General features: G+C 36.2%; 1 protein-coding gene across 3 annotated transcripts; it reads right to left on the bottom strand.

Annotated features, from left to right (window-relative positions):
• Window positions 1-19,307: 19,307 nt before the first annotated feature.
• Window positions 19,308-64,690, bottom strand: LOC142345594 (uncharacterized). Of its 3 annotated transcripts, XM_075397721.1 has the most exons (16): window positions 64,514-64,690; window positions 63,614-63,703; window positions 61,022-61,267; window positions 60,303-60,425; window positions 56,726-56,853; window positions 45,845-45,876; window positions 44,212-44,393; window positions 37,764-37,935; window positions 33,419-33,570; window positions 33,195-33,212; window positions 32,538-32,633; window positions 29,421-29,645; window positions 28,458-28,600; window positions 23,532-23,755; window positions 20,210-20,419; window positions 19,308-19,955 (listed from the first exon to the last, which is right to left on the bottom strand). In XM_075397721.1, the coding sequence occupies exons 2-16, from the start codon at window positions 63,695-63,697 to the stop codon at window positions 19,777-19,779; spliced, it is 2,214 nt and encodes a 737-aa protein (XP_075253836.1). In that variant the 5' UTR covers window positions 63,698-63,703; window positions 64,514-64,690; the 3' UTR covers window positions 19,308-19,776. The 3 variants fall into 3 exon arrangements, with proteins under 3 accessions (XP_075253836.1, XP_075253837.1, XP_075253838.1); XM_075397722.1 differs by lacking the exon at window positions 33,195-33,212 and having other exon boundaries at window positions 19,309-19,955; window positions 64,514-64,689; XM_075397723.1 differs by lacking the exon at window positions 63,614-63,703 and having other exon boundaries at window positions 19,309-19,955; window positions 64,514-64,689.
• Between the last annotated feature and the right edge of the window lie 7,399 nt (window positions 64,691-72,089).

Genomic DNA, 72,089 nt, shown 5'->3' with positions numbered 1-72,089 from the left:
ACCGATCATACAGCGGTTTCCTAAGTTTAAAACCAAATATACCGACAAATTTAAATTGAAAAGATTAAATTGGATTAAATTAGATTAAATTGAAAAGACCGACTATTTCTTTCTCGCTAAAACGAACATATCGACAATTTCCTACGTTTCAAACCAATCTTAACGATCATTCTCTGAACTAGGGGTTATGTCAAACTATAGGACGCTATAGGAATAAGAATGAGTCAAAATTGATTATTTCCAGCATTTCAGTTTTTCTCCATCTCTCAAACTATGCCAACATATTTCGACAACCAAGTTTTTTGGCACCCCATAAATCTCAATTAAGTTGACAGCACACACATTTTTGTCACATCTCCGCTCTTTCCCTTAGAACTTTTGCCATGATCTTTTTCCCGTGCATATCTGCAGGGTTTTAGAAATTGAGTAATAGTTCGAAAAATTAGAACATTCTACAAGCACGCTTTAAGCTCAAATTTAGGTACACGCAATTTTTTTACATTTAATCAGGATAAGAGTTAGTTGGATTTTGAAGTACTGCCTATAAAAGTTTCCAGTAGTTTTCGACTAATTTCCACAATAAACTTAATGACTGCAAAAAAATTTTTTATCCTAGTCGAGCGTTCGCCTGATGTCTCATCCGCCTTCGCTTCAGACAGATATTTGACTTTCTATATATTTTTCAATTATGAACAAAATGTCTTTGTAAATTTATTTGCAAATGGAAAAGAGCCGTTTTGACGATAGTAAATTGTCAGTTCAGATTTCTAAATTTTAATTTAGTTTTTCAAAAAATTTACTTTATTGCATTTCAAATTTAAAGAATTTCCTTTCACTCTTGACTTAATACAGAGACGGGTCATTACCATTCAAACAGCGTAACTTATTTTATTAACTAAATTATAAATTTGCCCAGGCAAAATGTTGAAGTCAAAGAAGGTTAATGATTAGAATAAATTGAAAACTTGACACGAAGTGAGAATTCTCGGCTGTCTTTTTTATTGTATTTTCAGATTTTTGAAATTTTATTGAGACTTTATCAATATCGGGACCAGACATGAGTACTATTCGACAGATTAAGCTCTTTGGCCCTAAGTTTTACCAAGACATGTTCAAATAAATATTCTTTTATGAAGTTCTCAAATTTGAGTGGCAAACCAATCAATTTTTATACAAGACATGATTATTTGTTGCATAACAACTCATAATTCGCAACAAAATTAGAACTCTGCTGAATCTATGTTTCTTTAAAAAGAGCGAGAAGCCGAGAATTTCATCTGGTAAAAAAAGAAAAACAACAAAACGAATTGGGAAAACATAAGGGCCATTAGAAATTATGAAATACAAGGGTCCTGGTTTCACTGACAACGTGTTGTGTTGAAAACCCAAAAAAAGTCTCAGTGAGAGACAACTGAAAAAAAATGATCCAAAGGAAACTGAATGTTAGAAAAACTTGAAGAGGTAGGTTTTTCGGCAATCACGGACAATTCATCATTTCTCAGCCAAGGGAGTATTTAAATTAATAGGGCTAATTTTAGTGTTTATATAGAATAAAGTATTACTCATAGCGTATCATGGTTCCAGCCCCACTTGTGGAGGGAAGAACTACGTAATCAAATTTTTTTTTGTTCAGTCAATTTTTTTTCTCTTCAGTTTGAAGGCTTTGAGACTACGGGTTTCCTTAAAAATATCGTGGTTAAAAACACTTGCTCTTGTTTGTTGATTTTTATGAAGTCTTATTGTAACAATGAAGAGAATTCCGTTGCGGTAAAAAAAAACAATTTGAAAAAAAGGTTTTGCCAGGCAACTTTTTTTAATGGCTTTGACACTTTTATCTCTTAAATTTTCATTTTTTGAATTTCCTGCTTCCGCTTGTATTTATTTCCTTATCTGTTCGTAAAAATTGTTTTAAAGGCTGAGAGTTCTCATCAAAAGAACCTACTCAATGCAGTCAGTTTATAGCTAATAGTCTAAAAGTTTATGATATCGTTTGTTTTCAAAAAAAATTATTTTTTAAACTTTTCAATTTTTGTTGTTCTTTTTGTCAACTTATAAATTATTGTCACCATTGAGAGGTTACATCCACCTTCTGGTAATTGAACCATTAAAATTTGTTTTAATAGCATGCCATATCTGATGCTTTGTTTATCAGACAAAATGCGTTATCATTAAAAAATTTTGTGAGGTGGTCAAAATTTGTCTTTTTTTCTCTTCTTTCAGAGCCTTCGCGTTCATAACAGATCCCAATGGTTTTCAAATGAGTCCCAAGCGAACTTATTTAATCTTTAGATATAATTTTAGCTGAATTATTATGTGTACAGTTTAAATTAAAAATATAAAATTCAGATAATAGCTAATGATTTTAATGGTTTCAATACTTAGTGTTTTCGTAAATTGTTTGTAGTTTTTTCTTGTTTTTCTGCTTTTTTAGTTAATTTCTAGGGCTTTAGTCCAAATAAAATATATCCTATTGTATTTTAAGTACTTTACCGGAAACCTGTCAAGAAAATTTTAGTTAAAACCTAAAGGTATTTAAGTCTTTTGAAAATTTTTGTTTGAAAAATATGGATGAAATTTTGAAATTCACTTCGTTATTTCTTGTTTCTGTCAACTTATTACAGTAGCCTCATCGTGGTCAACTCTCATCTGCTTTGCAGTTGACAAAAAGTAAATTTGTGTTGTTAAGGTTTTAACTGAATGTATTAATGTATTTTGTCTTCGTTTTCTTGGTTCTTTTGTATTTTATTTTTGTTCTTTTGTTTTTTTGTTTTAATCTTATTATTGGTAGATCTCGTGGGCGCTCTAATGCAGCATGGGATTATGTCATTCAATTAGAGGTTTGGTTGCGTAACGATTTTTTAAAAGTCAAACATCTATGTTTGAACATCTCTTCATTTGGATGACAATTAAGTCAGAAATGTAGATGAGTTCAAGTCGGAACATTATTTGCAAACAAACAATACCGAGACTCCTTGTGTTGTTTTTGGTTTGAAAAATGGTTAGGTATAATCAGCTAAATAACAAACTGAACCGGCATCTGACTTATGATTGGTCTGAAACTTTCATTGGTCAAAAAACAATCATACTTGAAGTGATTGAGCACAATGCGAATTCATTGAGCACATGACACATGACAAATCATGGCTTTCAGTTTTACATTTATACTAATGTTTTTTCACACTCAGATGCCATAACTTGGGACATCTGTTTTCATAACCGTTTTGAAAAAAAATTGACGCCAGGATTTAACACAAGATATATTGGTGTCCAGGTGGGTCCAATTATCAATTGTCAACTACAATTTCTTTTCAAAACTTCAAAACTATTATTGCCAAACAGAACAAAGATATTCACGAAAATGAACAGTAGATAAATCTTAATACGTTATCAAGAAAACAAAGTTGGCACAACGCGCACTGCTTCATGTTGTCGTGATCACGATAAAAACCAATATTATATCTTATCATACCTTTTTATATTTAGCAACACATTTCCGTAAAAATTTTTTACCAGGTAGGTAAACGAAAGCTTATGATTTATCTCACAGAAAAGTGCCTAATGCTGTATATTGTATATTGAGCAACAATTAAGTTTTAAAAAAGGCAATTAAGGCATTTGAAAAAGTTACAGCCACGAAAAGAGTGCATGGATTTAGAAAAATGAGTAAACCGTTCCAAAACAATATCATCTGCTCGACTGCAATTTTTAAACAAACCGAAATGGCTAAGGACATTTTTTGGAGTAGTTACATAAAGTTTGACAGTAATAAATAAAGAGAAACATTTCACAAACAATTTTAAAGCAAAGATTTTAATTTGGAAAGAGAACTAACAAACATAGACTAACTAACAATTCGAAACGCAATTTACTTTTCTGTTTTAAATTTCTCTTACAATTGAACGCACAACTGAAAAAAAATTTAGCGAAAGGTTAATATTTTTTTTAAAATCAATCGAAAAATTCGAGCTCTATGATTATTCAGAATCACTTTGAAGAAAAAGTATTTTTTTTAATGTGAGTTGACGTTCAGTTTCGTTTTCACATCAACGAGCGGTTTTCACATCAAATAAAAAACTAAAACGACAAGGACAGGGACCTCAGACATTAAAATATGCTTTTTTCAAAAACTGTCTGCGTTTTTTTCACAGACATATAATTGATAGGTAGCAAAAATTAAGTAACAAAAAAAATTCGGTTGTAAACGAAATTAAAATTATTTTGGCTCGGAATGAAGTGCATGCAGTTTAAAAGGACTGATTGACTGTTTAAGCATTTAAGATCAACAGACATTTACAGAACTAAAATAATCTATCGCCATTAAGAACCAGATTAAATCTGTAAATGAAATAGTAATAACAAGTCGGGAAAATAGGAATAACAATGCCAAAAACAAATGAATCAAGCTTAAACAAGACAAAACGAAGCTATACCGCTAAACAAAGTCTTTTCAAAAGCTGTTCACGTGAGTTATTTTGTTAGTCCATAATGAATTTCGATTCCAAAACAGTCTAGTTTTATTTCGCCTGTCAAAAATTCCCCAGTTTTTTGACGTTGTTGAATTAGGTTAAATAGTAGGCCACTCAAGGAATTTTTGCACCTTAGCAGAACGGTTCAGTTCACAGAAAACAATGATTATTACTTGTTAAAATGAGCGAAAACGATGACCACTAACAAAAGAAAACAAGCCTATAAGAAAAAATTACATGTTAACGAACTCTATTAAAACCCACTCATGATCAGATATTTAATCACTGTAAACTGCAGCTACGAGTTTTTAATTACTTCACGTTCATTTAATGAAGAAAATCTGGTTCGTTTCTTGTTCTTCTTAAAAGTTTATATTCTTTTTAAAAGCTATAATGATCAACTGAAAGAAAACCTTAGAATAACTTAAAAAAATAACTGAAGTTTTCCAAAACAAACGATTGTAAAGAAACATCTTGGTCGAGAAAACTTTCCAAAAAAGAACCCTTGGCTTGAACGTTTATTTTTATTATATTTTTAAATCTCCTTTTCCTATCGCTTTATGATTTTATCAGTAGATATTTTTCTAGGAACTTTTTTTTTGAACTGTACATAAAATAATTTGACCAGTTCATCAATAAGGGTGAAATCTTGGTTCATAGCTGATCATTAATATTATCAGTTCAGTTCGAATCACCAAAGCAATCACTCTCGCAACGACCCATATGATAAAACAAGAAACATATCCGGAACCGTTACTAGAAGTTACTAAATTGACGAAATTGGAAATGTTTCAGCTCATGCGATGTCAACCATCGGCAGCCTGGAATTCAGCTAAGCAGGACAACTTTGAGGAGATGTAAGCAGACACAACTATGGCTGTCAGAATTTAAGACTTGAAAACTGAACAGTCGAATTGCAGTATTAAAAACTTTACAAAAATACTAAAATGCTGATATGATTAAATGGCAGATCTAAAATATTGCAAGTGTATTATTATTTCAAATGAAAAATAATGAATTATCTGAGCTTTTTTTCAGAAGAAAAAATTAGAAAGTGAAGCTTGCTATTGTGCGTTTACCTATCTCTCCTTCGTATTCTTAAACGGCAAGTTAACTATTTGGACGGCACTTTGCTAATGATTATTTCCCCACGGTCGTTATCGCCAACGAGAAGCTATAAAATCTGAGGCGACGATTAGTCGTTGAATAACTTCGAGAGTGCGATAAAAAACAGTATGATAAAGATATTAAGGATCTTTTCCGTTTGAGCCCCAACCCCCCCCCCCCCCCCCCCAGCTCAGTGGGTGCATATTCTTTGCAGCCCCCAGATGCACGTGCCAAATTTTTGCATATTGATGCAGTATTTAATGACTCGTGCTCTGTAATTAGGGGTGCAAAACGCATGGGGGGCAAACAGAAAAGGATCCAATTTTAATTATTTGTCATTGTTATTACAACAGTTGCATAACTTAGGCCACTGTTGCCGTTATTAGACTACGAGTTTCGCATTATCAGTTTATACAGTAACAATGGTGATAAAAGAGTGTGATAAAGTTGTAGTTTGGACCTTTTCCGTTTTTGCCTCCGAGTACGCTATGCTCCCCCAAGTTGCAGAGCACGTCTCATTACACAGTGAATCATTATGTAAAAATATTGCACGTGCGTCTGGGGGTTCCAAATAATATGCACCCACTAAGGTGGGGGAGGGGGCACAAATGCTAAGTTATGAATAAAAAATTGCTTAAAACCAATAAGAGTTTCTCCTGTTGAATAGCTGTCAACATCAGGGCACAATACTGATCCGCCCACATTTATTCAGTGCATTAAGGGCATTTGCACTGTCTACCAAAAAACTACAACATTGTCTATTATGCCCTTGATACAAATTTTTCACAAACAGCGACAAAACTGTCAATCCGAAACAAATTCATTCAATTCCAGAACGGGTTGACGAAACCGCATTTAAAAAAGTTTGGCGTATCTCAATTTCTCATTCAGAAGAAAAGTTAGTTAAAAGAAGCAGATAATGTGTTTGAGATACGGGAAAGTAACTGACGTTAAACTATCTTACAAAAACAATTTCTTCCCAAAAGGGAGGGAAAAACTTGTTTTGACGCGTGGCAGGCTGCAAGCAATTTTGGTGATCACTCCGCAAAAGAAAGAATAATTTTGACTAAATAAGAAAGATCCTCTAATGTTTTGGAAAGATTTCCAGAAAATTCTATATGATTTTTATTTTCAAGTATTTACCCAAAGAACGTTGATAGCAAACTCTGGAGCAGACGGAATTTTGTTTCAACTTGGTTGACAGAAATGGTGAACATTGAAGACATCTCTCCTCCGTAATCTTATATGGGAGGTTGACCATTTGAACGACACTTTTCCGATGTTTTCCGAAAAAAAAGAAATCTCTCCTTCGCAATCTCAAACGCCAGGTTGACGACTTGAACGTCACTTCGCTAATAGATGATTCCATACGGTTGTTTTCACTATCGGGAATTTATAAATTCTGAGCCACAGTTCAGTATTTGAATAAGTTGGAGATGGCAATGAAAACCGTTTGGTAGTTTTTTGGTTAACTCTTGTTGCGATGAAACATTTGCAGAACAAAGACCACTGTTGCCGAGTTTGAACTGCCAGTTTCGCCTTATCAGTTTATATAGTGAAAGTGGTGTTTAAGGATTGTGAAAAACTTCTAATTTAGTAACCAAGCAGATATGAAAAAGTTAATTGGGCGTTAACGTGTTTTTGCACCGTTAAATTATGCAACTTTTGCTATCGCAAAGCGAGTTCCTTAAAACCAACTACAATTTCTCAGATTGAATAGCTATCAAAATCAGGGCACAATACTGATGAGTCCATTTTTATTCATTAAATTAATGGCATTAGCACTGTCCTGCCAATAGACCTGTGTGATAACTCTTACTTTAGAGGTATGTCCTTGAGCCACGAAGGCTTGTTGATTTAGAGATGTTGGATTCGAGGTGCGAATCCACTGTACGCGGTGCAGTGTAGGATTACAGTTGTTAATTATAACAAGAAGTAGTGTTAAGAATGAGGCACTATTCCGAAGACGTGGAATTCTGTCTCGAATCCTTAGTGAGCTATTCTTTTATCAAAACAAGAGAGATTGAGAACAACTGAATTTCAGAAATGTTGTTAAGAGAATGAAAGTTAGTTTAAGTAATAAAATGGGAGAGTGTGAACACAACTGAAAACTTGACTTTATAGTCGGAGGAAAAGTTCACCTAGGTGAAAAACAATGAGGAATAAATTTAAACTTAAATGACACAAGGACAACTAGAAATTTAGAACATTTTTCAAATTAGGACATAACCGTACCACATATCTGTGTCTCTGACAAAATTTGAAAATTCTAGTGAGCAAATTTTAAAATATAATTAACATATTTACTGGTTAGTATAATTAATACTTTAATACTCACAATAACGTTAGAATTTTAACAATATAATGACAATTGGAAGCGCTATGGCTTTCCAAATTAAATTAGAGAACATAAAAAAACGGTCAATATTTATAAACAAAGTTAAACAAATTGCGTAATATAAGAGGCAAATGCAGCACAAATGTAAAGCCATTAAAATTAATACAGACAACTCTATTGAATGAACATAAGATATTTCCATTCACAACGCAGTTTTTTAAATGAAAATTAATTCAACAACAAATAAGTTAAAAATCTATATTTAAAGGTGAAACTGAAAATTAAACTGAAAAGTTTTGAAATTACTGATTATTGTTTTGACGCAAATTAAAAGTTTTTTAAATTTGATTTTTCGCATCGAAAACGCTCATAATGACCTCACATTCATAGTCATCATAATCTAATTCCCCAGGATGCGAAGTTCCGAGTGGACAAATACGAGGGTCCGGTGGGCTCACAACTGGTAATTCGAAAGAAGTTTCGACTGCTGGTGGTTGTAATACCTCCTCTTGTTTTACCGTTTCGATTACAAGATTGCTGGGTTTCTGGCGTATGGGTGTGTGCATTGTCTCAGGGTCACTGACAAAGAATACCGAGTTCTAAAACCCGTAATAGTCCAGTGCCTTACAGCTCCTTTTTCCCTTCCAGGTCGTCGGACTTTCTGTCGAAGAGGCTGCTGATGTTTTGGGTGTGGCGGATGATTTGCGGCTGCGACTTGTTCCAGCTTGAGGCTTTATCGGCTTGCGAGAGGACATGGCTTTTGAAATATTACTGGTCCAGTGAAATTCCTGGTGTCTTATCAGATTAGCGATGCCTTATTTTTATGTCTCCTCTATATTTCTTCTTGAGCTCCTTTGAGTGCTGCAATTTTTCTTCAGTAGTTTTATCATACGGAAGTGGGCGTCTTTGTGCACCCTGCCACAATTTTGTATTTCGTTTTGCTCGCGTTCCGAATTTAGCAATATCACTATTGCGCACCTTCAATTCTGGAACTCCAGGCTCTTTGATTGCTGTTGTTGTCGGGAATGTGCGTATAGCTATACTGTCGGGCGCTAATGTCTCCCAAAGTCGTCGCAAATCCCGCTTCGATTGTTTGGAGACTTTCATGGCTGACTTTAATTCCAATGACCTTTCCGTACGAGGTATCGAATTTGTTAATTTCGGGTGGAAGATAAAACGCGATACTGACCTGTTTTTCTCCTCGTTATACCGTCGGCCCTTGTCCACTTGTGCTTTTGTCATCACCTCTTCGACCGTTGTCATCGAGGTAGTCTTCCACCGGGACTGTGTCTGGGTCTAAATAGTGATTGAGAATATATTCACATGAAAGATTAGATGATTTTAGTATCGTACTTATATTACTCAGTGGTGTATTTGGTTTTCTTCCAAGATGTGCTTGGAAAATTGTAACTTTTGTAGCTTTTTGTTTGCTTATACGTAATTGATGCACTATTGACTTTATTGATTCTTTATTTGTGAATGTACTATTGTTATTAGCTAATTTCATGAAGGTTAGTCGTCTTTTAGCTGTTTGTATCAAACGCTCTACTAATCCAATAGCCCTGTGATTGTTTGGAGGAGTGGTAATAAGGTTGACGTTATTTCGTTTACAGAAGTTTTTAACTTTATGTCCTATTAAACAACGTGATTGGTCTAATCGATAATTTCGAGGAACTCCGTGTATTTGTGTATAGTCGTCAAGAAATTTAATTACATTAGGTCCGTTAGCATAATCAAAAACTTCTTTTGTATGATACTTAGAGAAACGGTCAATACAAGCAATGAAAAGTATATCTTGGTCTTTTTCACTTGTAATTGGTCCACCAAAGTCTAGTTGACTTTTTTCGTTAGGTTCTGAACAATTTATCAAAGGTTGCCATTTCGACGCTTGAAAGACTGGTTTAAGATTCTTACCAATCTCAGCGCATGGTTTGCACTTGGCGGCCTTATTGAGTATTTCGCAATGCATATAGGGCCAGAATGCATATTGCCCAAGGGTGATCATACCCCAACTGCCTGGATGTGTGAGATGCAAGGACTCAAGGACCGCGTCTTGAATAGAGTTTGGTGTGGCAACGCGTTCGCTAACGCAAACAAACCCCGAGCGAACGTGCAGGTCTCTCCAGTACGAATGATCGGGATTGACGTCCTTGCATCAGTGTTCGTCTCCCTGGAGGATGCAATTCCTCACTTATTTCAGAGCTGCACCCTTGCTCGTTAAAACCGCAAGAAATCCTTTTGTGAACAGCTGTGTAAAATTGTTTTCGAAGATATCCTCCTTTGAAAGTTCTCAATTGGGTGACGTAACGCCCTCATTTGATAGGCGGGTGGAATTGACCGCCGAACTCGGAGTTATTGTGCCAGCTGTAGGTGCTGGTGGGTTTTTGGAGATGTAATCGAAGCGCTCATGTTTGAATTAATGAGAGGCTGGATATCCGCTGCGTTTGCTGAGTTAGAGAGAACCAAATGATTAGTGCGGAGATTTGAGGCAGAAAGCAATTTGGAATTGTTTGTTTTGGTAGGCTATGGTGGCACGTGTGGAAAGTGTGTGATTTACGCTTTTAAAGAGCTGTGATTGAGAGTTTTGTGGTGTGGTATATATAAAAATTGCTGCAATTGCGTCACAAATGCGGGTAATTGTTGCAACCGCAAATTCCTCATCGTAATTGTTTTTAAATTTTGCTTTTTGATTTGGTTGGCGAGAAATGTAATCTACCAGCCCCATTTTGGCACCTGGTATATGTTTAATATTAAAATCAAGAGGTAATAAGCGATCCACCCAACGAGTTAAATGACTATTGTGAGAATTGTTAGATCTGCGTTCTTTCATGAGTCAAAGTAATGCTCAATGGTCTGTAATAAATGTGAATGATTTGCCAAATAAATAATATTTAAAATAATCTACGGCCAACACAACCCCTAATAATTCTAGTTCATTGACGCTATAGCGTTCTTCATTTGAGTTAGGGAAACGAAAAGCGAATGCGACTGTATGCCAACCTGTTGGTGATCGCTGTTCTAATGCAGCCCTTAATCCAGCTTTAGATGCATCGCGTTTGATTCCAGTTTCCAAGTGTGGGCTATGGTGTGTGTTTTCTGTAGCGTTTGCTACTATATCTTTAATGTGTTGGAAGTGAGCTCAAGTTAATTTCTCCACATGAATTTAGCGTTCTTTTTAAGTAAAGGTCGAAGTGGATGACATAATTGAGAAATATTAGGAATGAACTTACTAAGAAAGTGTACAGATCCTAAAAACGATCATAATTGTTTTATAATTTTAGGCGCTGTTAATTTAGGACTGCTAATGTTTTAGACTCAAGTGGTGCAAATCCAGATTGGGTAAATTTGTAACCCAACTTTTCCATTTCAGTTTTAGCGAAGTGAAATTTGGGTATTTTTGTTCTCAAATTATCTTCGTCTAATTTTATAAGAAATTTATAGACTAAATTTAAATGGTCTTATTTTGAACAACGACTAACTACTATAATTACCTCTAGAAAACAATGAGTATTATCTAGTCCAATTAATGTGTAGTCCATTAATTTTCAGATTGCCGCTGGCATATCAGTTAACCCGTAAATTCCAGTAATAAAACGATATGTGCCTTACCCTCCCCAATAACAATGTTGAAATTGCAATGCCGGGAGGTTTCCAGGTCTAACTTTAATTGACTGTAAGCGTATTTCACTTCCAGCGTTGAGAAATAAGCTATTTCATATGATGCATTTGTGTTTAAATTTTGTTGTATCGTGTCAATTAAATTATCAATGTTAGGCATTTGATATTTATTTTTTGTATTGATTTATTAAAAATCTTGAAGTCTAATGCTAATTTAACGGTTTTATCCCTCTTCACAGTGATAACAATTGGAGACATGAAATTTTTATCTGAACAACTATTCAATTTGATTATGTGTTTTTCATCTAATAAATTTTTATGTTCTGTATTAACTAAGGATTGAAGATTTATAGGGATTCGGCGTTCTTTTTGATGACTTGGTTTAAAATATATGTGAAATGTAGATTTTACTCTGTGTTTTAATGATTTATCAATACTAAAAATTAAACAAGGAAAAGTTGTTTCTTGACTACACATTGATTTTGATCATTATTTGAGACTTTAGTTTGTGTCAGGGAAAGTCCAAGCTGAGGAAAACAATTTCGCCCGATTATTGGTCTATGAACATCTTCAACAACTGTAACATTGACATTTTCAGCAACCCAGTCAATGAGTTTCACCGACGTATTAATTACACCAATAGTCTTGATTAATTCATTGAAGAAAATTTTTAGATCGAGTTTTTCCAGATATTGTAAACAAAAGTTTTCTTGACTAGTCAATACTACTGCGTTTGCAAGGCTTCTATTAATGATGGTCAAACGCTCCCCAAATCCACTAATGCTTTCGTCACAGTATTTCCGATATGAATGTGCATATTAACTGGTTCCCCTTCTCTGATATTGTCACTATCGGAAATTACAGCTACACAGTTGTCATCAAATTCATCATAATCAGAGTCGTAGTTTAGCATCTTAAATACTGTGTCTTTGCAAAATAGTCTGAATCCAATTTATTTGTTCTTCGGCCGATAGTTGCAGCTTCAGAAGAAGTGTCATCTACGTTGTAGACTCTTGGTTTTGACTTCATTTATGCATTCCTCTTTCGGCAAACTTTTGCAAAATGATTCACTACTCCGCAATTTTTGCAGTTTTTCCCTCGTGCAGGACAAATCCGACGGTGACTAGCTGACCATCCGTAACCACAATTAGGGCAAATCGTAGGCTTGACAAAGGGATTTGATGATGATCGAGGTCTGTTCGAAGGGTTTTGGATGCTATTGACTGACGTATTTGCTGCCTGCTTCAAAATTGTGTGAACAGCTGTTCCTGCTACTTGCAATTGGTTTTGGATGCCCATCTCGTTGTTTGGTGGCACTTCTAATGCTTTTTTAGCAGACCTCGTTTCTTTTAGTAGCTCTCTCTGTATTTCTCCATCTTGTATATTCGCAACGAAAACATCTAGAATTACAGATTCCTCGTGGCTACTAAGATCACATTTCAGTGAAAGTTCTCGGAGACATAAGTACAACTTTTCGACCGGCTCCCCTTTCAGTAGTTTTTGTTTTAGGAAAGTATAGCGATCGAAGGTTATTTTTCTCTGCTTAGTGAAAACGTTATCTAAACTTTCCCAAAGGTCCTTTGTCGAGATTGGATCAATTTGAGTTGTTAATTCTTGAGAACCACATATTCGACGGCCTTCGGTGCCAAGGCTAAGATAGGTGAGAGAGACAGCTGTGGTGTCACAAAGTTTCCACGGTCTATCACCACACAATATTCCCGCCGCTTCAATCTTCTGACATTTGTTGAGCCACGCATTCTTAAGTTGTTGGTTCCCAATTCTGCGGTCTCCTTCGCTTTGAGCTGTGCGATTGTCCATATCTTCTTCATAGACAGGTTTGAGGGATAAAGTAACTTTATCTGGAGATGCCTCTTGTAAGATGTCGATCGAAATGCCCTCTTTAGCAAAAATGGCCAGCTTCATAATTATTCTCCAACGTTCCCGTCTCAACGGGGTTCCAATGTAGGCCGTTCCCTAAAGGATTCTATTCCCAGAAGGGCTTGTTCTTTAGTTGCTGACTGACTGCGCCATGTGATACCTTTTATTTTAGAGGTATGTATTTGAGCCACGAAAGCTTGTGGATATAGAGAAGTTGGATTCGAGGTGCGAATCCACTGTACTCGGTGTAGTGGAGGATTACAGTTGTTAATTATAACAAGAAATAGTGTTACGAATGTGGCACTATTCCGAAGACGTGGAATTCTGTCTCGAATCCTTAGTGAGCTATTCTTGTATCAAAACAAGAGAGATTGAGAACAACTGAATTTCAGAAATGTTAGGAGAGTGAAAGTTCGTTTAAATGATAAAATAGGAGAGTGTAAACACAACTGAAAACTTGACTTTATAGTCGGAGGTAAAGCTTACCTAGGTGAAAAACAATGAGGAATAAACTTAAACTTAAATGACACAAGAACAACTAAGAATTAAGTACATTTTTAAATAAGGGTATAACCGTACCACAACCTGAGAAGCAGCAACAAACCTGTCAATCCAAATAAATGTACTCACTTCCAGAACGAGTCGAAGAAACCTGATATAAAAAAGTTTGGCGTATCTCATTTTCTCATTCAGAAGAAATTTAGTTAAAATAGGCAAATGATGTTTTTGAGATACGGGAAAGTAATTGACGTTAAAATCATCGTACAAAAACAATTTTTTCCCTGAAAGGAAGGAAGAACTTGTTTTGACGAGTGGTAGGCTGCAAGCTTTTTGGCAATCACACCGCAAAAGAAAGGGAATAATTTTGACTAAATAAAGAAAGATCCTTTAAGATTTTTGCACGATTTTCAGAAAAGTTGTAATGATTTTTATTTTTGTTGATAGCAGACTCTGGAGCAGACGGCATTTTGTTTCAATTTGGTTGAAAAATCGGCGAAAATTGAATACATCTCTCCGACGTAATCTTAAACGGCAACTTGACCATTTGAGCGTCCCTTTTCCAATGAATATTTCCAAACATGAAGACATCTCTCCTCGGGAATCTAAAACGCCATGTTGACAATTTGAACGTCACTTGGTTATGTATTTCCACGCGGTTGTCTTCACTATCGGGGAGTTATAAACTTTGAGGCAAAGCTGAGTATTTGAATACGATGGAGAGGGCGATAAAAACCGTTTTGTAATTTTTCGGTTAAATATCGTTGCTATTACAACAGTTACATAAAATAAGCCACCGTTGCTGAGTTTGGGCTCCAAGTTTCGCATTACTAGTGAATATAGTGGAACTGGTGTTTACAGATTCTGATAAACTTGTCAATTAATTACGAAGCATAAATGATAATGTTAGTTGGGCGTTGACGTGTTATTGCACTGGTAAATTATGCAAATTTTATTATCGCAAAGGGAGTTGCCTAAAACCAACTACAATTTCTCCGATTGAGTAGAAATCATATTCAGGCCACAATACTGATGGGTCCACTATTATCCGTTTCATTAATGACATATGGACTGTCCCACCAAGAGACCTCAGAATCCTCCAGTATGCCATTGATACAAATATTCCACAAACAGCGGCAAAAGTGTCAATCCAAACAAATTTACTCAATTCCAGAACAAGTCGACGAAGCCGTATAAAAAAACTTGGCGTATCTAAATTTCTCATTCAGAAGAAAAGCTAAAATTCATATGATGTGTTTGAGACAAGGGCAATAAATTGACGTTTTATCATACAAAATCAATTTCTTCCCTGAACGGTGGGAAAAGCTTGTTTGGCCGGCTGCAAGCATTTTTGGTAATCACTCAGCAAAAGGAAGAGAGAAAATATTTGACAAAAAAGAAATGAAAGATACTTTATAATTTTCGCACGATTTCCAGAGAAGTCAAAATAATTCGCCCGAAAAACGTTGATGGCAAACTCTGGAGCAGACGTCATTTTCTTTTAATTTGTTCGACAGAATTATTAAGCAATGAAGACCTTTCTTCGGTAGTCTTAAAAGGCATGTTGACTGTTTGAACGTCACATTACTAATATATATTTGTACAGAATTGTTATCACTCTCAAAAAGTTTTAATCTCTTGAGGCACAGCTGAGTATTTGAATAAGATGGAGGGCGATAAAAACCGTTTTGTATTTTTTGGTCAACTCCCCTTGCGAATACAGCAGTTGCATATCATAAACCGCTGTTGCTGAGTTTTACTCCGAGTTTCACATTATCAGAATATATAGTAGAAATTGTTTAAAAAAAATGTGATAAACTCTAGTTTAATGACAAAACAGATTTCTAGTTTTTTTTGGGCGTTAACCAGTTATTGCACCGGTAAGATATGCATCTGTTGTTCATTTTTTTATTACAATAATGGCATCTGCACTGTATTGCCAACAGGCTGCAGTATCGTCCAATATATGCAACTGATACAAATAGTCCACAAACAGTGACAGAACATATTTATTCAATTCCAGAACGGTTCAATGAAACCGCATTTTAAAAGTTTGGCATATCTCAACTTCTCATTTACTTAGAGAAAAGGAGAGAAACGTTTCAAAATAAATTTCTGCAAAGCATTTCTGGTTACCAGTTAGCAAAAAAAATTATTTTCCAAAAGCAAAGAAAGATCCTTTAAGAGTTTTGCACGTTTTCAAGATAAAGTCAAGTTTTATTTTCAAAGTATTTACCCAGAGAACGTTGATAGCAATTTTTTGAGCAGGTGGCATTTTATTTAGTTTTGGTTGACGAAATAGTGAAACAGAAACACAATCAATCACAAATTTGGTCATTATTATCAACAAAACTAATGAAATGTCCTAAGAAACCAATTTTTGTAAAAGCAGTGTGATTGAACGATTTGGATTTATTGAAAGAAATTGAAATGCTGTGATAGCTTGGTGTATTATTAATATAAAAATGTTTTAATTATTCACACTTATACACTTAATTCACAAAATGAATTGTTAAAAACTAAGCTTTTTGCCCATATCAGAGGGATTTTTGCTCTCCGAGTGTAATTTTAAATGAAAACAAATTTTTGTAAATCAGTTTGTTTTGTTTTGCTGTTTTTGTTTTTACGTTGTGGTTTTTAAATCCGTCAAAGAAGATTTACCTAGAATTAATTTGGTTGAAATTATTCGAGACATCTTTGTTTTCACCTACAATTCTAAAAATCTGCGGTAAAACCAAAATGTCATTTGCAAGTCTTTGAAGTATTTTCAATTTCAAAAATTCAAAGAAAAATGTCATTTAGAGAAAAATTTCAGAGGACATTACGCTAGCACAAGAAGCCCCCTGTTTCTTAAAGATTTCCTTAATTTAAGTTGACGGCTATAACCTGATCACTGGATAGCTATTTTAAGTTTCAGTTAAAAAGTTGGTCAAAAATAGAGTCTAATTTTGCTCATAGCTGTAATAATATAGTGATGCCTGCAATTATGAAGGTACTTTCGCAATGTGTAAGTAACAATAAAAATTGACAAATATCAGCTAAGATCATTATTATTTTGAATGGAAATAGAAAGGTGAAAAGAGCAGATAGACAATTTATAAGAGAACTAAAATAAAGTGCACGCGCCCCTTTCACTTGTAAGCTAAATAAATATATCCTACAAAGCATACAAATTTCCTGTTTACATTTTCACAAATTAAAGTTTTAAAATTTTCCCCCGAATTAAAGTTTCAAATTTTTCCCCCGAATTAAAGTTTCAAAATTTCCCCCCGAATTAAAGTTTCAAATTTCCCCCCCGAATTAACGTTTCAAATTTTCCCCCGAACTAAAGTTTCAAATTTTCCCCCGAATTAAAGTTTCAAATTTTCCCCCGAATTAAAGTTTCAAATTTCCCCCCGAATTAACGTTTCAAATTTTCCCCCGAATTAAAGTTTCAAAATTTCCCCCCGAATTAAAGTTTCAAATTTTCCCCCGAACTAAAGTTTCAAATTTTCCCCCGAATTAAAGTTTCAAATTTTCCCCCGAATTAAAGTTTCAAATTTTTCCCCCGAATTAAAGTTTCAAAATTTCCCCCCGAATTAAAGTTTCAAATTTTCCCCCCGAATTAACGTTTCAAATTTTCCCCCGAACTAAAGTTTCAAATTTTCCCCCGAATTAAAGTTTCAAATTTTCCCCCGAATTAAAGTTTCAAATTTTCCCCCCGAATTAACGTTTCAAATTTTTCCCCCGAATTAAAGTTTCAAAATTTCCCCCCGAATTAAAGTTTCAAATTTTCCCCCGAACTAAAGTTTCAAATTTTCCCCCGAATTAAAGTTTCAAATTTTCCCCCGAATTAAAGTTTCAAATTTTTCCCCCGAATTAAAGTTTCAAAATTTCCCCCCGAATTAAAGTTTCAAATTTTCCCCCCGAATTAACGTTTCAAATTTTCCCCCGAACTAAAGTTTCAAATTTTCCCCCGAATTAAAGTTTCAAATTTTCCCCCGAATTAAAGTTTCAAATTTTCCCCCCGAATTAACGTTTCAAATTTTCCCCCGAATTAAAGTTTCAAATTTTTCCCCCGAATTAAAGTTTCAAAATTTCCCCCCGAATTAAAGTTTCAAATTTTCCCCCCGAATTAACGTTTCAAATTTTCCCCCGAACTAAAGTTTCAAATTTTCCCCCGAATTAAAGTTTCAAATTTTCCCCCGAATTAAAGTTTCAAATTTTCCCCCCGAATTAACGTTTCAAATTTTCCCCCGAATTAAAGTTTCAAATTTTCCCCCGAATTAAAGTTTCAAATTTTCCCCCGAATTAAAGTTTCAAATTTTTTCCCCGAATTAAAATTTCAAATTTTCCCCCCGAAAATGATCAGTTTGCATAGCCGTTCTTTAGAAATTGTGTTCAAAAACCGGAAGCATAAATATGTACGAATTAATAAAATCCAGTGATAAAAGAAATTTGGCGGTAAATTCGTCATTATTCCAGGAAAACGTGTATGCTTTGTGTTACACCCAAGCACAAAAATTACAATCAGTACTCTTTTTTGACTCCTACGGTGAGTTTGATTTTGATTTACAAATTTGTCAATGGTTTTGGTGTTACAAACTGCAGCAATAAATTTAGCATCTATAAATAATCATAAACTGTTTCACGAACTATTTGTCATAATTGTCACCTTTTTTTTCAAAAATTATTCAAGTTCGTTAATCGATATCAGGATCACATAATTGGCAAAAAATTTGAAAAAATACAGCAGAAACAGTTTCAAGTGTTGATGAAATATTACAAAGTCTGTACACAACTAAGCTAACTTGTCTATTTAAAATCAGAATGTTATTGAGCATTTTGAAATTGCAGAAATGAGTGTAGTATATATGTATGTACAATTGATCGTCATAAGCGGCGCATATCTACAAAATAAAGTGAAAAAGGAAACAATTCAATTATTGTGAGATGAAAAGATTAGCAATTTATAGAGAATCGAAATTAGCTTGATGAATGCAATATTACCAATCGCAGTTATAGACAAAATTGACCAATCAAAGACTTGCTTCAAAATTGACCAATCAAATCAGGTATAATTCGACATAGCAATGATGAAAATTGCGCAATATTGATTTCATACCGCAGGCTACAATCGGATTTAAGTTTGCCAAGAAAAATAAAACAATAATTGTGAAAACAATGTCCTAGAACAAATAACTCGGTCACTTGCTTCAAATCACAGAAAATAATTTCTTCGGGTCTAGGAAAAAAACCCACGGAAAAAAACCCACGGAAAAAAAACCCACATAATTCTAGATGGGAATAAACCCCCTTTTAAATTAGGAATTTTCGTCGTGACAATTTGTTTGGTTGTGATAGTTTCATATCAAGTCCCACGGGTCCCTAAGGCATGACCAATGCCCGCCAGGCATGGCCAAACGCGCTAAATGCTCCGCTCGTTAAAATTCTTTTATTTATCAGTATTGCGCAATTATTAATTATTAAGAACCAGTACAGTATAATTGACAAATTTATAAAATAGCTAAGAGATTTTCCGATTTTGTTTCTCAGTGGAAGAATATAGTTGTTATTTAAACTACTGTCTATGATATTCGAACTAGAATCCTTAATCTTCGTCTAATAATAAAAGTGACAAATTGAAATTCTCTAGTTTGTCGCGTTCTATTTGGTGGCATTTCATTGTGACCTCAAAATTATTGGTGAAGAGGTCATTGACTTTGACATTTCTGACCTCAACCAGTGCGCGTCTAGACAGTCAAAACGTCAGCGTCAGTGTCGACTGTGATTGGTGGAAATTAAGGTGTGTGAACTATAATGACATCTATTAGAATTAGTCTAGACAGGAAGGAATTTCACACTCTAGACTGTCCAGACCTAATGTTGGTACTACCGGTGTCTACCGGCTTGGTTTGACCTTGTGTACTCAGCTGCTGTTTCCGCCATAGCATTACTGTCCACAATTCTTTGACTGTTTCGAGGGGGGAAATCTGTATTGTAATCATCTTCCAAATATCGCATTTGTCTGCCAGATATTTCGCCATTGCGGGACTGCTGATTGGCCATACCTGGGTAAAATAATAGGAATGGCTAACCCACATTTCAGCTGGTTCTATTTGACAATTGCTATTCCGACCATAACTGCAGCTTTATTAAAACGGGGAGCTATCACCCCCCCCCCCCCACCCACCTTAGTGGGTATACAAATTTTACAACTGGGGCAAAAAACAGTGGGGGTCGAAACATAATAGATCCAAAAACATTCACCAGAAAAAGGTAATTCAAATGCACTACAAGACGCTTCTAAGACGCAATCTCTCACCAGTTCTTCTGTCTCGAGGCGGTGGTCCGTCAATATCTCCATCTCCATCTCCGGGGTGGTACCTTAGACTGCCTCCACTCTGGTGGTGTCTTCCACCTCCACCAGATCCACCTCCTCCACCGTGGTAGTGATTGCTGTCACGTGACTCCCGGTGGAATCTCCGATCTGTCCGACTATCCGCGTGCTCCGATCTATCCGGCGACGTGAACCCTTTACAAATAACAGCCAGTTAGTGAGAATTCTAGAAGACCCGTAGCCGAGAGCTCAAGACTATCTTCTAAGACCGTGCCAGACTTTTTTTCCAATAAACATATATCTTGAGGCTCCGGCCAAGCTCTGCTCTAATTACTGACATTTAGAGATTGATTTCATATTCGAAGCTTAGAATAAAAAGTTGCTTTGCTAATTATTGATGAGATTTACTTTTTCCGCCACTACGGACAATCATGTCAAGTGCCATTTGAAATGAATAAAAAATCAGACAGACAAGTTTAATTGGCAAAACATAACCAGTAGATTGCCGATTAGAAAACTGACTTGAAATGGACGCTGCGACTTAAATTGCACTGTTAAAAAAATTAATGAGAAAATTGTTTGAAATAATCAGAATTTATTTTCAACTTCGTCGCGACACATTATTAATAGCTGTCATTATAAAGGTGTCCTTTAGTGACCTTAAGAAAGCTTAAGACAAAAGAAAACAACTTGAAAATTAAATAAAAAATCCTCAAATAAATCAAAATTTTATGCATTTCACACATTCTTTGAATTCAAACCGAGGCTAATGCAATATACACTACGATACCAAATAGCTAAAAAAAACCAACAAAATTTATGCTCACTGAACACAATTTTTTTATTAGACATGACTGGTGCTAATGCGTGAAACCTCGATGTTTTAGAAAAATATCTGACTTCTTTACACAGAACTAAAAATCGGTGAATATTGTAATAGTCAAAGCATTTGGAGCTCATGCTGTCATATAATCAGAGATTTAGGAGTCAATGTGGATAAAAATAAATCCGAAATGTTTAAGTATGACTTTTCTGCAATACCGTTATATTCAGTGTTTCTTGTTCACCTTTAATTTAGTGTAAATTTCCTCTTTATAATTCCACTCCAGTTAAAATATTAACTCTATCTTTTTAAGGGAAACGCGAATTAAAATTATTAAGTTAGGATTCCACCAAGGTCTACAATATATTTGCATCAGCATAAATGGCAGATTGCCGAAAGAGCAGCAAAAAAATACTTAAACGTCATATCAAATAGATATTAACAGGTATTGAACTAGATTCCAGTTGTCAATACAATCCATCAAATTTTTCAATTCAATCTTTTTTAGTTTGAAAAATTTTTTGCTAAGGACGCAGATTCCTTATTTCAATTCATTAAAACATACCCGGCAGATTGCCGGAAAATAGCCGCCCTTGATTCCAATAAGCATGATTGGGATTGAAATAACAGAAGATGTTGAAAAAAAAATTTTTGTACAAAAACATTTTTTTAAGTCCGATTTATTTTGATGGCATTTCGTAGTTGAACATGATTCTGTTTCGTAGAGAGAGGCTACAGGGGCTACTATCAATAACAATAAGCATTAGAGAGAGGTAACTAATACTTACAGGAACGACGTTCAAATAGCGGGCATCTAAAATTGGGCTTTATGGGTTTATCCCGTTTCTATTTCTGACTTCAATTTTTTATACTGACTCTGTTCATTTTGAATTGCTTTGCTGAGCAACTGATGTTCAAAATCACTTTTAGCAGAATGAGAGAAGAGAGAAACTAGCCTAGAGAAGTCAAAAAGATGTCACGCAAAATGTTGAAAAGGCGGCAAAATGAGGTAAAGCGAAACATTTTTTTATTCGACGAAGTAAAAAAAAATAGGAGCGCTATAATAGCCGGCTGAGAAGATGAGGGCGGCTATTAATAAGCCTTAGTTTTACCGTCCTCCATTAAGCAGTCCCTAAGTCATTTAGAGTGATTTAATCTCGCAACAGCCAAAAATACCGCTAATGACCGGAACAAATGACGCGCCACCCAAGAGACTATATCCAAAACAATTCGAAATACATAAAAAATTACAAAAAAATTGTTAAAATCTTTTAGATGGAAAGAGCAACTAAATCACTAAATTAACTAAGATCAACCAAGAAACTCCCCAGATGCTAAAAACATTGAATAAGATAACAAAAATTATTAAAAAGGATACAACAGCGCATAAAGCTCAAAATAGCGCCTAAAAGTCCAATAGATGATCAAAAATGCCTCCAAATGCAATATTACTAATTTAGTTGATTATGCCAAACACTGTTATCCGATGAAGCTACGTTAAAACATACCCGGCAGATTGCCGGAAAAACGGCGCGATAGACGTTTGGGGCCTTCCATGGTATTGAAACAACTAAAGAAATAAGACACAGATTGACCACACCACTAGACTCTGGCTTAGATTAGGACTGGCATTTTTATGACACACATACGCTCTATAAAGAAAAAGCACTAATAGAGCTTTTTCAAAATTAATATTCGAAATCAAAAATTTAAGACTCCAATACTGAAGAAATAGGGCATATACGTTTTGGACTACTTAGATGCACGCTATTGATCTTTAACTAGTGAATTTTCATTACATTTAAAGTTCAATAAGTGAACTCAGTAAGTCATTTTTTGAGTGAGATAAGTCACGCAATTGACCTAAAAGCAGAAAAAATGACGTCACGCACACAAATTTTAACTGCAAAGCAGTAGAAGTCGCTGAAGTTGAAAAAGTCAATGGTCGCAAAAACTTGCTCGCTCAGCGAAAAATTTTTTCAGGCCTAATTTGCTCGCTCTCTCACAAGAATGAATAAACAAAAACGATTCTAAATTCTTTCTCTGCTTTTGAATTTTGTTCAGCCGATTGACCTAGACACTCTTTTTATGAGCGTCATTTGGCTTCCTCTAAAACATCCTCTAATATGGAAGTCATCTATTAAAAAGATCACCATTACTCCTCTTCGAGTGGTGAAAAACTAAGAAAACCCCACCCTATCGCTTTGCGGCTATTAATAAACACTCTGATGAGCTGTGCGGCGTCAAAAATGTCAAACAAAGATAAGCATCAGTCGATGAAACAGCTTCTGAGCTAAAATATAGCCACCGATGTCGAAATTCCTCTCAATGGAGGAGAAATCAGGAAGGTAAGTCGGCCAATTTGCTCGAAAAGAAACTGCCCAGTCGAAAAATATAACACGGCAAGCAGTACTAGGAAGGAGAGCAAAATATTAATACCATTAACAGTTCCAGAAAATAATGATTGATGGTGAAAAAACTTACTGTTGTCATTGTGTTGCTGTTGTCTTTTGGACCTGGAACCTGATCCCCCTCCAGGGGCATTTGGGTCATGTTGATGGTGATTGTTGGAGTCATTGGTGTGGTGATGGGATGATCTGGATGCTTTCGAAGATTGGTGGTGGTGGCTGCGACCAGAACTGTTGTGGTTGTGGTGGTCTCTATCGGGATTGTCTCGGTTGTTACCACTGTGGTGATAGTCGTTGCTCCTATATCAATAATTACATTTTTGCACATCTTTTTATAAAATTGCGCTCTTTCCCAACATAGCGGGATAGAGCCTAAAGCACCCATACGAGTGAATAACACAGGGAGCTGATATTTTGATAAAAACGCACATCGCAAATACCATTTCAACATTGCCTCTGTTGACAACTTGTTTCTAAGTAAACGTAAGAGCACATCATTGCGACAATAGGTTGCTACCATTCATGTTCTAAATTATTTAGAGGACCAATGCATAACATAGCTGGCAGATTGCCAGAAAATAGCCGCAATAGATTCGTAGATCGACAGTCTAAAAAAACAGTAAAAAAGACAGACCAAATTTCGTCTTTTCATTGAAGGCTGATCTGTTATATTTTGATTAAAAATCTGTATATGTTATTGCTGCCTCTATTAGCTGATCTCAAATAACCTTCATTTAGAGTGACACACACCCATTTGACCTTATCTCTTTGAATTGAAGTAAATAAAAGTCAATTCCAAATTGAGGAAGTCATTTTTGAGAGTGAGGTAAGTCAAGTGTGACCAAAAATTTAATCACGCAAATGAACAAAAAAACTCGCTCCACTAAGAGCGAAAAATGACGTCACACATGCAATTCAGTTGAAATTGCATGAACGAATGAACAAAAAGTGGCTGTCACGTCATATGGTCGTAACAAAAATCATGACGACGAAATAAAAAAACATAGCAGGACAAGTCCTGACGTACAATTCAAAGAAATTTCATTGAATAAACAGAAAAACTAGACCTAGAATGGACTATGAGTGAATTGAGAATACCATTTTTAAAAAATCAGATCAAAAAATTTAAAAAAAAAAAACAAAAAATCAATGTCAAAATGCCGCATGTCAACAAAACCACTAGCGAGAAATGAAAATTTAATTCAAACAAAAAACTAGGCCTAGAATGAGCTGTGAATTGATTGAGAAACCATTTAGAAAAAAATCCGATCCAAAAAATCGAAAAAAACAGTAAAAATCAGAGTGAAATTGCCGCATGTGAACAAAAAACCGCTACCGAAAAACCGAATTTTTGTTCAAACACCATTTTCGCACTCTACTTTAAAATTAGAGCGAAATTCACGCCGCAAAACCACTCGCTTTTTCGCTCCATTTCCTGTTTCGGCGTGACCAAAATCACTACTCCAATTTGACTTCAAAAATCATGAAAATGTGTGAACAGATCTTAAAAAAAAAAAAGACAGCGCCCCAATACAATTCAAATTCTTTGAATTGTAAAAAACCAAGAGAAGGCCAATAATAGCCCCAGCTATCGCTGTGCGGCTATTAATAACAAAATGGTTTTCAGAAACTAAGGATCTTAAATAAGCACAAACACATCACTCAGATTTGATAGGTTATTAATAAACTTTGAAGAAGTTCAGTCAAGCGACGCCTTGAAACAGTTTAAAAATACCTCTTCAATCTTAACAATTCTCCAGAGGATATTGAAGAATAGAACTAGTGCAATGAACTTAAAAACAATTAAATTGAGAGCAGGTCAGCCTTGAATGTAGCATTGAACAATCATAGAAAGAAATCCATTTCTTTCTATAATCATTTTAATATTAAGGAATCTCCTAAACCCCAAGCTCATAGACTTAGAGCTACCGCCAGTTCCGTAATTAGAAGGTTTGACGGATCTACAAGTTCTTCTCAATTTCAACAGTTTTTCCAGCTCCACGCGGGTAATTATTGAAATAATTTCTTGCTCTTTCTCCTCAACATTGTTATCTCTAAGATTAGAAATTGAGTCAGGGTTTTTTATTCAGCACATCATTCTAATCACAACTTCAAATTTAGAACCCCGAGGCCGTGAAATTGTTTTGCACCACGTTGCATAATAATTTCAGCAAATTTAACATTCTGTTGTACATACATCGTGCAACAAAACCTTAATTGTTTAAAAGTTCAATATATTCTTAAACAGCTTGCGGCAAGTTAATTTCAATAAGGTTTTCGTATCCTGACTTATTCAGATATTTGCAAATAGGAGGACCTTGTGATACCTCTGGGTGACATTCTGGTGATACCTAGGTGACTTTCTGGAGAATAACCAACTAACACCTGAGGAGCGAATTGAACTCGAGCGACCGGCGAGAGGTCGCCTTCGTCAGTAGCTCGCTAAGGTTTAGTGAGACTAGCTTTAGCTCAATTGAAGGTATAAGTCTCCAATACAGTTTCTATGGATCGCGTACTCTGAGACTAGTGAACTGAAAGGCTGTAAGAGGACGGACTACCTGTTTACCTCGTTTTTGAGGACGAAAAGTAAAATGGGTCAGACAAAAAATCGGTCAAGCATAAAATCGCATAAAAAAGACCGACAGGACCAATATGATTGTTACAAACTTCGTTTGAGAGCAACTAAAAATTTCGTGAATACAATTTTTATATAGCATATCCTGCTTCACAAAGCGTTTTTACCAAATTACTCCGCTAGGTTGGTCCTGTCTTCATCTAACGAGTGATATTTTTTTACCCTGGGTACTCTAAGTTAACTTGCAAATCAAGAATTAAATAAGGATAAGCGTTGTTCTTGCGAAAGTTTTAATCATCTTGTTGTTGAAGCTTGATAAATGTATGAAGGTTGAGGCCTGACTTTGATAAACGTAACCAACTAACATCTGGCGAATTGCTCTCAAACGACCGGCGAGCAGTTGGCGTCTTCAGTAGCTAACCACGGTTTAGTGAGGCTAGCTTTAGCTTAATTGAAGGGACATGAGGTGAGCGCATCGAGAGAAGGGGTGCGCCGAGGGCTGATGGGGTGTCGGCACAACAGCGGGGGGTGGGGGTGGGGACAGTGGGTGGCAGGCAATGGTAGGAGGGCGAGTTTTGGCAGCATGTGGCCCTTGCGGCCTGAACGATGTGCAGGGATGGGGGTTGAAGTGGGGAGGGGCGTGGGGGAGTCAACTTTTAAGAACCCCCTAATCGCCTAAGAACATTGATTTGAGAACTTTAACCAGCCATTTATCAAAGTAATTTTGATATTCGATGAAGTGCCTTCGATGAATTTATTGACAACTGCGTAGCACTTTCTTTCATCGAGCGTAGCAATTGCATTTCGCAGCAGTTCAATATATTTCGCAGTAAAGGTTACGTGACTCTATCTAAAGTTACGGAGAACTTCTGGCGTTTATGGAGAACCGCGAAAGCGGTTCGAGATATTAAGTCAGATTTTCGAAGTGACTTCTGCAGAGTCACGTAACCATGCTAAACACACGAAACGTGCGCGTTTTAAAATGACGAAACTTCGTAGAAGACTTCTGGCTCAGAATATAGGAAATTCTGGCATTTTAACATCTTGCACTGCAGAGTTTTGGCTTGTGAAAATGTGCATGAGTATGTCTCCAAAACAGTTTCTGTGAATCGCATACTTGGAGACTAGTGAACTTAAAGGCGCTAAGAGCATTTAATACCCGCTGGTTGCTACCTGTTTATCCCATTTTTGAGAACGAAAAGTCAAATGGGTCAGACAAAAAATCTGTCAAATAAAAAAATTTTATAAAAAAAAAGATCGACAGGACTAATATAATTGCTACAACTTCGTTTGAGAGCAATTAACAAGATTATCATTTCAAAGAAATGAAGAATTTGACATTCATTAAATGAGAAAACTATTAATTCAGTAGCATGATGCATATTAATTTTCCTGAACTTGAGCACGGATATTAGAGATTGAAAACAAAGTACCTAACAATTATTTTACACCATGCACGCCTCAAGTTCTGGCCTTATAACAAATGTTGCACCAAAACATAGCCGGCAGATTGCCGGAATAGCTGCAAAAGAATATACCTGCGTGCCATATAATAGAGATAGAAACAGATAAAGATCTAAATTGACAAAAAAAATTGACGCCGCTCAAAAAACTAGGTAAAAAACATTCAGCGATAAATTAATAAAGCTTGTTAAAATTCATTCCGCAGAAGCCTCTTAGTAGGGACCTTTACTGCACAAATGAGTTCCTTTGACCTTAAAAAAATTCAATTTAAACTTAATTTTATTGAGTGAGGTAAGTCACGTATGATAAAAATCTAATCACGCAAATAACCTAAAAACTTAAGCGAGTGAGAAATGACGTCATGCGCGCAAATGCCGTTAGTGAGAGGAAGAAGTCATTCAGAAAATTTGACTTTTTCAGCTTTGCTGTGTGAACAAATGTAAAACGAAAAAAGCGTCAGACGACGAAACAAAAACAAAAACCAAGAGCACCGCAATATAGCTTCGCTCAGCTTACAGCTTCGCAGATATAATAACAAATGTTGAAAGAGGGTTTGTGCCTAACTTTTGCGTTCCCCCCTTTCCCCGTTACAGAGAACTTGTCATAATAGTTGCGTCTGGGGGTGCAAATAATATGCACCCCCTAAGCTTGTGGGTGGGAACATAAGCAAAAAAAAAATTGACAAAATCAGATTCTAATTAATTTTCACGATTAAGTTGAAAAAATTAATACTCAAAAAGTCATTAATATAACGTTGCGTGTATATACAGAACTCCATCGTTCTATCTCTTATGTTCGCCACTGCTTTTTCGAAGGTCAAAATGTCGTTTTAAGGTCAAAATGGTTCAAAATAAGAAAATAAAATCTCGAGTTGTAAAATCAATTGATGTACAATAAACGATGACTGAATAGCTGCCGCTTACTAAACAGCTCTCACAGCGCAGGTGAACAAATGAATGGTACCTTGATTGGCCGCCTGCCCCTCCGCTACTAGACTCGTGAGTTCTTCGGCGACCTCCTCCTCCCTCCGAGCGATGCTGTTGACCACTAGTGGAACCTCCCCCGTGATGGTGTGAAGAGCGCTCTTTGTGGTGACCACTTCGGTCCTGAAATTGTAAAACTCAATTCCAAACATAAAATACTGTACAAAAAATAGAACATTATTTTTGACTTGAGAACGTTAACCAGCCATTTATCTAAGTAATTTTGATATTCAATGAAGTAACTTTGATGAATTTATTAACTACTGCGGAGCACTTTCTTTCGTCGAGCGTAGCAACTGCTTTTCGCAGCAGTTCAAAATATTTCGAAGTACAGGTTACGTGACTCTATCTGAAGTTACGGCGTTTATCGAGAACCGCGAAGCAGTTCGAGATATTAAGTCAGAATTTCGAAGTGACTTCTGCAGAGTCACGTAACCATGCTTAAAACACTAAACGCGCACGTTTTAAAATGACGAAAGTCACCGGAAGTCAACTTCTGGCTAAGTAGCAACTTCTGGTATTTTAACTGCTGTCACTGCAGAGTTTCGGCATTTTAAAATGTGCACGTGAGTGTTTTAAGTGATTTTAGCATAGTCACGTAACCTCGCTTGAATCATGAAATTTTCAAATTTCAAAATCAGGGAACTGTATGTAATGAACGGAATCTATTCTGCTCAGCCCAGCTTAATGTGAATATTTCTTTTTGTCCCAGCCCCCCCCCCCCCCCCCCCAGGCGCACGTGCCATTTTTACACACTAACGTGCTATATACACAACACATAATTTGCAAGTGGGGCATAAAAACACTGGAGGTGGGGCGCATAACCAAAAATCCGGCACTCTAGACACTGGCACTGCAGAAATCTGGCATTTTAAAATTTGCACATTAATTAATTTTGATCAGTAGCTAATCTAATGCGTGAATCACGAAAGACAGTCATTACCTTATTACTGCTGCCATGTTTGGACGACCTTTCATTAGTTCCTCCTTTGCCAGTAGTGCCGCCCTCTTCCTCGTCCTTGCCCTCATCAGTTGTAGAGGGAGGGGGCAGGGGTCTTTTTACCATTGGGGGAGGGTGGGTTGCCCGCCAGTAGGCCTCGAGGTACTCATATAAGTGTTCACATGCATCGTCAAGTTGGTTCTCGTCCAGAATAACGTCAAACATTTCCTGCAATGGAAGCATACATTGAATTCTTTTTTTACTTCCAACCATGAAGTTTCACAATTCAATATTTTTAAAATAGCCGCCGTTGACGCGTTTAATTTTGTTAAATAAATGCCTTACCACATGATAGGCAAAAGAAATGTATACATAAAGCGAAGACGAGGAAAAAGAAACGAACTAGATAACCAAATACTCAAAACATCTTCACAATTTTGAATCAGCACTTTCAAGTTGCGACATTCCAACAACTGTTCTACAGGGACCACGTGATACCAAATCTATTCAACAGCTCGCATCTGACCACTCGCAGCATTTAAAAAACCGCTCAACAGTAATGGAAACACAAAGATCAAATCTAAAAAACTGTCAAAAAATTACAACATAGCTGGCAGATTGCCAGAAAACAGCCGCAATAGAATCGTAGATCGGCAGTCTAAAAAACAGTAAAAAAGACAGACCAAAAAAATTCGTTTTTTCATTGAAGGCTGATCTGTTATATTTTGATTAAAAATCTGTATAAGTTATTGCTGCCTCTATTAGCTGATTTCAAATAACCTTCATTTAGAGTGACACACACCCATTTCACATTATCTCTTTGAATTAAAGTAAATAAAAGTCAATTTCAAAGTGAGGAAGTTATTTTTGAGAGTGAGGTAAGTCAAGTGTGACCAAAAATTTAATCACGCGCATGAACAAAACAACTCGCTCCACTAAGAGCGAAAAATGACGTCACACATGCAATTCAGTTGAAATTGCATGAACGAATGAACAAAGTGGCTGTGACGTCATATGGTCGTAACAAAAATCATGACGAAATAAAAAACATAGCAGGACAAGTCCCGACGTACAATTCAAAGAATTTTCATTGACTGAACAGGAAAACTAGACCTAGAACGGACTATGAGTGAATTGGGAAAACCATTTAAAAAATCAGATCAAAAAAATTTAAAAAAAAAACAGAAAATCAATGTCAAAATGCCGCATGTGAACAAAAAACCACTAGAGAAAAATGGAAATTTGGTTCAAACAAAAAACTAGGCCTAGAATGACCGTGAATGGATTGGGAAACCTATTTAGAAAAAAAACTCAATCCAAAAAATCGAAAAAACAGTAAAAATCAAAGTGAAATTGCCGCATGTGAACAAACTAGCGAGAAAGCGAAATTTTGTTCAAACACCGTTTTCTCACTCTACTTTAAATTTAGAGCGAAAAAAATTTCACGCCGCAAAACCACTCGCTTTTTCGCTCCATTTCCTGTTGTTTCGGCGTGACCAAAATCACTACTCCAATTTGACTTCAAAAATCATGAAAATGTGTGAACAGATCAAAAAAAAGACAGCGCCCCAATACAATTCAAAATCTTTGAATTGTTAAAAACCAAGAGAAGGCCAATAATAGCCCCAGCTATCGCTGTGCGGCTATTAAAAAGACAGGCCGTTTAAAAATAACAGACAATGTCGGGCGAATTACTCTAAATGACCACCGAGTGGTTAGCTTCGGTAGTATCCAGCTGGGGCTAAGGGCTGCTGCTAGCATTACGGGGGTGAGCTGAGGGGTCAAGAGTGGTGTGTGTGTGTGTGTGTGTGTGTGTGTGTGTGTGTGTGTGGGGGGGGGGGGGGTCAAGAGTGCTCACAATTGTGAAGAGAGAAATTTTGATCAAGCTAAACGAAGTCAAGGCGGTAAAAATTCACTCGAAAAGTCAAAACAGTCAAACAAAAACGTTGCATTAAAAACGACCAGCACGTTTATATCAAATGCTGCTAACTTTGTTTGAGAGCAATTAAAAACACTGAGTATGTCAAATTCCGAATCAGTATTTGCAAATTAGAGGACATTTTGGTACCCTTTTAAGTGACTTCCGGGTGAAACCTTGGATGCATTGAACTTATCGGTCTTTCCAACAAAACCCCGTTCCCAACAATACTCCAACTATGATATATTTACCATTAATGTTGGCAATAAGTTACATGAGCACTTGGCTGAGGGGGGTTGCCACAGTTAGAATTTAAAATATAACCGAGTGACGTTGGGCGAATTGCTCACAAACGACCTGCAAGCGGTTGGGTTGCGTAGATCCAGCTGGGGCTTAGAGATGTTACCTTGACCTTGGGGGGGGGGGGGTGTAGGTTGGGAGGGCTGGAAGTGAGGGGGTTCATATCGCCGAAACATAAGGTAGGCGGGTGGACGGGGGAGTGTTGGGGCGGTCAAATGTAAGAAGGGCGGACTGAGAGGGTCAAATTATTAAGATTAAGAATCGCCCTTCAAACCATGAAATTGTTTGCTCAAAACGGTTTCAGTGAATTGCATTCTTAGAGACTAGTAAGGCTCTAAGAGAGCTGCTCAGCTAATGAATGCCCTCCGGATTTTACCTGTTCATTCCATTTTTGAGGACGAAAAAGTAAAAGGATCCGAGAGACAAAATTGCATGAAAAAGACCACAGTAGTACTATAATTGCTAAAAATTTCGTTTGAGAGCAATTACTTCATAATTGCTTCAAACTTCGTTGTAGAGCAGATAAATGCTGCCTAGAAAATATCGAAAGATAACAAATTTTTTTTCTGGCTTACAGCAAATTGTTTGCACCCAGTTTCCTCGATATCGTTTGCAAATTCGCGTGAAGAAAATCTCCTCTTTCCTCTTGTTCTCCGATTTTACCCGGTACCAAGTTTTGTGGCCTTCTGCATACTGTTTCAGATCCACTCAACCGATTAAAACCAAACAGATCGCCATATTATTTTCTTCAATTCGTAAAAAGACAGCGGCCCAACACAATTCAAATTCTTCTGCACCGTATGCGATTAAAAGAGAATAGCAATTCTTTGAATTGTAAAAAAAAACACGATGAGACCAATAATAGCCTGCAGCTAGAAGGGTACTTTGTTAACATAACTAACCGGAGGACATTGGGCCAATTTCTCGGCTGCTACCAGCTGGACATTGATGTACCTGGTCTGTGCTTTCCCTCTTGACTTGATTAGCCGCTGCATCACCTACACACAAATTTAATCACTTCACATCTTCGATCACCACACATGTGAGAAAATTAAGAAAGGCTTCAGACCAAAAACATGTATACAAAGACACTCTGAATTCATTAGACAGTAGATATAGTAGATACGATAAAAGCACACATAGTTTGATACATCGTTTTTCGTTCATTGTCGTGGCCCGATTATCGCCGAAGCCGCGATGAGAGCCCACCGGCCCACCCGTAGGAAATTCTTTTTTCTTAATATTCCAATTCGGCAAAGAACATTAATTCTCTCCTCTGATTGGTTAATAAATTGCTTGCTTAAATTCTATTCAACAATCCCCCATTTGGGAAAAGATCCCCTTCATTGGCTCAATAATCGCCATCAAGTATCGCAAATTTGAAGTTAGTTAATGGAACCCTTAATAATTGTAGAGAATGTGTCCTTTATGGAAATAAAGGATTAAATTAAAAATATCTCAATCGGGGGGTTTTTAAAAAATGAGTGAAAAGAAACACACTAGAAATCACACTCCCAAACGGGTGAACAAAAACTTTCAAACCCTTTTAGAAGTTTTACCTTTTTGTTTGCACCTCCCTGAAAGAGACGTATTAGTTCATGCCTAATCCCATTATGCTACAATCACAGAGTGAGATGACCTACTATTTTCCCTTACTATCACTTATTTTCGTTATTCATAACTCTTAACCAATCGTCGGTGTCAATAATTGATAATAAATCCGGAGTCAAAGACTTTTTTTTGAAGTTCGATGATAGTCATGTTAGTTGTCTTAAGCAGGTACCTTTGGAGACGCAATTTTCAAGTGAACAATAATAGGTGCGAGTGATGTCTTGAGGAGTTGAGAGGGATGGTTGATCGTGTCACAGTCCAGCACTATCAGCTGAAGGGATCTCGCCAGCTCAAAGATACGCTCTATCTCCGCTTGCACTTCCACTGAAATAAACAAACAATGAACGTGCTGATACAAACAGCAGACACATAATGCTACAGTCAAAAATATAAATAGAAACAGTAGTGACAAAAGAATGGCAAGTGTTATCTCAAAAGTAAGGCTTAGCCACTGTTCCAGATGTTTGTACTAGTCTTGTTCGCCATTTGTTTACGAACTGTATACATATTGTTGTCGTTGTAGAGGATTTAGGGCAACTGTTGTTTTTGCTGGAGGGAGTGATGCGTCTAGGTTGTTAATTTAAAACATACCCGGCACATTGCCGGAAAATAGCCGCCGTTGATTCCCATAACCAAGATTGGGATTGAAAGAGACAGAATGATTTTTGAACACAAACAATTTTAAAGTGCGAACTGTTTTAATGTCATTTTGGAGCTGAGCATACTCCTCTTTTGTAGTGAGAGGACACAGGAGCTAGTATCAATACCAATAAGCATTAGAGTTGGTAACTAAGAACAAAGTTCGAATAACGGGAAATTGGGCTTTATGGGTTTATCCGGCTTCTATCCCTGATTTCGTTTTTTGATATTGACTATGGTCATTTTTAATTCCTTTGCTGAGCAACTGCTGTATAAAACCACTTTCACCAAAATGAGAGACCAGCCTAGAGAAGTCAAAAAGATTTCACACCAAGCTGTGAACTAAGGTAAAGCGAAAAAATTTAAGTACGACGAAGTAACCAAAAACAAAAATAGGAGCGCTATAATAGCCGGCTGAGAAGCTGAGGCCGCTTTTAAACATAAACCAGCCAGCGTCGGAAATATTACTCTCGAATGACAGGCGGTGCAATTTAATTTAGGGGCTGTAGCCTAGATATTTTTTGTCTTTATTGGTGCGAAAACGTCTGCCGAGGTTAGGGTTCGAACCCCGACCTTGAGTCCGATTTCTTCGCCGGAGGTATTAACCACTCAGCTATCAGAGCCTTGTCATCGAAACTCTAACAATCCGTTTTATTTAAACAAATTTTATTTCGGATTGAAACCAAGGTCCAATTATTTCCGCAGTTGTCGCAGTCGCAAAAGTTACCACGTGCAACCATTATCTTTTGAAAATCTTCTTTGGCGAAATTCGTTTTTCCCTCTATTGGTTTATTGCATTCCTCAAGAAAACCCTCGTATAGCAGGCCGTGCAAATGAAAAATTTACTCGAGTTTCTTCTCAAGCCAGACAGATTTTTTCATAGAACTTATTCTCTAACCTATAACAAGATAGTGAAGTTCGAACAAATTAAGGAAGTATAGATATTTAATATCCATCAATATAATTTCATTTTCTTTTCTTTATTTTTAGGTGAAATTGGGTTCAGATCGTTATTTAAAACAAACCGACAAATTTCGGAAGAATTGCTCTTGAACGACAGGCGAGGCTATTTAATTCAGGGTCTGTAGCTTAAATCCATTTTTCTTTATGGATGCAAAAATCCTTGCCCCCAACGGGATTCGAACCATTGACCTCCCGATCCATAGGCACACGCACTAACCCCTGCGCTATGAGTCACTTATTTTTCCTATACTGCAGCCGATTATATATTAGCAACAAGTTTTACTTCGGCGTGAAAGCAATAGAGATCACTCAAAACCGATGAACGAAAGCGTAAAAAAGTCACTTGAGAAGTCAAAGAATGTTCCAGATGAAAAGCGCAAAATTGTCTAGCAAAAAATTTGCATAAAAAAGACACACACGTTTACAATAATTGCTATGAACTTCGTTCAAGAGCAATGAATAAATTATTAAAACTGTTTTACAGTAAGTTTCACAATACTCTTCAGTTGCCTTTTTTTGGCAACTGATCAAGTGATTCACCCATCTTTAGGTGAATCACTCGATTCCGTCTGCTGTCCTCTCTCTGCTAAATGAAAAAAAAATTAAGAAATAAATTCTTTTTGAAATAAAAACAAGCAAATTTTAAAATGCCATGCATTAAAAGGCGAGTCAGCCGATTTGCTCTCAAATATCTCAAGAGGTTACCTTACGCTTGGAGAAGCTTGTATTGTGATTATCGTGTCTCCCATGACGCCATGTTGGACTATTAATTAAACTCGATTGAAAATTCTGTCTTTTCCCCACAAAGGTTTAGTTGACCAATAGCATGTGTGCAGAACTTGAAAAATTTTTATTCTTCTCTTTTTCCAGAAAGAATAAAATGAATCGCGACCATCATAGCACTGGAAAAAAGTTCATAGGATAAACTGGAAAATTTGACCTGATTTTTTTGCCCTGAGGTTTAATTACAATTTCGTCAAACAAAATTGCTTTGAAAGGGTCAGAAGCAAAATAGCTTGTCAGAGCGCAGTTTTAAACTTCGACAGCTAAGAAATGCGATAAACAACTGGTTTATATAGCCAATAACATATTCAGCAGAGTTATCAAATTAAAGCATTATGGATTGATTATGGCAGCTGATTAAAAAATAATTAGAATAAGATTGACTTTTGTGTACTACATGACTAATTCAAAATATAACTAACGAAAGTCAGAATAACTAGTGGGAGCTCGAATCTATTGCAGCCTGCTTCAGTCCCGAAGAGTAAATAAATTCACTGAGGTGGCTTAAACGATTAGAGGTTATTATATACCACTAAAACCACCAAACATAACCTACTAACATCGGGCGAATAGCTCTCAAATAACCAACTGGCTTCGTCATTAGCTAGCTACGGTTTATTGAGGCTAGCTTTAGGCTAATTGAAGGGCAGTGAGGAGAGCGCAGCGGGTGGAGTGCACGAGGGATTGATGGAAGGCGGCACCGGTTGGGGTCTTCGGCTACACGGAGCCACGTCCTTACGGCCTGAACGATGTGCAAGGGTGGAGATTGCGGTGCGGGCTGATGTGGGAGGGGGTGAAGGGGCATCAAACTCTAACAACCGCACTTCACACCATGAGCACAGGTCTCCAAAACAGTTTCAGTGAATCGCATACTTGGAGACTAGAGAGCTGAAAGGCTCTAAGAAAATTTAATACCCCCAGGACACTAAGGACACTCCCTGTTTGTCACGTTTGAGGACGAAAAGTCAAATAGGGTAAAATCGGTCAAGCGAAAAATCGAATAAAAAAGACCACTGGACTAATATAATGGCTACAAACTAATATTATTGCTACAAAAATTACAATAATTTTGGCAATTAGAATAAGTCAACTGCAGCCATTCGAGTTAGGCTACTGACACTTGTCAATGAGAGAGAAATTTAGATCACGCAAAACGCAAAAATTCAACAGCGTAAAAGTCACTCGAAAAATCAAAACAGTCAAGCAAAATTTTGCATAAAAAAGACTAACACGTTAACAATAATTACTCAAAAGTTCGTTCGAGAGCAATTAAAAATGGCTACGCTGAGATCTGATAAGTATGAAATCTTTTAATAATTTCACAAGTTAAGTTTGATAGACATTATTCATGTTATGCACACTAGACGACGTAAACACAATGCAATATGCAGTGCTGCCTTAAGACGTTCTACTAACATGTGACTTAGATTAATACAGTATCCCTTTTTACACGAACGGAGAACATATATAAGAAGTAGTATTAACAAAAGACTTCAATTTACCAAACTGATGGAATAAAGCTGAAAAAAGAAGAGTTCAAAACAAGAAATAACATAACCGACTAACGTCGGGCTAATTGCTCTCAAACGACCGGCAAGCGGTTGGCTTGGTCAGTAGCTAGCCACGGGGGGGGGGGGTGCACCGGGGGCTGATGGGGACAGCACTGGGTGGGGGGGGGGCAAAAGCGCGGTGGGGGGGTGGAGCCAATAGTGGGGGTGGGGGGTCAACAAAGGGGGGGGGGGGTCAACCTCTAAGAACCGCCCCTCACACCATAAGTATAAGTATAAGTCTCCAAGACAGTTTGAGCTGAAACAGACCTGAAAGGCTCTAAGAGCACATAATGCCCGCTGGGCGCTACCTGTTTATCCCGTTTTTGAGGACGAAAAGTCAAAAGCGTCAGACGAAAAATTGGTCAAGCGAAAAATCGCATAAAAAAAGACCTACAGGACTAATATAATTGCTACAAACTTCGTTTGAGAGCAATTAATTACGCTACACATATAGACATCGACATTTTATTGACCACGAATAGGTTTGATTGTATTCAAATTTGGAGTCTCGCAGATTACTGTTCAATTTTGTCATCGGATATTTCAAAGAAGAGAAGTGCACAATGATAACTGATAACTTACTGAGTGATGTTGACCGAGATGCGCCCTTGTCCATGATAGATCTCTTTGAGGGGTTGTTGAGGACACTCCTCTTGGCTAGGGCGATGTCAGTTGTAACTCTAGTGATCACTATCCTGCCTTCAAACTTGTGCTTCAGGTAGTCAAACAGTGCTTTCTGCATCATGTCAGTTACCTATGCACACAACATCGCATCACAATTAGAAACAATGTTCGGTTACGACTGCCAGATCTCAAAGTTTTTTGGGTCTTTCCAATTATAGTAAGCTTAGTGGCCATATAACCTATAGCCCCCAATCATGTTAACTTTACCATAATGGGGGTTTTAATTTCGGAGGGGGCAATGATGGGAGAGACCCGTTTTCTCACAAGATCAATGACGCGTATGTTACTTGTCATCTGAATGCATATCAAGCTTGCAGCTTTCGATTTTTTGGAACATGAAAAATAATTTACGCACTAAAATTTCATAAAAATCACTAGTTACTACCAACACATAACCACACAGTTGACTCAATATAGCTCCACTAAAGAACGTAAAACACTATTTTATTTGGCAGAAACCAATGTATTTGTCCGGTACCCAGCACTTTATCAAAGAGAAAATTTATCAAAGAGTAAAACTAAATTAGCGAAAATAGTCCCGATTAAGATTGCAAGTCTGATAGAAACCAGCTAGCATTAGTCGATGTCAGAACACAAAATATTCAAATGCATTCTTGTTTTCTCATGTTTCATTACGAAAGTGAAACAAAGTTTTTAAATTTCACGTTAAAAAATTGATTTCAAATAAATCCCATTTAGGTAGTTGCAGATAACAATTAGGGAAAAACAGCACGCAAACATAGCAATACAATCAGAAGATGGAAATGGACAACCTATTTGTTTTCAACATGAGGTAGACGCTTGAATTTTCTTTCTTGAATTTTGAATTCGGCTGTTTTTACCTTTTGTCATTCATTGATAAAATTGAGTTACTCAAACCAACCTGTGGAAAAATTAATTAAATCAACATAAAATGAAACCGCCAAAGAGTAACTCGAAAGTAACTTCAAAATAGTCAACGTAAAAAAGTGAGTTGTAAAAAAAACTAAGCGAATTGAAAGAAAAAAATATAACACGAGACCCGAAGCAACTCCACGTAGCATAGTGTAAGAAAAAACTGTTTTTATTTAGCAAACAATTAACCAATGATAGAAAAAACAATGCAAACTACTCATCACGCCCAAACAAGGCAAAACACGGAAGACGCAAAAACTCAAAATAAAGTAACAGACAAAGAAAATAATCTCCTGAGTTTGCCACGACTCAATTTCTCAGTACAAGCTCAACAAAACTTGCGCAACATAGAAACTGAGAAAATAATGAAAAATTCTAAAAAGTTCTCTATGTGCCATTAAATGAGAGAACTCTTAAGCATTGGGGTTGTTCGTTAAACTATTGACTTTCACGTGCGCGCTGGTGTAGTTGGAAAGCGAAAAAGTATTCAGCTTCACGTATCTTTTACTTTAATGGCGTGGATGTGGAGTTGGTTCTGATCAGCCAGGAACGTCATATCAGACCGTTACAACATACCGGTGATACGCAACCTCTCCCGCCAACACAGACCCTCGCACAAACACAGACACAAACACATACAATCCCAAACGCACACATACACAACAACACCTGTTTCAACAACACACACAACAACACTTGTTTCAAGTGCTTATCGGTTGTTTTTTTCTGTATCTTTCGGAAGATAATTCGAACGAAATCAGAAACCTCTTACTTCGCTATGACACGGACCAGTTAATACGAAAAGAAAACCCCCCTTTGAAATTAGATTTGAGCCCAGATACAACAGCACCTCGCTCGTCGAGGTCATCAATTTCAAACTCCACTGAGAACACAGTCATTTGCAACGTAACTACCGGGCTCAAAGAGCAGTTGGTACACATGAAAACGGATAACAATTTTAACCTTTCACGAGGGACTTTCCCGTCTTTAACCGGATACTGCTGATAAACTATACAACATCCAAGGTTTAGAAAACAGCAGTGATGAAACAAGGATCAAATACGTTGGTTGGGGCTCTGAGCACGACTCTCAGATCCATGCCAAGTCTATTTGGGTTTACTGGTGTTTTCGCTAATCCTTGAGCAGACTTGAAAGTATTTTCTCTATAGTTAACTGACCAAACTGATGACCTCTTCTTCAATGCAGACAACAAAGATTGTCATTAACATTCTCTTAAACCTGAACTCAACAGGAGCTTGTTTTGATGGGCAACTATCACATTTCGATACATTTTTGATCACATAAGTTGGCACTGTTAGCTACGTTCCTCTTAAGGTTACAAATCAATGGTATAAAGTTTTAACATCTACAATCAATGATTGCCTAGACAATCTTGAATCAGAAACAAAATGTGAACTCTGCGACTTCAAAATACATTCTGAGAACCAACAAGAGCAGTGAAAATTAACACCTACGCCATAATGACCAGAAAATTTATAGAATAACGCGTCGGACCAACGCAGACTTTGGGGGGGGGGGCTTTGGAAAGAAGCTGAGTCACTGAAAACGACAAAGATAACAATTCATGACCATATTGAAACTATTAAGCGGCGGGCCCAAGCCTTAGGTTTCCAAGGACTATCTGACCGTGCAGCAAGTTTTAGCATCCGAGGGCAAGGTACCAGTTGGCAAGGCAATGTTCGAAACGTTGAAACAGTTACATCTAAAAGAAAACCAGCCCGAAGTGGAAGCCAAATCTTCACAGGCATATCAGTTTTCCGAGGAAAAAAAAGTAAAAAATTTTCCACAAACAAACACCAGGCCTCTGAAAAATGTTCACCGAGCATTGTAATGCACTGCAACCAATCAATAGGAGGCTGTGGTGAAAACTGAGTCTGACTGAGTTTGTGAATACAAGTAGCACAGGAGGTTTCGCTAAGTTTTTTTCTCATGCAATCTGCAGTGCTTCACTAAGACCTTTGCTGAAGAAAAAGGGGGCCTCCATCACACTGCAGTAGGAGAATTTTTAAAGAGGCTCACAGGAAAATGTTTGTTCAAGGAAGACGATCTCTGTTGTGCAGTTGATCTCTTCGAAAATTTACATATCAGTGTCGGCATTCGAGGTGGCGCAGAAGCAATCATCCACTCAGGAAAGATTTTGTACAAAACAATATTGAATTGATCGGGTAAATCAGACATTAGACAGATTGATTTTCAAAATGCATTCAACTCTATAAAGCGCAGTTAGTTTTTGAAAGCGGTGAAGGAACACTTACGAGGTATAGCCGTTTTCACTAGTTTCTGCTGCTCACATCATAGTCCACAGCACTAAGACAAATTTATTGTTCTAGCGAGTCGGGTGTTCAACAGGGCGATCTATTAGGTCCATTTCTTTTTTTCACTCACGATCTGGCCAGTGGTGAAAAAGATTCATTGGTCTGTGCCCAATCTGCTTCAGCGTACATGGTATCTTGACGACGGACTCATCGCACGTTCTGAAGAACAACTTAATGGAATTTGGAAAATATGCGATTACGCATTAGAGCGCTGACTTTCGCCGGTACGAATGCGAATTCTGGTCACCATTAGAGTTGAAGAGCATCAACAATAGAATTAAAAAACGCCGTCTGTTGCAGCATTAGAGGTGCTGGGCGCGGTCATTGGGAGCTCAAAACAAGTTGCCAGTATTCCAAGAAACGAGTAGAAAAACTTCCGCTGTCTTGGATAAACTTGCCTACCTCTACGACCCACAAAGCTCCTTAGTAATCTTAACTCATTGTCTATGGACACCTATGTATTCACATCGTTGCAACAATCCGACAGAAACGGTTCAAAATACTTTAAGGAAATTTTTAGTAATAAACAACGGGAAGTTCACAAAAACATTCTGGGACTACTCTGAGTGATGACTCATGATTCCAGGCGTCCTTGCCTATTGGTTTATTAGGATTACGTTTTCGGCGGTGACTGGACCAATATAGACCTACTTCCGTTTGCTCTGTAATGTTATTTGACGAGCTCGTGATATTTATCACTGGTCAGAGTCCAAGGTATGACAAAATTTCCGGCAAATATAAAACAGCCATAAATCGATATCTTCCTGCATTCTCTCAGAAAACATATCAAGAAGTTCTTGTCAATGAAGTTTTGAGGCAGTACTGTAAAAACAGACCTCTGCAAGAGAAAAATTGAGACTTCAATCTATGTCTCTCTGCTATTCCGGAACATGGTTATTGGCACCACCAATACGCGCTCTCGGTCTTCATTTGACTGCGCAAAAATTCCGCGTAATTGCAAAGTACAGATTAGGTGTACCTGCCCATAATGCATAGAGGTAAGGTCCGTACTGCAAATCCAGGATTCTGGATATACATGGTGACCACGCTGTTTCATGTCGCGGGTGTGGTGATGCAATAGCTACGCACAATAGAATTCATGATAGAATTTTATCGTAGAGAAGACGAACCAGATACCAAAGAGCAACTCACGGCCGGCCGATATCTATGTTACATCTTGCCAAGCAGGCAGGCCTTCGACGTGACTATGACTTCTTTGTTGCAACGAAACTCTATTGCAACTTACCGCTTCGAAGGCTGGTCAAGCTCTTGAAGCAGCAGAAGACCGCAAGCATAGCACAAATGAAAGAAAATTTCTGAATGGTGCATTCTTTTCCGCTATTTATCGAATTGCTCAGGGGTTTCTCACAAACATTCAGGACGCTGAAGAGAATAGCTGTTATCGCTGATAGTAGTAGTTTTATTTCAGAGGGCCTCTCATTTGCCATTAACAAATTAGCCCAGTCAGCTTCCGTAATCGCTATACGAGGAACTGCATTCATGAACTTGCTAGAGCCCCATGACATCCCTAATTGTGTTAATGGAAAGTCACCCAAAGACAGGGGAGTTTCCGAAGGAAAATTAATCAATGCAGTAAAAGCAATAATTTCACTGCCCTGCAGTCTCACCAGTGAGAGAAGAGACTGAATTTAACCACCAAACTTTAAGATCAGAGTCGTCATGAGGACTATACTTCACCATTGAAAACCCGATTGTGTGGGTTACAATTCCAAGTAGAGTCCAAATGACATGATCTGTTCTGGATTTGAACGGATGAGAATTTCGCAATTAACAAAGATTCCATAAATAGATGTGAAACCGAGGAAAATAATTTACTTACCTCCCATATAAATATGATGAAAAGTCTAACCACGCTACTGACCCATGAACTGATAAAAAACTGTAGGGGGAGAAATACGATAAGTACACAAATTTAGTAGTAAAACCGTAGAAGTTATTGAAAATTGAGAAGCTAACTCTTCGCAAGAAACATTCATAGCGACGAAGTATTACAAAACTACAGAAAGAACAACAAAAACCTCACAATCGCTCAGCACCTTTGATTAAAAAAGCGTGTAAAGAATTTAAAAGTGGTTCGGGTAATCTGACCAGAAATTGGCATATCAGGCAAGCAATTAGGCCAAAAGAGCTTAGTTGAATGACAACACACTACAAAAGATTACAATAAACCCTCTTATTAAAATTCCCAGAAAAAAACAGAAACCGACCAACATTGGAAAAACTGCACTCGAATGACAGACCTCGTAATTTAATTCAGGTGTTGTAGCCTGGATATTTTTTTCTTTATGGGTGCAAAAAACTTAAGCCGAAGGTAGGATTCGAACCCTGTCATCCTGTGTCCAATTCCTTCAACTCGACAGAGGTATTAACCACTCGGCTATTATGCCCTTGTTGTCGACACTCTAACAATCGGTTTTGTTTGGACAATAATCTTTATTTTGGAGTGAGAGCAAATGGCATCACTCAAAAATCAAGACGACACTCGTGAAAAGTCACTTGCGCAAGACGGCCAAGAAGAAAAAACAAGAGGGTCAAACGAAAAATTTGCACATAGAGAGCAATTGAAATCACTCAAAAATCAAGACGAAACTCGTGAAAAACTCACTTGCGCAAGACAGTCGAGAAGAAAAGTGCAAGAGGGTCAAACAAAAAAATTGCATAAATAGACACACGTTTACAATAAATGCTTCTCATTCGAGATCAATTAAAAAACTAGACGAGCACGAAAAACTAAGAGCACGAAAATTTCGCCAGGAAAAAGGTTTAAATAATTTGATTTAATTTAGTCAATTTTTCTTTTCTATTAAAATAACATGGAATAAAGCAAGTTTTTTGTTGCTTCACTAAACGTTTTTGATCGAATCTTTCAAATTTTAACGCGCTGTAAGTTAATGAGCAAATGCAATTATTTACAGATGTCAGCCAGGTTACATCTAGCAAAATTGTCCTAGCACAGAGCTTTTTTAAGTTAAAAAAGAGAAAAAATGCACATTTTCTTTTTGCTGTTTTGATTTTTTTGGCTATCCTGTTTTTGGGAAAAAAGGGCAAATCTTTCTAAAAACTCATAAACGGAAAAATAAAGAAATTTTCCATACCTCATATCCTTTGAGTGAGGGTCCGATCAGAACCACAGGTCGCATTGAGGGTACCACATCATAGGGTGGGACATTGTCCCCCCTCCTGAAGAAGGTACCCTTCCTTGCATTCTTACCCAGGGGTCCCTTTTTGGAAGACGAAGAACCACCGCCATCATCTGTGTCGTTCTCTGCTTCTGTACCTAAAAAATTGTTTATTTATAATCAATTATGCTGGCAGAAAAAGAAACGATTTAAAAATTCAGCTTTTCGTTTGAAGAGGAACTTATCAAGTGCCTATATTATGTACTATAGGTTTTTCGAGTGCACTTAGAAGGAGCCCGTAAACATCAATAAAAATGAAGTTTCTTTTGAGCATAGAAATATCTTGACTATCAAATTCGGCTGTGAAATTTAAAAATTCAGCTTTTCGTTTGAGGAGGAACTTATCAAGTGCCTATATTATGTACTATAGGTTTTTCGAGTGCACTTAGAAAGAGCCCGTTAACATCAATAAAAATGAAGTTTCTTTTGAGCATAGAAATATCTTGACTATCAAAACGCTACATTAGCATGCCAGTTTGCCAGAAATTTTCCAGAATACTACATTTAGCACCAATTTAATGTAATGCTTTCATTCTCATTTCGCAATATTATATAATATAGATAAGAAAGAATAGCTGCTTCATTCATCTGCATTTAACACACTAAAATCCCTGTTTTGCTAATTAGAAATAAGTTAGAAAAGTTATCAAATTTCATTGTCAATAAAACGTTAAATTGTCCAGCCCAAGTGTTTATTTTTGTTCATGTATATTAAACATATCAAAGTTTGCAATGAAAGTGGCTTGCTGCCGCAAATTCAGCCAAACAACTGAATATTTTTTTGCTAATAATTTTGAATCATGAAATCGGGTGTTTTGTAATCATGGTTGAATTTGCATTCCTATAGTTTAGGATGATGAAATTGATCTTGATTCTTGATGAAAAGTCCTGTTTTAAATCGGAATCAATTATTTTTCGGCTGCTTTTCCCTTGATAGCAATTTTCCCCACTTTTCCAACTTTCCCTTGATAGCACAAGCTACATCCAATTATGAATTGCACATTAAATAATCGAATGAATCCACAAATTGCACAAAAAACAGCTACTTTCAAATCAAATGGAAGTCCTAATTGTAAAATCTTGATTGGGCGTTAAAAAGAGACAAATGAAAGCATCGAGCGTCAATTTTAGCAAAATTTTGATCGCATGCAACAAATTTTGGAAGCACTTCTGAAAAAAAACCGTCACCGTTTTCCAGTTATCATGCAACAGGTTGGAACTGTTTCCTGTCATCGGAAGGCATGGCCATGGTCCGCAAGGCCAAGTGCGTAGTTGTTTGACAGTCAAGTGGGGGGGGGGGGGGGTTGTTCCGTTGATTATTACCCTCCAGGGAGATTATTAGCCTCCATAATTGACATTTTTAAGCTACAAATTTACAATTATACCTACATAAATTGTAAGGGACAGTTCTACCGCTTAGTAAAATAACACTGCGTAATTAAAGCCAAAATTTTGGTCACGGGTGGAGGGGGAGGAGGAAACAGTTCCGTTGATAGATTTCCGATTTCCAGAGCAATTATTGCAATTCTGACTGGTTGTTTCTCGTTACCTGATGCCGGAGGGGTTTCCCCTGTTACTCCACTATAGCAGCGAAAACAAATTATCTGTTATTAGTTTAGTTATAACTTAGTGAATAAAAATTACTTCTAGACAAGAGCAGCAAAAACCTTCAGTTGCGCATAAAAATAATCAGTCACCACTTTTTAAAATTTACCAATCAATAGGATAACATCACTTGAATTAATTAAGAATTGAAATGAAACCTTTTAACTATGTATAACTATCATACAACACTTAGAACAGATCAACAACAGCAAAGCTTAGATTTCGTTTTGTGAATCCACATAACGGGCTGTTCAGTAACATAACCGGCAGATCGCCGAGATAATTACGAAATACACTTGTGTGCCTTAAAACACAGACAGACCCTTATACAGAAATGAGTTGAAAAAGTTCTCGGCGCCTCTTTAAAAGCTATATACTTCAGTCGCTCCAAAATTGAAAACAGGTGCTAGAAAGAACGCAAAACCAAAATTGACCGTCAGACGACGAAACAAAAAACAGCCGGAGGAATTCCGGAAGCAAACGGAAACCGTCTAACTTCACAGACAAAGCCATAGCTGCAGCCAAACCATCTTTTGTCTTAAAACCATTTATTCTTTACCTAACCAGAATTGCATAAAATATTTCAAAAATATCCAGCTTTCATAACGAGAAAGATTTGAGCATTGACATCGCCAAAACAGCCTGACAAAACAGTTACGACATAATTCAGACAGCGAGCAAAAAACGCAAATATTTAAACCTAAACAAATAATTTTGTAACAAAACAATTACTGTCAAATTATGAAACCTTATAATTTGGTATTATTAGAAACATCTGGTAAAGTTGAAAAAGGCCCAGAAATCTTCGAATGGACAAACATTGATAGGCTAAAAAACCGACCCAGCTAGAAAAAGCCACCAGATAACAAATGATAACGGTCTTAGAAACTCCAAAGTCAAATCTGTGACCCAGAAGACACATTCGGAAATCATAAAGCAGATAGTATTCTCAGAAACAACTGCATTTTTCAACAAAAAAAGATTTAAGAGACATAGGCGACGAAATGGATTAAAACTTGCAAATTTAAAAAAAAAACAGAAAAAGAAAAAATGCATTCAATAATTTTGTATTAATGGCTAGAAAATTGCATAGCCATCCTCCTATTTGAATTTTTTTTAAAAAAAAAAGAAGCAGTTGAAAGGTTCGAAACACAAAAATATTGTCAAAATATAGTTAAAACTAATATTATGAATTAAAATTTCACTGGATTTCATAGCTGTCAGATTGCCAGAAAATAGCCGTATTAGCTTTGTAGATTGGCAGTCTCAAAAAAAGGAAAAAAAAGACAGACCAAAAAAATTACTCGTTTCATTAAGTGATGAGATATAGTTTGATTGAGAATCTGTAAAAATTATTGCTTCATCAATTAGCTTTTTTAAATAACCTTCAATTAGAGAACCATATCTCTTTTGAATTAGAGTAAAGAAAAGTTAATTTCAGAGTGAGGAGGTAATTTTTGAGAGAAGTAAGTCCCCAGTGACCAAAAACTTAATCACACGAATGAACAAGAAAAACTCACTCGCCTAAGAGTAAGAAATGACAACACACACGCACTTCAGTTGAAATTGCGTGAACAAACTATTTAAAACCAGATTTAAGTGGCTGTGACGCAATATGGTCGTAAAAAATCATGACGAAATAAAAAAAACGGAGAAGGCCAATAATAGCCCCAGCAATCGCTCTGCGGCTATTAACGACCAACTAACTCCGGAAGAATTACTCTTGAAAGACTAGAGACAGCTCGAATCTATTGTAGCCTGCCTCAGTAAAATTTAAATTGAAAATACACCAATTTCGACGCACTATTCATTGGACCCTGGTAGTGAATTTCCGCATTCAGCTGCTGACACTATTAAATGAGAGAGAAATTTAGAACACAACACGCAAAACATCAAAACGTTCAAGCGAAAATTGAGCATGAAAAACCAACGCTTTTACAATAATTACTTCAAATTTCCTTCGAGACCTATTGAAAACGCAAACATAAAATCCTGAGGTTATATTGAAAGACTTTTGCAGAAATTAAATCAAAAACAAAAAATTAGACAGAAACAGTCGAAAACCATATTAATGTGTATAATTGTTCCCACCCCCACTTTAGTGGGGAGGGAGGAACTATATACTCAACTGGGTTTTTTTTGTTCAGTCAATTTTGGCCGATCGATATATTCATCGTAGAGAATTGTGAGTGGTATCATTGAAAAGCCCGTCCAGCGTAGAATACGGAATTAAGAGTTTTTCGATTTTCGTTTTTACAGGGAGTTACCGAGGTTTAAAGTTTTGTGAATATTCGACTGTTTTTGTTCACAATCAGTAATTTTTGATAAAATTTGGCACAATTTCGCTAATATAATTCAAAATAAGTTATTCAAAAATTTTAAGTGCAGAGTGTTGCTGTTACCGTTAGAGATAGAAGAGCGTTGCTGAATTGATTGACTGAATTTTTTTTTGGTAAAATTTTCAAAATTCAAAATTTTTTGATCAAAAATGGCACAAAATATGCTCTTTTTGGTCCACTTTGTAAAAGTTTGCCAGACTTAGGGATCTAGAACCCTTAAAACAGACTCTCTAATCTCAAAAAGAGCGCTAGTTTCAATTAGGCGCCTTATGAAAGTCTTCTGGAATTAATACTCAGCCGTTTTTTGCAGATTTAACTTGATAATTATACAAAATGCATCGCTCTTTTTTTAATATTTGAAGAATTCCACGCAACAATCGGTCTAATTCGCAAACACTTGGAACACTTGGTCGGCTTGCTGGGCGCGCGACAAAATCAGCGAGAGGTTTGACAATATCATGGATTCTTAGAATCAGAGACTTTTTGGTTTTTATTTTGATGCTGCCTTTCTTCAAAATATTTTGCTTGTTTTTTAAATGTTAATTACTGACAATATTTTTATTCACGGCTCCGTTAATGACACCTCCAAAGTACGTAAATTTGAGGCCAAATGTAGATACAGTTTGTTTTCCGAGAACCAAAGGGTTTTTATGGCTTTGAGGAAGAGTTATAAATTTAACTGAATTCTTGTCTTTTGCCTTCAATTGTTATTCTTTTGGCAGTCTGATTCAAACTTATTCCTCATGAAGTACAGGTGAACCTTTTCTATTGATTCGGTTGTTACCTAATGTCTCTTATGTTATTGAATGTATTTGTTTTAAGGAAATTTCTGATTTTTTGAACTTGACAATTTTTTATATTATTTTAGTCAACATTTTGCTTATTCCCAGTTAGTACAGGTCAACGTTTCCTCCATATAGAATATCAAAATAATTTTGTGGCCGATTGTTTTAACAGAAGGTTTTCTTGCTTTTGGTACTACGAGTTTTCATACAAAATTTTCTGATTCTTGTGCATAATTTCCAATTTTACCGTTGTTTTTGTCTTTTGTAAATGGTAACATTATTCAACAATCTAACTGATAAAAGCTTTACAACATTTGAAACTGAACAAATTTTTTGTTTGCATAACAGATGGTTTGAAGGGCTTCGACACCGTTCTCTTGCGGTAATTGGTAGGGTTTTTTTTATTTTTGCCCTTTATTTGTTGTTAATTTTTGTTGTCATATGCCAGATATTGTGAAATTAAAGGTCTCACTGGCCAACTATAGATAACCAAATGAACTTAATAACTGATATCGGTAAATAGCTAATGGTTGTTTTGACTTACGAATAAAATTTCAAAAAAAAGTAATAGTATTTTTCAACTTATCCCTTTTTGTTCTGGTTTGCGTTTTTTTTTCGTATTTTACAATGTTGTATCAATTTCGTAAATGAGCCTCATTATTTAGAGCTCTTTTTAATGTTTTGTTGAATCAAACGATAATTTTTCTGTTGCCTAAACGTTTTAAATGATGTCTTCAGGCTTCAGGGCTCAGACAATTTGTTTCAGAAGAATTTTGTGAAGTTTAGATACTTTTCAGTTTTTGTGTTCTTTTTGATTTCATTTTAAGATAGTCATTTTACAGAAAGACCTTATGATGGTCAAAGGAGACGCAAATGAAGATATTATATTCTCGCGGTTATGGCTTTAATGAATTTAATGGCTTCAAAACTGTGGTTTCATAAAGTTGTTTGTGAAACTTATTAGTTCAGCTTGTATGTAATGTTATTTTATAATCTTATGATTTGGTCTCATTAATAACAGTCGCATTTAGTTTTCCGAGTAGTTGCAAGACAAATTGTCTACTCTTTTATTCGAAAGCTTTTGTTGGCAATGAATTTTGAAAATAATTGTTTTTAATAAAAGAGATAGATTTTTGAGATCTGCCAATTTTATTTCTTTTAAATTGTAGCCAAGCATCTCTATATAACATTCACATCATTTATCTAGTGAAATACAATTTGCTCTTCAAAACGGTTTTATGTTCCTCAAATGGTCTTTCTTCTTGGAACAACCAGTTTTCATAAAAAAATTTTCGTGATTTTTGCATATCTGCCCCTTTCTTGTAGATTTTTGTTTTCTTTTCACAGTATCACAATAATGGGCGTCATTTGATTTACAAATGTTGTTACCTTCAAAAAATACACAGGAAGATTTTCATTGTTTTTAGTGATCAACTTAATATTTAATTGATTGGGGGGACATCGTTTTCGTGCATAATTTTTCGTGCAAATTTGTAGTTTTTGCCTGTATCTGTCGTTCTTTTTGTAGTCGTATGACATATCCTGGATAATGAAAGGCCTCAGTCGCTCTCTATTGAGGTATAAAAGACTCTCTATTGATGCGTAATGTTTCTAATCAGTTCGAATTTAAAAGGTCTTTTTTAAAAATAAAGCAATGTTTTAATAAACTTTGCCCCTTTTGCTCATTTCTAGTCAAATTGTTGCCAAGTCGCATTGAGGAAAAGTCCCATATTTTGTTCCAAAAAAGTGCCGGTTAACCTTCTCAGTATAAATTTTTTCTGATGCCAATTTGATTTGGTTATTAGTGGTTTTGAAAAATGGACAAGGAGTTTTGGTCGTAATTAATATTTGTAACTATTTGATTTTTATTGCCCTCTTTTCTGGTAGTCATATTATGGTAGCTACAGGTCTCATAGGTCCTCTAGAGTAGATTGTCTTATTCTTTTAGAAGTTTGTTGAACGATATGTTGATATGTTAATTTTTTTAATCTCTTCCTCATTTGGTAGACAATTAAGTGAAAAATGTAGATGAGCGGGGTCGGAACTTAATGTGCGAACGCACATTACCGAGCCTCCTTGTTTTTAAAAATACCTCAATTGCAAAAGAGGTGTTCAATTCATGATCTGTCAGAGGCGACGTTGTCACATAAAATGAATTTTTTGGAGAAAAAGCTCAAGAAAACAAAGAGAAACTAATTTTAAAATTTAGCAATACTTGCCAATTTTGCACTTGAAAAGCATTATTAGGATCTGCAAATCGTTGTAGTATTAAAAGCGTATGAATGCAGCATCGATTAAAAAAGGCTAAAAACGGTTTTGAAAAGCACTTTTCAAAGTAGAAAAGTCATACACTGAATGCAGCACCTGATCAAAAGACTTCTCTCGATTAGAAAAAAAATCAAATTTTTAAGATTAAGAACCTCCATTCACACCATGAAATTGTGTTTGAAAACAGTTTCAGTCAATCGCATACTTAAAAACTAGTAAGGTGTAAGGCTCGGCGTCTTATATGCCTCCGGGCAATACTTGATGATCCCGTTTTTGAGTCAAATTGGCGGAGACGCAAAATCGGTCAAGCGAAAAATCGCATAAAAAGACCTCAGGACTAAATAATTGGGATCTTTTCCGTTTGTGCCCCCAGTACGTTTTGCGCCCCTTAGTTACAGAGCACGTGTCATTACATATAATATCAATATGTAAAAATAAGGCACGTGCATCTGGGGGTGCAAATAATATGCGCCCACTAAGCTTGGGGGGGGGGGGGCATTCAATAAGCTTTTGGGATCTTTTCCATGATCTTATTCTGCTTTTCACCCTTCCCCAAAAATACGTTATGCACCACCAAGTTAAAGAACACACTATTATCTAGCAAATCATTATGTGAAAACTGTGCCACAGTAGCTTGAGGGTTGCCGATAACACGTATCCACAAAACTGGGGAGGGAGGACAACGGAAAAGATCCAAATTTAGGTAGATAATTTTATCATAGGACAACTTATCCTCTCATGATTAGGTGGACAAATTCTGTTCATAGATAAACCCTTTATAAAAATTGTACATTCAATTTTGAGAAGCACAAAATGTTTTGGTTGAAACAGCAGTGCTATGTTTCTAAAGAGTAGTTCTACAAGTGACAGAATCGGGTCAAGAAAGATCTAGAATATTCTAGATTATCAGATTAAAACAGCTAAAGTTTGTCACCCCATGTGTGCAACAGTCAGTGCAGAAGAGGATGCCGTGTCTCCCATCCACGAGTTGAGTAATCTGTTTGTCATCAACAAAACATTAAATAGTTCACGTCTTCTGGTAGTAAGAGCTGGTTTTTAATTTCATCGACCCGTCATTTTAGGTATAGATTCACAAACATACACAAATTAAACATAACCGACGAATTGCTCTCGAACAGCTGACGGGGGCTAGATTCTATTATTACTTCATCTAGCGAGGGGTAATAACAGTTCCATAGGTTTATTATGGGGCTTCAAACGACGTTATTATAGCTTATATAGTTCAAAAAGGAAGATTTAATGTTAAAAAATTAACCATTTTCATCACCCTCTTCATTCGACGTTTAGTAGTAAACTACCGCCACTTGAGTTCAGCTGGTTAAAATTTTGAATGAAATAGATCACACGAAAATCAAGAAGTCAAGGGTGATAAAAAATTTATCTGTCAACTCTTCTTTAATTCTGATATATTATAAAGACCTCAACCCAAGTCCTTCGCACTGGTATAACGTCGGATGAAATAGGAATTCGAAAAAATAGCCAAAAGGCTCCGGGGTCCACTCGAATCGAAATAAAAATTAACTAACACCCAAACCAACCATTAACTGACAAAAATACAAACTTACTTCATCATACCATTCAGCTTTAAACAATAAAAAGAGGAGAAATGATCAGGGCAAAGTTTAATTGTAATTTAAATATGAATATCAAAAGACGGGAAAACATGCCAAACGATACATCTCGAAAAAAGGAGAACAACCCAGCAATTAGGCAAAACTTTGACAACAGAAAATTAAGGGAAAAAAGTTATTGAAATTTAGCATATTATCTTAAACTAAAACAAATTTAAATTGATACTGACAAAATCAAAGGGCCAAGAAAAACAATTTAGAAACTACTTTCAACCAAACAAAAGTTAATAAAGTTAATAAAAAAGACAATAAAAGCATTAAAAAAGTGCAAAAACCGCTAAAAAGCGTCAAAACAGCGAAATCACGAAAATGGCTTAAAATTGCACATAAAACTCTAAAATAAGATTGAGATGGTCAAAAACGCTTCCAGACACAAAATTAATTGTTATGGTTTAAGATAAACGACTTCAACCGAAAATGTAAGTAAAAACCAAAAACGAAAATTTTTCACACCTACTTTTCTAGCTCTCAAAAACGCAGCATGAACAGATAATCACTCTCTTCTGTCTGCTCTTCAATTCGTTCAGCCGTTTTACCTAAACACTTATTTTAATGTGCAGCATTGACTTTAACATCCTGTTTAAAATACACTCGAAAAAATTGTTCATGAAAAAATACGCTCCACCAACACTCGTGTCCAAGTCGTAAAAAACAAGAACAAATTTTATTTCCTTCCAGCAGTTCACGATACAAATAAATCCCGTTCCTGAGTCTACTCCTAAAGTGCCCACAAGGAAAACAATTCGGTGACCTGAAAAAAACTGACGCGGTCAAGAAAATGGGGAAACATCTTACATTACTTGTTAGGAGGAAAAATCAGACGTCAGCGACTAAGGTCAGAGGAATTGCTTCTGACAGACAGGCAGAGGACACAACTTTGTCTTAACCTACTGGACAAACTTCACTAAGTGAGTACAAATGGTGTTGCTATAGCTTATGATACCAATTTCGGCGCACTTTTCATTTGATTTGAAGCAGTAAACTGCCGACAATTGAGCGCAGCTCCTTGAATAAGTAAAAAATAGCCGGCAGATTGCCGGAAAATAGCCGCGATAGACGCTTGGGGCCTTCCGTGAATTGAAACAACTAAAGAGATTAGATAGACAGATCGACCACCAGTCCTTTAATAGACCACTAGACTTTTTGGGTTAGCTTTGGACGGTCATTTTTATGAAACAAATAAGCTCTATAAGGAGAAAACCCTCATAGGTCTTTTTAAAATTAGGATCTTTTCCGTTTGTGCCCCCTCAGCTTAGTGGACGCATATTATTTGCACCCCTCAGATGCACGTGAAATGTTTTTTTACATAATGACTTACTATATAACGGCACGTGCTTTGTAAATGGGGAGGGCGCATAAAGTACTGAGCGCACAAACTGAGAAGATCCCAAAATTAATATTCGAAATCAAAAACTCAAGACTCTAATAATCAAGAATTAGGGCATATATGTTTGGTACTACTTAGATGCACACTATTGACCTTTAACAAGTAAACGTTCATAAAATTTAAAGTTCCATAAGTGAGTTCAGAAGTCATTTTTTTGAGTGAGGTAAGTCATTGAAAAAGTCAATTCCAAGAAGTCAGGGTAAAACGAAACAAAAATCTGTTTGACGAAGTAAAAAAAAACATAGCAGGACAAGTCCAGAAATACAATTCAAAAAATTGAATGAAAAACTTCGACATACTTCACCTGACCAGCAGATCAATTGAACAATGCTAGCCAAAACACAAACAAAATGATCTAAAAAAAATTGAGAAACAAACAATCAAACAAACCAAACAAAAATATAATTATTGCTAAGTCTTTGAAGCTTTTACCCCTAAGGCAAACTTTATCCCACTAAGTATACATATACAAAAAATATGTTCAAAATCAATTTTTGTTTCTGAAATTGTTGCAGTATTTTATCTGCAAGGCCTGAAAAATTCATTGGTCCTGGAAGATCGATTAACTCGAAATTGACCCAAAAATTAATTTAAAAAAATGAAATCAATAGCAAATTTTAATGAAATGTTGCTGAAAATTGTGATATAAATATCTTAAGAGGCATTTCTGTGTCTGTAGAGGCTATCAAGTAACCCAATTCCAAGCCATAGAAAATTAATTGATTCGAAGATCGATAGGCAATAATTTTTAAAAAATTTCAAATTTCAAAAAATACATATTAGTTCTCTTAAAATCGTGAAAATCATTCAATTTCCCCCTAGCAACTTTTTAATAACACACCATCAAACCTTGTTTGAGGTTATCTGGCTACTTAGGCAAGAAAAACTGAACAAAAGACAAAGGTTTTGAAAAAACTTATAATTGCGAACTTTCTCAGAAAACTTTTAAAATTCGAAAGGTTAAATTGTTGAAAACAAATCCATTGAAAATAACAACCATGCAGTAATTTTTTCAGACAGTGGAATAGGTTTACTGGCACTTGATAATAGACAAATATTAAAAATTGACAAAAACTTTAGGAAACCTTAAAAAAATGGCAGATATTATCAAAGAATGCTAAAATTCGAGACATTAAAATGTTGAAAACGAATCTATTGTTACTAGAAACTATACAGTGCCCTATTATCAAACCTTAAAGTAGATTCACTGGCCCTTGAAGATGGAAAAACTCAAAATATGACAAAATTTTCAAAAAAACTTGGAAAAAATTGCAAAAATTAGTATCATTTTGCGTGTTTGTGTTTGTAGTACCAAAACATATAGCACATAAAATGGTCATAACGAGTAATTTTGTATCGCAAAAGCCCTTCATCAACTTTTAAAAACCAGCCTATGACTAATCAAACAAAAATTTTAAAAAATCACCAAAAACAAGAAAAATTGCAACATTTTGAGCCCAAAACTCCTAAAAATGACCTTTTAACCTTAAACTGAGGCCATCCCAGCAACTGCACCACTCTAAGCACTTGATGGACTACTAACGTCCACTTTGGTCATCGAATGCTACTTGTTGCCCGCTGAGCTTTACCTGTTTATCCCGTTTTGAAAGATCAAAGTCATCGAAAAATAAGTGAACACAAAAAAACAGCCCCCAATACAATTCAAATTCTTTGAATTGTAAAAAATTTAGGAGCGCTATAATAGCCGCCTGGAATTGAGGACGCGGCTATTAATGAAAAAAAATTTAGATTGCGCAAAATTCAAAGGCCAAGAATGCAGAAATCACACGGACAGTCGAAACGGTCGAGCAAAAACTTTGCACAAAAAAGACATACAGCTAAAATAATAGCTCAAATTTTGTTCGAGAGCAATGAAATTTTAAATTTCTGGTTATTGAATTTCTCGACTTACGTGTATTATGAATCAATAAGGAAAGGACCGTGGGGAATGGAAATTAAAGAAACAGAAATCAGCTCTTTTCGGAATCACAAAATACGATTTTCCATAGTTAGGATACAGAATGGCCTCTGCTGTTTCAGCAAAATTGGGAATTATTAACAAATTCACCCGTCGGTCCAGAAAAACTGGGCTGAAAAATCTCAGTCCAATGAACTCAAAAACTGTTTGTTGAAATGTAAATCAATAGTGCAGTAAGGCGTTATGTTGTGTGACTCCAATTTTGTATGCATTACTGTCATTACTACACACCATATAACCAACACAGAAAAAAGCAATTTTCGTACATATCTTTACGTGATTGATTTTTTTATACATTCGAAAAGAACGGAAAAGATCCAAAGTATTATTAGTATTATTTCGCAGCACAATTTTGCAAGGTTCATTGTTGAATGCTTCTTTATCAGTAGCCAGAACTGAACATGTTAAATACGTACTCTTTGGCGGTGGATCTTTTGTGTGAGTGGTATAGACGGAGTGCCTCCATTCTGGCGGGCGAAGGAATGAACCCAATGTCTCCATCCTCCTTCACAATCCGCCCAATCCACCAGTCGTTGTTAAACTTCTAAAACACAACGCATCAAGTGTACATTATACATATTCATGCTTTTGGCAAATTTACTTAATATAAAAATGATTATTTTCAAATTGACAGTCCACACTATTCAGCACAATGCGCTGCTCTTGGACATATTTAAACAACAGCAGACAACATACCCGACTAACGGACGAATTGCTCTCAAACAACTGGCGAGCGGTTGGCTTCGTCAGTGGCTAGCGGTCTAGAGAGTCTAGCTTTATCGTGATCGAAAAATCAAAAAATCATTAACCACTCGGCTATCAGGGCCCTGTCCTAATGTCATAGCTTATGTTAATCACTTTTGTGTTAACAACAGACTTAATTTTTGAATCAGTACAATTTATAAGCTTGAAAAAGTCACTCGAGAAGTGAAACCGAAAGAATGTTCAAGAACAAAACGATTAAGCAAAAATTTTGCATAAAAGACACACACGTTTACTAAGATTGCTTCACACTTTATTCGAGTAATTTAAAGGCTTTCGTGGGTTTCGGTTTTTGCGAGTAGTTATCGAGGTTTAAATTGTTTTGTGATATATTAAGATTTCTTGCCAAAATATGTATCGCTCCAAGGTCTGCACTCATCAAAAAATGATTCAAATTGAATTGGATCGCTGCTTTTTAAAAACTGTTTTTGCATTTTGTTTTATGTCAGAGAGATTTAACAATCTGGTTTCGTAAACTTTCAATGAACTTTTGAGTTTTTCCTTTAATTGTTGTTCATTTGTTGTCCTATGACTAAGACTCATTAATTCGAAGTCGAATTTCATTCCTTAAAATGTATAAGTACTATTTAATGCGTTCAGTTGATACCTAATGGCTCTGACTTCAAATACATGAACTATTTGTTTGCAGAAAATATGAGCGCATTTTTGAACTTTGCAATCATTGTAATATAATTTCTGTCAGAGTGTCACATCCTTTTTCCAATTAGACAGAATATAATGAGTAAAGTTGTTTACTAATGTTTTAACTAATGGTTTTGTTTACTTCGATACAAGTTTTCAAAAAAGTGAATTTTGTATGTTTGCCCATAAATGAGTCTCTTTTTGGTCTATGTCACATTATCGCCTTGATGATAGGTGAGGGCCGCAATTAACAACACAGCTGACAGATTGCCAGAAAATAGCCGCAATAGCTTTGTAGATCTGCAGTCTAAAAAAAACAGTAAAAAAGACCAAAAAAAAACTCGTCTCTTCATTGAAGGCTGATATGTTATATTTTGATTAAAAATCTGTATAAGTTTTTGCTGCCTCTATTAGCTGCTCTCAAATAACCTTCATTTAGAGTGACAAATACCCATTTGAACTTATCTTTTTGAATTAAAGTAAAGTCAATTTCAAAGTGAGGAAGTCATTTTTGAGAGTGAGGTAAGTCAAATGTGACCAACAACTTAATCACGCGAATGAACAAATAACTCGCTCCACTAAGAGCGAAAAATGACGTCACGCACGCAATTCAGTTGAAATTGCATGAACGAATGAACAAAAAGCAGATTTGAAGTGGTTGTGACGTCATATGGTCGTAACATCGCGACTGTTTTAATTGTTTTGACAACACTTCTGTAAATTGATAGAATTTTTGGTTTTTGCCTTTATTCGCAATTATTGTGCAGTCTTATGACTTAGTCTCACTAATACCAGGCCCCATTGACTTCAGAAGGAATTAAAATTGAAACTATCTAGTTTCTTTGCAGTTGAAAGCTTATAATTATGACTATTGAAAAAGCTTAGCTTAAAAAAATCCAGTGGATTTTTAAACTTTGCCCCCTTTTTGTCGACTTCTTACCTAGGCTCATAAAGGACAGGCCCATCTTTCTAATAAGATATTTTGTTTACTTAAGCGTTGTCTGATGCTATTCCGCTTTTGTTACTAAGAGTTTAACATAGCTTGCAGATTGCCAGAAAATAACCGCAATAGCTTTTTGACGGCAGCGTCAAAAAGATGTTTTACTTTAACTGAGAATCTTTATAACTTATTGCAGCTTCTATTAGACGCCCTCAAATAACCTTCAATCAGAGTGGCACACACTCACTCCGCCTTAACATTTTGAATTAAGTAAAGAAAAGTCAATTTCAGAGCTGGGAAGTCATTTTTGAGAGTGAGGTAAGCCACGTGAGAACAAAATCTCAATCACGCGAATGAACCAAAAATAATCGCTCCACTAAGAGTGAAAGAATGAGCAAAAAGCAGATTTGAAGTGCTTATGACGTCATATGGTCGTAACAGATATCTTGACAATAATAGCCTCAGCGATCGCTTTGCTGCTATTAAAAAAGAAATAGATATTCAGTTTTTGACAAATGTAATGTTTGTTGTTTCTGTTGTGTGTCTTGTCTCATTAATGACAGGTCTCATCGCCCGTCAATGCACCATAATTTAATTCATTTAGTAGCTTTTGGTACCAGTAACGTTTTGAAAGTTTCCAGACTCTTCCTCATTTGTCGAATAATGAAGTCAAAGATGTGGATAAACGGGGTCGGAACATTTTTTTTGCAGATGCACATTACTGGGCCTCATTGTCAACACACATAAATCAACACCATAAACGATATGATCAAAAAATGAATCGATAGATTAGAACCGTGGTTGATTGAGGTTGAAATGTATTATACGGTACAACTTATATGGTAATTTAAAAGAGCTCAAGATACATATCGTCAACATAGCCGGCAGATTACCGGACATTAACCGCAAAATCTCCGGACGATAACAGCCTCTTGAGACCCTAGCTGAACGACTACCAAGACAAAAGTTATCAAAAAATGAGACAAAAGCTGGATTTAAAAACTGAGACTGACTTCTAATTCCATCTTCATGTTGCAATCGAGCTTCAAACACTAATGTCTTCCAGTAATATAAGTATCTGTACGCATCAAATCTGTCATAAAGTAACAAACAAATTACGTCACGCAAACACAAGCAGCTGCTGAGAGCTAGAAGTCACTGAGAAATATTGCTCCTTAACTTCTGGCATGTGATTAAATGTTTACAAGACAATTGATAACAGCGAAAAAAACAGCAGGGCAAGTCTTGAATTACAATACAAAATATTTGAGAAAAATCAGATCTCGAAAGAACTAGCAATCGACTTTGAAAACCACTTAGGAAAAAAACAGATAAAAAACTCGAAGCAACTATGAAAATTAAAGCAAATTGCCACACATGGAAAAATAATTAATGGGAAAAACAATTTTCTTTGAAACGCATTTCTCTCTGCTTTAAAACTACAGTAATAAATGCTGCAAAAACAACTCGATGTTTCAATCTAGCGCAACGATGTCAAAAAGGGAAGACCAACCATAGCTCAATCAGCTATCGCAGCTGATAATAACAAAATTAGGCCAACTTAAAAGTTTGTTGCATTTTTTGCTCAAGAGCAATCACATGTGCAGTTAGTTAGTTTAAAGAGTGAGGGAATTCGTTGTGTTGTGTACCTCTTTGATGTGTAGGAAGTCCTTGTTGTTGAAGCTGATTGCTCTGCCCAAGTAGGGCACCTCTTCGTCCTGAGTTCCATCGTAGTCTATGTTTGTTCTCACTGAGAAGGCCACCGGCTTAGTCTGCAAATAAACCATCAGATTATTCAAACAACGTCTATTTTATCTAATTCGACTCTGTCCACGTTCGGCTTCACTTCCTAGCCCATCGGGGGACGACGGTGGAGCCGAGCGGGCGCAGAGCAAAATGATGTAAAATGATAAATTAGGTCTCTTATTTCGTGAGCTCTGATTGGTCGATATTAAAGGCATCACTATTGAGGCACTTTTATTTTAAAAAAAAACGACCGTGCGCCACGGTTTATGAGCACATTGTCATTTGAAACCTTAGATCTAATGTTTCATAATAGAAAGTAAAAAATTTAAAATTTTTCAGGCAGTAAAAAATTTTCGATGGAAATAACTCATTTCTCCGAAGAATTCCAATTCGACATACTAATTTAAGAGACACCAAAGTTAGAATAAAGACACGCCAGAGATGAGAAGCAAGGGGGGCATTCAGTCCAAAATATCTTGCCTACCGTGCTATTAAATTTAAAATCTGAGAAAACAAACTTAAATCCAAATCATATAAAATCTAGATACAATAATATCAGTTTTTTGTTTAGAAGTTCCATCATTCTCCGTCACTCAGTTATGAATGAGCAAATGATACTAACGTATGCCTTTTCCAGTGCTTCGAATGCAACCTGTTCCAACTCGGCTTTGGTCATTTCTCGATTGCCTCCCCCGGCTCCGCCCGAATTGCCCCCACTCCCCGTAGACGACGAGTTGGGGGGACCATTGGAGTTGGAACTGTTATTGTTATTTGCATCTTCATCGTGTAAAGAGAGATCAGACATGGAAGCCCTTCCGCCTCCACCTCCACCAGTTCCTGCCATTCCACTATAGGATTCCTCCGAACCCTGAAAAAGAATTTGAAAGTAATAAACCTTCAAAATACAAAAAGCACTCATGCTACAGGGGATAAATACTCATGCAGTGTTAGTGTTGCAAACAACAAGCGCAAGCATGCGGTAAAAACAATGACAAAAAAACTTCTTCTGTATTACTGCCCGTTGTTTTTTTAATGAACTAGTAAATTTTTCTCATGGTGGATTAAAAGTGAAAGGTGGTTGCACATGACCTAAATGCGCTAAAATAGTTTTCCACGGAGTAATGGAAGTTGAACTATTACAAACTATTGTTTTAATTCTACACACCATTTCTTTCGGTTGGACCTGGAGTTGTTATGGGAAACCCAGTAACTGTGTAAATGATTATTTACAATTTTACCTATTATTTTTACCTATTTACATTATTTACCTACTATGTTAATTAAAAATGGCATTAGTAGCTTTGAATGTTTCAGGAGACAGACATTTATTCTATTGTCGTGATAAAAATAGATAAAATCGCTAATCAATTTTTGAAATTTCAAAAAGTGATGAGAAATTAAACTAATTACTTCCATGCAGTTAACATTTATCAAATCATGTTTTGAGTAAAAAAACAAACTTCAGCAAAATGAGATAGATATAGCTGGAGTAAATGGTCTTGAGTCAGCAAAAATAGTCAAAAGCAATAATCCATGAAATTTATCAGAAATCAGAAATTACAAGGCGCTAAATATTTAAGGAGTACCTTTAGACAATTTGTTCACTTCGTAGTAGCATACCCCTATTCCTTATAAATGACGTTAAAGCTTGTCTATATAGTCACTTCAAATGTTATGTCATCCAACAAAGGACAAGATTTACCTGTATAACTTTTAAATGCGCACAAACAAAAGAGGAAAGCGTTGATCAAATTAAAGTAGATACAGGGGTTACAAAACTTAACTCAATAACAAAACACCCAATACAAATTTTAAATCATTAATACATAAATAATTTTTAATCATTAAGATTAAATTAGCAGTTGGTATTACAAGCATGTTTCATCATACTTAGCGGTAAATATGATCTCATGTTCGATTGTGCTAATTTCATATCAAATCTCAGAGGCCATCTTGGCGCTCATAAACTGCAATGATAAATAGCCTTTCTTTTAATTTTAAAAATAATGTAAAAGATTGGGTAAATTTAGGGTATTTTGACGTATCGGTCATTGATTGGCCTTGGGTAATTTGCTCTGACATCGATTTAAATTATTTGATTATATTTTGAAGCACAATTGATGCTTCTTCGATAATTGGACCTCTGTCGGAGCACCTTTGAGGAAATTCAAACGGTAACCACTTTCACATCAAAACATTTCATTAAAATCCAAGTATACGTTGAAAAATTCCAGTAGCCAGAGGTGCGCCCAAGTGCTCTGCTCAGGGCACGACGGGACTAGGATTTGTGATCTGACGTACACTGAACGTCAAAACTAAGTTCACGCCCCTAGTATTACGAAGTAAACGTTCAATTTTTGATACAATTTTACTCCAATTTGTAATCAGACTTTGCAAAATGTTTTTCACCATTGATCATCTACGCCAGTGGTCCTCCCTTCCCTACCTGTGATATTCGGATAATACGTAACTGTAGCTAACAAGGTAGCCCAAGGTAAAGTCTATCAACTCCATCTAAGTCTCACAGGAAAAAGAAAGTTGTCACGATATCACATTTTAATCACATACTTTCTCCCTCTAATCTCCCTCTAACTCAATCGTAGTTGAACAAACGTAAAAACATCACATTTTGAGACACCTTTCTTGTTACTGGGAAACTTGGATTGTTCATTAACTTTGCATTGGAATTTCGGGTGAGCGAACATTGTGTTTTTCTGTTCATTGAAGGTAATGTTGCGTTTTATCCGAATTTTTGAGGTAGACCAGAACACTAGTGTAGGGGATCAATGGTGTATAAATTATGTTCGAAACTTCAGTTTAAGGTGTATTAAAATTATCTCAAAAATTGTATTTTTATTTCGTAAAACTAGGGAGTGCTGACTTACTTTCGCCGTTAAAAACATAACATGCCATATTTAAACATGAAGAACATCATAACGCCAGATCATCGTTTCAAACACAGCGTAATTTAAGGAAACTTAATTTTGCAAAAATTAATTTTATTTAAGACTCATGCCAATAAAATCATGCACTTGCTAGTTATATTTAACTAAGAATGAAGACACATCCAATAACACAAGATGCCACCGAATAAGATCAAGCTACGAAACAGAACTAAACTAGGATTTTAGGAAACAATGATTTCCAGAACCGCAAACAACCTCACAGTCGACGATGCAAGAACTCCTTTGTTGGTTTGTTATTTGTTATTTACCCGGGAGTGTTGTGATTTCAGACTGTCCATTTTGGGCAATGTCATTCTGTGGGGCTGCTGTTGAACGCCCCCACTAGCCGCCATACACGACTAAGGTATCACACGACACCAACTTATTACCACAGCACCGACTCGACTATTTGAATGTTTCAAAAGCTGGAGGCAATGTTTTTGTGCTCGTTTAGCAGGATTTTATTACAAAAGATGCTGCGTTTTTAACATAGGCTGAGTTGAATTGTGATCTGAGCAGCTTTCATTTTACCATATCGAGTTGGCTCATCAAATTGAGAACTTTAGCTCAATTTTTCTTGCGAATCGTGGACCCTTTTTTGGGCAAAATGCCACGTGCGTAAACCAGAAACTCAGTCAATAGAGTGAATGAACGGTGGGAGGTATTGTTCAGGTTTTCAGGTTACAGTCGTGTTGTGATTGGTCAATATAGCAGCCAATCAGGCTTCGGGTCCAATTCAGGGAAGCTAGTTAATAGAGAGAGAGAAGTCAATTAAAATGCTATTAAAAGGAAGATACCGTGAATGTTTAAGGTGTGAATACAATTTTAATCAAAGATTAGCATCAATTATTTTTTGAAACCTCCGAATAGATTTAAAACTAAATGAGTTAACAACAGCAGATATCACAGTCGAAAATTGGCAGTCGATTGGGGGGGGGGGGATTTGAGAGGCCATTCGGCAAAAATCCCACCATATAAATGCTAGTTTTTGTGGTATGAAAAACAGTGTACATCAACACACGCCCCCCCCCCCCCGCTTCTAACGCTGTGAGTAAACCACGCGTAATTTAAACACAATATAATGCTATATAAACAACGTCCGCTCATAAACGTCACAAAGACTAATATAAATTAAAACTTAACAAAGACGATCATAAATTAAAACTTACTGTTCAGATTTTTGTACGAGAAGAGAGAGTTATTGTCATAATTCACTTGAAGTTGGGCTTGCCTTTCACTTTCTCATTCAAGGCTCAGCAGATTTGTTGTTCGTCAAATTGCGGGGTCGATAAAAATGTAAAAGCTACAAAACTATCTGAAAAGAACAGCAGAACTTTACAGAAACAACTGGTACTTTGCTATCAAATTTCTGCAATTTGTATCCTCAATCAGCTTTAGAGCTAGTTTCAATAATTAATTCTTGAACTCTTGTTAAGTTAAACTCGGAACGCTTGTTTGTTAGCAAAATGGTAGATGCCATACCACAGAACTCTAAAAAAGTTGGATCTTTGTCTTTTCAACAACCGCCTCCCCTTTGCTAGCTAGTAGAGAATTGCCTCCCCCGCCCCTTTTTAACTATACTCGACGCTAAATTAAATAATACTCACGATTGTAAATGAGCTTATGGTTTAGATTTATTTTTTGATTGGTCAAACATAGCTGACTAACGTCGGAATAACTGCTCTCGAAAGATTAGTGGGAGCTGGAATCTATTGCACCCTGCTTCAGGGGGGGGGGGGGGGGTATCCAACTAAAATCACTAAAGGGGGCTTCAAATGACGTAATTAGAAGTTAATATATACCACTAGTTAGATTTTAAGTTAAAAAAATGACACTAATTTTGGCGCATTTTTCATTCAAATTTTAGAAGTAAACTGACATTTGTGAATGAGAGAGAAACTTAGATCAAGCAAAAGTAAAAGTCAAGGGCGTAAAATTTACTCGAGAAGTCAAAACGGCCAGCGAAAATTTTGCAAAAAATAGACCAACACGTTTACAATAATTGCTTCAAACTTTGTTCGAGAGCCATTAATAAATTGCTCGTTTGCATTCTATTCATAAATTGCCCCCCCCCCCCCCGCTTTTGCAATAGGGCAGGCGATGGTTGAAAAGATCCATAAAATGAACTCATCGGCTTTCTAATATTCCCGATTAAAACTTTCACGAAATAATAACATTGAACTATCAACTAACTTAAATCCTTTCTATGTACAAACAGATAATATATTTGACTCCTCATATTTATCAAGCTAAGCACCTGTGTTATACTGAACGTGAATTGTTATTCATAACAAGCATCTACCGATACTGTTCTTTTGAGAAAATTCACAAACTTTTGAAGCTGGTTTCAATTTTCGTATCTCAATACATATTTTCGGTACCAGCACGCGATTGCAGTATTTTACAAAATTAATTGTAGAATCCCAGCAAACGTACTCAATAAGGTCAAATTAAAAAGGACATTTCACTCATCCGTTTTATAAGCAATATTGTAAGCTCTGTGACTGAATTAAAACAACACTATGGTTTAACAAAGCAGAGAGAAAAATCTTCAACAGTAGTAGTGAAGTGGATTCGTAAATTAATTATAATTCAGCAAAATATATGGTTGCAATGAAGCTGAGTCTGCGGCAAGAGTAAAATATCACCTGAAACGTGGAAGTTAAGGCCCCAACAGCTAGTAATTGGCGAAAAATTTCCAGCAATGAACTTTTCATCCCCTCTCCCCTCCCGTAGATTTTAGGTGTCGAACACAAAAGATTATAAGCAGTTGTCCTTTATTGATCCCGAACCTGATTCAGGTGTTGAGTAACCTGAAGTGACCCTACGAACAAAGATGTAAGTGATTAAGGTAGATCAACACGATTCGAAGCGTAAAAAAGCTTGAAACTTGGCGACAATTAGTATAAGAAATGACGTCAGACCTATATAAGCAGCTCGTGCGTGGCGTGAACACGTGATCGGAAACGCTCTTTTAAGCTTTGCAGCTTAAAAAAACACAAAAGATGGTCAGATGACGCCACAAAAAACACACAGGACAAGTCGCGACCTACAAATCAAAGAATTGTCATTGACTAAACAAAACACAGACTTAGAATGGAATATGAATGGATTGAAGAACCATACAGAAAAAAAATCCGATCAAGAAAAAAACAGTAAAAATCAAAAATCTTCAAATTGCCCCATGCGAACACTAGCCAGAAAGGCGAATGTTTGTTCTAACACCGCCTTCTTAACCTGCTTTAAAATTGAGAGCAAACATTTCACAACCCAATCCCCCTTGGTTCTTCGCTCCACTTCCTGTTTCGGCGTGAACAAAATCACTACTCCAATTTGACTTCAAAAAACAGGAAAATGTGTGAACAGATATTAAAAGACGGCGCCCCAATACAATTCATATTCTTTGAATTGTAAAAAGGAGAGCGCATAAATAATAGCCGTCGAGACATAAAAACATAAAAACTAAAAGGACTTATTAAAAGGCTGATAAAAAATACTTAGACCTATCTGAGGCAGATTTTTGAAGAAGATATTTATCATTAAGACTTAATTAAGAAAAAGCTCAAAAAAATAATTCAACATCGCCTAATTACCCATAAGATAATGATAAGAAAACTAAACATCCACGCCAAGTAAATTCACAATTTAAGATGACTGTAAACTTTCAAAAAAAAATTCAAAAAACACCAGTTTATAATTAGATTAATAAAAAAACCCACGCCATTTAATTTCACAATTTTAGATGTTCCAACGTTTTCAAATGACAAAAAAATCAACGTGTCACATAAATAACTACTAACTAATTAGGGTATCTAAAAATCAGCGCCAATTAAGTTTCCAAGATACAATAGATAATTACTCCCAATAAATACTCAGGACACTTAATGATATATCAGCAGTAGCAGGTCAGCAAGAGGGGGTAGGGCAAAAAAGTACGTAACAATTGTGTTGAACATTATGAATAGAAAATTTCGATTCAATTTGGTTAAGGCGTACGAACACAACAAAAGACCAGTCAACTTATGTTGTATGCGAAAATTTGGTCCCTAATCTTAGTAAAATCACTATTACGTTCATAGTGACTGCCGTTTTTTTCGTTCTTCATAAGACTAGAAGAGTTATCAGATCCCGAAAAATTACCACAAATTATTGATTATAAGAGTTCTTTAGTTAGATAACCAGAGTAAAATGAAGAAAAATAATTTATTTTCATTAAATCATGAAAATACTCTAATATAAAAAAAATTAAAGGCGCCAACAAATGAAAAATTGCTTTCAATAAATAATCTAATCAAAATAAACATTATAAAATAAAGAATATTGTTCAAGTTCCCGTTTTTGTATTAAAGTCAAAATCAATCTACCAAATTTCGAAGTTCCAGCAAGACATTTCACAACCCAATACGAATTTTAATAAGACTTTTTGACTTGAAGGCAAAAATTATTCATACTATCCGAAATCTCGTAATCTTTGCTTTTCCACACTTTCCGATCACACAAAGCATTCAGAATAATTCAGATTGATATGAAGTAGTTTGAAAGACAAATCACGATCTACTGTCCGTCACAATTATCTCCAGCAATTTGTACACTCTCTGTCAGAAGTGCCTGTAGCAATTTGTCCAAGCAAAAATATCGGGTGGTGAATGTAATTTCATGCAAAAAAATAGTTTTTTACATTGCAGAGCTAATGAATGTCTTCTATCAATTACAAACTAATTCTTTTGGATCATACAAAAAGAAGTTTTTTGGTATTGTCCCATTGCTTCTCTTAAACTACACTGATTTAAAGTTTCTTCTGTTGAGGTAATGGATTCAACGAAGATAAATAGAATGAACCAAATCATTGACTGGAGAGGCTCACAATTTACACTGGCGATGAGATTACTGATGTCGCTATCATAAAACAACATATTTGTGGACACAGACCTATGGGTTGTGGAATGTCTTCAAAGGTTTCCTCGAGTTTTGCTCAGCAACTTGTCGGATATATTGAAAGTATCGGGGGCGTTCTCAATTCAAAACACTCATACAAAGAAGTACCAAACAAATAAGCTACCCGACATCAAATTGAACATCCAAGCGGGTAAAAAGTACAAATGACCTTAACATTATAGTACAACGGCTGCTGTGCTGGTTCGATTACAGCGCAAAGCGTGTAACATCGGAAATATTTTCTTAGATGTAATTGCATAACGAAATTTTGCTCACTCTGCCATTCCCTCTGTGGATAATAGCAGCGTGGGTGAGACTTAAGAGCATACCCGAATACCAAAAAAATGTTGTCAGAGAGATTAGAGAATATGGGTAATTAACGGAAATCGAGTAGGAGAGTAGCGCTTTCTTGCCAGATTCCGGAAATCAGCCGGAAATAATTGTCCTTGTAGTGACAATGAGAGCTACACAAGCAAGCGCAAAACTTTGAGAGCGCCAAGAGGCGCCCTTCATGAACAAAATCCCACACAGCAAATGGCATAAAGGTGTGGCTATAGCGTTGTACTTTGAAACTAGATTACTCCAATCAAAGTACTGAATACGGTACAAGGAATGTTAAGTTTCTTAAAACTCAGTCCAATTCCGCTTCCAAAGAAGGACTATTCAAAATGTTGGAAAGGAAAATTAGTGCAAAGAGGGAATTTCTCTTTTGATGAGGAGCTGTCCAACAAGCGCATAAGAAACTATTTATAAACATAGGAAAACTTTTTTGTGCACTCTCTATTTGAGGATACTTTTGATGACAAACTGTTTAACTTTTCGGATTATTTTTTGCATTCTTCGTTTGGAGATTTGTAGAAACCTTTCCGTGGTTGATATATTATTTCTTTTAAGGTGATGTACTAGATGCCCTCAAATCCATTTACAAGCTGTTTCCTGAGTTGTTCATCACGCGTCATTACGCTTTCTATGTTTCTTTGTTTCTAAATTTATCTATGCTATCAACGTTTTTTAACGCTTTTAGCCAAACAGAATAGTGAATAAAAACTGAGCAAAAAGCCAGATTGATATAAAGTTGTTTGAAAGAAAAATAGAGAAGACTTCACGATCTACTGTTCGTCACAAGTATCTCCAGCAATTTGTACACTCTCTGTCAGAAGTGCCTGTAGCAATTTGTCCCAGCAAAACAAATATCGCGTGGTAAGTGTAATGTCATGCAAAAAAAAACAGTTTTTTACATTGCAGAGCTAATGAATGTCTTCCATCAAATACAAACTAACTCTTTTGGATCAAACCAAAAAGTTCTCTGGTATTGCCCCATTGCTTCTCTTAAACTACACTGATTTAAAGTTTCTTCTGTTGAGGTAATGGATTCAACAACGTTAATTGGAATAAACCAGATCATTGACTGGAGAGGCTCACAATTTACACTGGCGATGAGATTACTGATGTCGCTATCATAAAACAACATATTTGTGGACACAGACCTATGGGTTGTGGAATGTCTTCAAAAGTTTCCTCGAGTTTTGCTCAGCAACTTGTCGGATATATTGAGTGAATCAGGGGCGTTCTCATTTCAAAACCTCATATAGAGAAGTACCAAACAAATAAGCTACGCGACGTCAAATTAAACATCCAAGCGAGTAAAAAGTACAAATAACCTTGACCTTACAGTACAACGGCTGCTGTGCTGGTTCGATTACAGCGCAAAGCGTGTGACATCGGAACTATTTCCTTAGATGTAACTGCAAAACAGGTGATGCATTAGAGATTCCCTCGAATCCATTTACAAGCTGTTTCCTGAGCTGTTCATCCACGTCATTACGCTTTCTATGTTTCTTTGTTTCTAAATTTATCTATGCTATCAATGTTTTTTAACGATTTCAGCCAAACAGAACAGTGAATAAAAAACTGAGCAAGAAGCCAGATTGATATCAAGTAGTTTGAAAGACAAATAGGGAAGAGTTCGCGATCTATTGTCCGTCACAAGTATCTCCAGCAATTTGTATGCTTTTTGTCAGAAGTGCCTGTAGCAATTTGTCCCAGCAAAAATATCGGATGGTGAATGTAATTTCATGCAAAAAATAGTTTTTTACATTGCAGAGCTAATAAATGTCTCCTATCAATTGCGAACCAATTCTTTTGGATCATACAAAAATAAGTTTTTCGGTATTGCCCAATTGCTTCTCTGAAACAAAACTGATTCAAAGTTTCTTCTGTTGAGGTAATGGATTCAACAAAGATGATTAGAATAATTCAAATCAGCGACCGGGAGAGACTCAAATTTTACACTAGGGATGAGACTACTGATGTCGCTTTCATAAAGCGGAACAGATTTATGGACACAGACACCAGGATTGCGGATTGTCTTCATAGGTTTTCTCGAGTTTTGCTCAGCAACTTCACGGATATATTGAGTGAATTAAGGAACTCCTCACTTCAGTACACTCACATAGAGGAAAAACACAATAAACCTTCGCGACGTCAAATTGAACATCCAGCGCGTAAAAAGTGCAAATGACGTTGAAATCATTTTACGACGGCAGCTGTGCTGGTTCGATTACAGCGCAAAACCTATGACAGCGGACTTCATTTCTAACACAATGTTAATCGGTAAAGTAGAGCAATTCTGGGAAGTAGACGAAACTGCACGACAAAATTCCGCTCTCTCCCATTTCCTCTGTGGAGTGTAGCAGCGGGGATGAGACTAAGAGCATAGCTGAATACCAAAATAATGTTGGTAGAGAGGATAGCGAAATTGGGCAATTGCCGGAGATGAGTTGGAGGATAGCGTTTTCCTGCCGCATTCCAGGAATCAGCCGGAAATAAATGTTCGTACTGACAGGGAGCCACAAGACAGGAAAATTTGAGAGCGCCAAAAAAAGCTCTTCATGAACAAAATCCCACACAGCAAGGGGAATAAAAGTGTGGCTATGGCGTTGAACTTTTAGAACTGTAGTACTCCAATCAAAGTACTGAAGACGGAACAAGGAATGATAAGATTCATAAAACTCAGTGCGATTCCGCTTCCAAAGAACGACTATTCAAAAGGGTGGAAAGGAAAATTGGTGCAAAGAGAGAAACTCTCTTTTGACGAGGAACTGAACAAAGACACACTTTAGTGTGCACTCTGTATTTGACAATATTTTTAATGACAAACTTTCACTTTTCGGATTTTTCTTGCATTTTTCGTTTGAAGATTTGTAGAAGAAACCTTTCTGTGGTTGATAAAATACTTCTCTTGAGTTGATGCATTAGAGATTCCCTCAAATCCATATACAACCTGTTTCCTGAGCTGTTCATCCACGTAATTACGCTTTCTATAAGTATATTTGTTTCTAAATTTATCTCTGCTATCAATGTTTTTTAACTACCGTAGGAAAACAGAACAGTGACTATAAAACTGAGCAAAAAAACCAGATTGATATAAAGTAGTTTGGAAGAAAAAGAGAGAAGACCTCACGATCTACTGGCCGTCACAATTATCTCCAGCAATTTGTTCACTCTCTGTCGGAAGTGCTTGTAGCAATTTCTGCCAGCAAAAAAAATCGGGTGGCGAGTTAATTTCATGCGAAAAGTTTTTTATATCGCAGAGCAAGTTTTTTTATGTCTCTTATTAATTATAAACAAATTCTTTTGGATCATAAAACAAAATCTAAGTTTTTTTGGTATGGTCTCAGTTGTTCTCTAAAACTACACGGATCCAAAGTTTCTTCTGTTCAGGTAAGGGTTTCAACAAAGATGATTAGAATAATTCAAATCAGCGACCGGGAGAGACTCAAAATTTACACTAGGGATGATACTACTGAT

The sequence above is a fragment of the Convolutriloba macropyga genome, chromosome 9, assembly GCF_964194025.1.
Source record: "Convolutriloba macropyga chromosome 9, txConMacr16.3, whole genome shotgun sequence".
Taxonomy (NCBI): Eukaryota; Metazoa; Xenacoelomorpha; order Acoela; family Convolutidae; genus Convolutriloba; species Convolutriloba macropyga.
The sequence above is the reverse complement of the archived record's forward strand: the minus strand, read 5'-3'. Positions and strand labels throughout refer to the sequence as shown.

Excerpts from the sequence above, each read along its gene's own strand:
- LOC142345594 (XM_075397721.1), bottom strand. The coding sequence starts at position 63,697 with ATGGCGGCTAGTGGGGGCGTTCAACAGCAGCCCCACAGAATGACATTG. Across the intron at positions 45,877-56,725 it reads AAAAGATCCACCGCCAAAGA|TGGAGTAACAGGGGAAACCC; the intron begins GTACGTATTTAA and ends TCGCTGCTATAG. Across the intron at positions 23,756-28,457 it reads GGGGCAGGCGGCCAATCAAG|GAGCAACGACTATCACCACA; the intron begins GTACCATTCATT and ends TTATTGATATAG.